We start from the raw sequence: 72,089 nt of genomic DNA on the forward strand, positions 1-72,089 counted from the left end.
AACAGGAGAGGAAAGCCACACAATGATTGTGTTGCCATGCCCTTAGAGCAGTAACAGGGCAGGGCAGTGAGTGCCTTCATTCCCATGTGCCTGTGAAGAACTTCATTGACTCTCTTCATCTTCACCTATTCCTCCCCATAAAGAAAAGAAAGGCCAGAGTAATATGTGAGATAGTTCATGTTTCCAAGCGCCCTCTCTGTCTCAGATTGCCTCACAGTTAGAGCTCCCGATCCTCCTCCACACACACCTGAAAGACAATTCTGGAAGCACGTCTTTCCCAGAAGTCTCACTAGAGCTGGGGAGCAGGTGCCCTGCTAGAAGTATTCCTCACAGCTGTCTGAATCGTGTGTTGTTAATACAAGCACATAATTTCCAGTGGCATAGATTAGGAGTATTAATGGCAACAGAAAAATGAATGTCTGTGCAATCAGAATTTGACGTCTTGTATTTGTCATGCCCCCAAATAGCTTGTTTCCAAATTATAGAACAGTTGTGTGGTGAATGGAATCGGGCTGTGATAATTTGTATGTATGAACGATATTTTAAGACCCACTTGTTTTTGCATCTCGTTCAAACACTGCAAGGATGGATGTTGGGTGGATGGAGGAGCATACATACATTCTGTTTCAGAGAGGCTTCTCTTCTCATCCTGCAGTGTGACTGAGGGATCTGTCTCTCCTCCGGGTATTCATTTTCAGTAAGATTTGGAAAGGAGAAGACAAACCAAACACAGCACAGCATCTGAGGACATAATGTTTTCAGAGTTGGCTGGCAGTGGTAGTCTGTTGTTCTGTCAAAACAAAGATGATGTGACAGCTCTGCCTGTCAATCTTTGCCCAAATTTCTCCTTCCTTCCTTTCACTTGCCCTTCTCTTTTTCCATCAGCAGTATCACCTCAGTCAAATTTGGTAAAGGAAGTGAGGAATATTATCTCAGAGATACTAAGTTCCTGCAGTTTTTGCAAAAATCAGAAAGAGACCCTGCTTGAGCCCACACTGGGGGAGCAGCCAGTAATTACATACACAGCTCCCAGGTGCTTCACTCATTTGCTGCTTTTTGTCCAATGATTTTCTTCCCTTTGCCTAATTGAGAGGCCAAACACTAGTGTTGCCTGTGGGATAGAGTGGGACACAGGAAGGGTGTGGGGGGATTACAGCGGTGCTGGATGCAGGAGGTAGAGCTCTGCAGCAGGGGTAGAAGTGGAACTGAGAACTGGAAGCACTTCACATTGGGCTGAGGATGTGCACAATATGTGTGAGTATGGCTCCTAAAGTTGGTGAAAAGAGGAGAGAATCCAGAGGAAAAAAACTTGCCTATGATATTAACTCGTCTTTTTTTTTTTTTTCTGTTAGAACTTAGAGTGAATTAAAAGCAGTAAATCTAACTAGATGTTTCATAATTTATGTTTCACATAAACAGTTGTTTCTAGTGAGTGCAATGCAAATATATTTTAAGAGAAATGAAGGTGAAGAGGAGGAAATATTTAAGGCTCAAAACCAAGAAAAGATAGGTATCTGCATTTAAAATGTTCTCAATTTTCAATTCTTTATTCAATCACTTAACTGTTTGCTGGGATAACATACATTTGACTAATTGGCATAATTTTCTTGGTTATTAAGAGTGAAAGGTAATATCAGACTAAGTTAAGAGATGCTTTGCAGCCTATGGTGATTCCATGACAAGGTGAGCTTGCAGTAGCTACTGTGCAACTTGTATTTTTGGTTTAGTGGGGACAGGAGAATACTGTCTCATCTTAGTTGCTTGGCCAGTTTTGAGAGCTAGTGGTATTTAATGGCAAGTCAGCAGAGAGGAATGTCTTATGAGCAAATGCAAACAATTATCTCCAAGCATGAGAGCAGTGGGAAAATAAATATGACCATAGGAAATATTTATGGTCCATGATCGGAATAGAGTAAAGATACAGAAAGCAAGAATTATTATGGCTAGAGTAGTCAGGGGTTACCTGACACCAGTCTGTGGGAACCTAAACTTTCCTAGTTCCATACTGGTGGAATTCCTCATTCTAGCAAAGTTTGCTGGCATGGTGCCTGCTCTGTTCCATTGTATAGTGACCAGAGGGTATGAAGACAGTAAAAAGTAATTAAAATAAATGCTTGATTGATGAGTTTTCCTGGTATATATTTATATTTTTGTTCAATGTACTGAAATATACAATGTTGTTAAATTCAGAAATAAAATAAATTGACAAATTTGACCTAAATAATTTCATCTCTATTCTTCTCTGAAGACCAGTATGCAGTGTAAATGTGATCCAATATGAACTTCATCAATAGAAATTTAAATGCCAGCATATTATAATTTGAGACTTTTCTTCATCCTGGAATATTTCAGCATTAATCTTTGCAGCATAGCTCTGCACAGCCAGGATGCTGGGTGAAGAATGCCCTTTAAACAGCTCCTCCAAAAACAGTGGAATGTTTCCAGTGATCATCTCCTGCAATTCCAACTGCACTCAGAATGTCAGGACATTTCAGATCTGCCTTTTCCTGTGTGCCTTTGTTGCTGGTGGTGATGATGGTGGTTTAGGTGCAGCTGAAGCAGTTGTGCTATATCTGGACAGAGGAAACCACAGCATTTTTGCAGAGCAAGCATGCGCCAGGAAGTTGTCTTATATTCCATTCTGGCATTAACTCCTAAATTCTCCCGTTCACTTCTCTGATATAATATTGTTTTAAAGCAATCTAACAAAAAACAGGCTTCCTGAAAACTGATAACCTTTTTCTTGCTATTTTGTTAGTAGTGGTGCTGTGCTGTTCCAGTTTGGCTGATCAGCACAATCTTCATTAACTGCTAACCTTTCCAATGATATCAAGGGGAGACAGTAGTTTTTCTTCTCCCGATGAAAAAGATTTGTGGGGTCTACCGGAGTGCTGACTTTCTCATTCTCTAAACCCTTTTTTCTGGTGGTTTTCTTTTTCTTTCTTTTTTACCTGGTGATTGGCTGTCAGGGTTGAGAGTAGCTGACATTTTGGGATGATAAACCAACATGAGTACCCACTACTATCAATTCACACAGGACCTCAGATTATTCTAGAGATTCACCAACTAAATAGGAGTAGTAGGGGTGATTATCCCATAAATAGCTGGCTCTTTCAAAAATAAACCATTTATCCTAAGATCTGTTAATTAACTTTATCAAGACTGAAAGATGAATAAATGCCTTAGTCTCCAGGTGGTGCCAGTAAGATAATGATTTTTGCTCATAATACTACAGATTCTATATGAATCCCTACTTCAATTTTTTAACCTTTGGAGTTTTGTGTTTCTCCCTTGAATTTGCCCTGATGCCTGACCTTTGAGCAGACACACAACAGCTGATGGGATTTTAGAGCTGCCTATTTGCAAAGTCCTTTTCTTGTAGGATGCAATTTCAAATCCACCTAGTTCACAAAACTCCTGAGTCATCCTATGGCTCGGTGTCTGACTGCAGTATTCAACCAAAGTGTTGTGAACTCACAAGTGCTCAGACCCAATTTTGGAGCTTACCCAAACACTTGCACTGGGCAGAACATTTCCTGAGTTTTCTGTGGAGAATAAGGCCTGCAGGATGGCCATCACTTTTTCATTGTCTGGCCGATTTTGGCCAAATTTTCTGGAAACATGAAGGTCACAATGTTATCATCGTCCTATGATTTCAAGAATTATCAGTCAGGGAGTCGTTTGAACTGCTTACTGAAGGTACAATGTTCTGGCAAGGGAAGATGGGTTTAGTTTTCTTTTGTATTAGTTCATTCTACTCATAAGCCAATTAATTAAGAAGGAAGACATTAAGTCACAGTAACTTTTCATCTCAAGTCCTACTACATGCCTCATGCCTCTCCTTCACATGGTTGTCACTCCAAGGCAAATTCTACAGCTCTCCCATCTTGCTTTGAAGCACAGGCTGAAAATGAGGCCTGTGCAGAGGTTTCAGTATACGAAGGTTCACCACGTTTCCATTATGTATTTCCCTTGGATCCAAGTGGCAAAAAGTGCAGCAGTGTAGGGTCTGTTGCTTTTGCTTAACTTTTGTGTTTCCTGAGCCTTTATCAGGACAAACAGCCGTCAGCCTTTCTCCTTTTTCATGAGCTTCTATGAAAATTGGTTCAGTCAGCTGCATGTGCAAGTCTTCCTGTGGTTTTAGAAACAGAAGCAGTGGAGCAACATTTAATTTGCAGCTTCTTCTTCTTAACCTCAGAGGGAAATATGGTAACTGTTAATTGCATCACAGCATGCATGTGCTGGCAAGCCCAGTTTGCTCTGACTCCAGGTGTCCTGGGACCACCAAACCTAATCAAACCAGATTCTAAGCACCATGTGTGCAGTCCTAAGCCCAAACCACACTGCAAAATGTCTGTGTTTATTGTTCCTGTGGATTTGGAGGCAAGAAATAATTAACCATCTCTCAGAGCTCCTGGCTAATGCACACAGATATAAAAGATTGCAGGAGTGCTGATATATGTTCACTGGTGAGGGCAATCACACGCTGAAGATGTGTATGTGGCAGTTCTTTCCAAAAGAGCTTGAAACTGTCCAGATCAGCCATGTTGCAAGAAATAGGTTGCAAAACCTGTTTTTGAGGCACAGTTCTTTATTCTGAAGTCATACTGGACCTCAGGGATTTGGGGTTTTTAGAGATTTGGCCTTTTTTGTTATCTAATTCTGGATGCAGTGTGAACAGTATTTAGATGGTTTTGTGTGAAAGGCTGCAGAGGCAAGATTTCAGGGTGAATTCTGCAAGGTTACAAACTCTTACTCTTGTTTCTGCCAGGAGTGACCATTCTCCTTTCTCCCCTTCACTCCTCCCTTTTCCCTGCTCATTTCTTGCCAAAACTAAAGCTGTCACTATATGAGGTAAGAGCTCTAAAGGTCTGTGCTTCTTTAGAGCAGCTCACAGAGAAGCGGTGATGATGGAAGTACAATGAAAATTGGGTATATTCTAATTAACACTGGGAATATTGCCATCAGGAATGCAGAGTATTCCCCTGGAAAAGTTGTTTTTAAGTGGCTTGATTGTGTGTTTGTCCATGAAGCTGTTAGCAGACCACATTACAGCTTTGGGGAAAGCTTGTGAAGACTGTTCCACTGTTGAGTAGGCTTCCATCGGAAAAGGAAGGCTGGGAAGTCAGCTTGGGTGCTGAGAGGCAATCTGTTTCATTTAGGAAATACAGCAAACAACCTTATAGGGGAGCAAAAGAAATGGAAAAAACCCTACAGGGCTCTCTGTTTAATGGCTCAAAAGCTTAGGGGCACTTTACCCAGCAATACCAAGCAATTCCAGACTGATGATTCCCTAATCATTGCACACAGATTTTTTTGCACCAGAACAAATATCAAATCCTACTGCCATGCAGAGCAACAGAATCTGGTAAACTATTTTAGTCTAGCTATAAAACTAATCTGAAACAGACTGGCAACAGACAATAATAAGGTGTAACCCTGGAGCTTTGCTGCTGTTCATTATTTTATTATTAGTGAGTTCAGAACCTCTTCTGTGTAAGCTGGAAATGTCCATTTCAAATAGCATTGCAGGTGTGGGGCATTTTCCTGGACTGTCTTGCCTGCCTTAGAGGCTTGTATTTAAAATGAGTTTCTCCCTTCCCCCTCGCCCCTTTCCAAACCTAGAGTTAATTTTTTCCCACACCTCAGTTTATGTGAACAGATGCCTCCATCTCTGAGCTCACAATTGCTGGCTGGGAAGTGATTCAGCTACTAAACAGTTGTAAGAGAGCAGGCAAATAATCAGTGGGTATTGCTGACATCTGAAAAAATAGTCTTGTGTTCATGACTTTGCTAGCAAATGAAAATGGACAAAAAAAGAGGCCCAAGCTGCCTTGAAGCACACCTCTATCTGAAGTCGCCTGTAGCAAGGGGCTGTTCTTGTCAGTTCCTTGCTACACACAACTTCAAATGCAGCTGTGTTCTATGGATGAGCCCCTCTGCATGCAGCACTGGACCTGAACAGCTGGACAACAGCCCCACATGGACAATTCTGACTTTCAGAGCAGGAAGAGCACTGAAAGAACAGGGTCACTTTGGTAGCTGTGGAGGTTGCCTCCATGTCTTCCCACCATTGTCTTCTATCTTGCCTACAGTTCTCAGCTGGGAGGATTGATTTATAAAGGAGCATTGCTAACTCCATGGATGGTCACTATAATGGCAAATAGATGGAGCCACAAGGGATGTGGGGATGTGGTACTCCTGTACCTGGGGGAGGTGCTGCAAAGCACCACATGCTGCCTTCAGAGCAGCCAAGCTTTGCTAGAGAAGATGCCATGAAGAAACAAGAACAAACAAAAACCCCCAAACTCGTGGGTTGCAATGAGCCAACAGAGGGTTGCAAATGTTTGTGACTCACTTTCTTCATTTTTTTTACATCTCCACAATAAGCTGTTTGTTTTTATAGTCGAGTAGTTTCTTTTTTTTTTTGCATGCAATAAATACATTGGATTAGTCTTGAATGTTGAGAAATTTCTTAGTCAAAGTAGCTGAAATAGCTTTTCACAATTTATTAATCATTAGAGATGCATATTTTTCCCTTTTGATGAAATTGTGTTCAGTTTCACAAAGAGAAATTTGGAAATTGAACTCAGAGGTATTAGGAAAGAATATAAGTTTGGCAGTATTTTGTATTGTTAATGTGAAGTCCAAAAGGATGAATCCAGCAAACAGCCAAAAACAAAACAAAAACTTGTGCCAGAACAATAGCACCTCTGTAGCATATTGACTGCAGACATATCTTTTGTATTCTCTGAATTACAGAATATTTTGTAATATTCTTTTAAAAAATAGACAATTTTTGGGTGCCACAATATAAGGAAATAAAGCTATTAGAGATCATTGAGAGGAGGGCAAGAAAAATGGTGAAGGGTCCGTAGGGGAAGCCGTATAAGGAGCAGCTTGGTTTGTTCACTTGGTTTGTTCACTTGGTTTGTTCAGCTTGGACAAGAGGAGACTGAGGAGAGACCTTATTACAGTTTCCTCACAAGGGCAAGTGAAAGGGCAGACACTGATCTCTTCTCTGTGCTGGCCAATGACAGGGCCAGAAGGAATGGCCTGAAGCTATGCCAGGGGAGTTTTAGATTGGATATCTAGATAGTTAGGAAAATGTTCTTCACCCAGAGGGTGTTTGGGCACTGGAACAGGCTTCCCAGGGAAGTGGTCATGGCACCAAGCCTAACAGAATTCAAAAAGCATTTGGACAATACTCCTTTTTGTGCTGTCCGGTACAAGGCCAGGAGCTGGACTCAAGGACCTTTGTGGGTCCCTTCCAACTCAGGATATTCTATGACTCTATAATAATTCCTGTTACTAGTTCAGGAATCTGTGGTCCTCTCAGGCTGATAAATCTAAATGTCAGTCAGTCATCAAAATAAAAATAATGAACACAGACTGTAGATCTAGTTCTAAATTTCTTTATCTCTAGATGGGCAAATCTATGACCCAGCATCAAAGTACTAATGTCTGATGGAACTGGAACCCCACATCTAAGCCTCTCCAGACCTCCAGACATTAGTGTTCTTATGTAGTGTGTGTGAAGTGACCACAAGTTTGGAAGGAAATTCCAAGATCCACTCCTGGGTACAGGTGAGTCTTTCCAGGTGAGGATTGTATGTTAATACTGTTTGTCTGCTTTGAAGATACAAATCCATCATATAGATATTACAGCTGACTTGTTCACTAAGCACTTTTTTGCCTCCACATGGAGAAATAGATTGGTATAGATGTTATTCTGCTATACAGATTCCACAGAAAAATTCTCACTGTGCAGAGACAGTACTAGTATTGCCACTCTTACTGCAAATAAGTATCTGCACAAGAGCCTGTTTTGTATGGCATTGTGCCACAACTACATTGATTTCATTCCTTGTGCACAGCAGCCAGTAGTTGTCCTGTCATCAAGTTAACAGGAGGTCCACAGGGTTCTATTTCTGGTTAAAAAAGGATTATTAGTTTTCATAATGATAAAATCCCATCTATAATTCATTCAAGGAAAAAAAATATTTCAACAAGTAGAAATTATTACCATTACCTAAAATGATTGTGAGTGCTCACCAGTTTCTTGCTCATATAAATAGCATACAATGATGCTCTGCAAGCCAACTTTGAACCAGGTGAATTAACAGAAGGAGATGTGAACATTTTACCACTATAAGCAAGTAAGTGGACCCCTATGAAAATTACCATATAAAGGACATTTTGCAAGGATTCAAATGTTGTGCTTAAGGGAGCATTGAAGGTCCTTGACATAAAAGTACTTCAAATAGAAAGAGTTTTTTGCCAGTAATTAAAAGAGGGTAGTTCAATTAACAAGTGTTTAACTCTGTCATCCTCTCAAAATATATAGAAAATACAACAAGGAATGAGAGGCATCATATGCTCATCACAAAAATGAAGATGTTGTGATAGGCTCCATGCATTGACAAAGTCCTTGAAAGTCTCTGTGGGTACATGGCCAGCCTCTGAGGCACACACTGAACCTTACATGTACAAATACAGCTGTAAGAGCCACCTCACACCTGGCCCACACACACTCCTACATGGTCCCAGGGTCACTGCTGAATAATAAAGAGCAAAATGATAGATATATATGTCTCATGACTAAATCTGGACTGAATTTTAGCAAAGTAATGCATTCCTGGGAGGAACTCCAGAACCATTCTCCTGGATGTATCACTGATCAGCTGAGATGCCCTGCCACAGTTCCCAGCATGACCAGTACTTATCATATGGTCGTGTGGGCAGAACTGGATCCTACCCACTACTTCCTGCTGAACAGAACTCATTTCCTGGCCTGGCAGTCCAGCCTGGATCTTTGAAGTGCCAGCACAAAAGACATCTTGAGCAGCATCTTGTCACAGACGACATAATTGTAACTGTATTAAATTCACAGGTTGCACCAGACTAGGAAGAACTGTGGATATGCTGGAGAACAGAATTATGAATCAAAATTAATTTGAAAAATGTGGTGAATTGAAGATCCCCTTCAAAATGACAGAGAATATGGAAGACTAAGGTGGAAGAATGCAGAAACACAGGAATATATATGAATTGCATGAATAGCAGCTTTCCAGGGTTGAATTCTGCTGGCAATTTCAGAAGGAAACAAGTCGACCAGCAGTCAGAAAGATCACACTGAAAAGAAAATAGCATATTGCAGGGTGAGGTGTACACTAGAGCACAGCCTGAAAGGAACATAAAAAGTAACTCTTGACTGGACTGGAAGTGGACGTTCAAGTAAGATTTACTCAACTGGGCCTCTTCAAGCATCAAAACTCTCCTTCCTCTCCTGTTGGAAGGAGCATGACAGATGCTGATTAAAATTGGTAAATTGGGATGAATTCTGTGAACAGCAAACAGTACCAAAAAGGGACAAAGTGAAGCCAAAGTTCGTACTATGGACTCATTTAACCGCAAAATTATTATGACAGCTCAATCTACCTCCCAAGTTCACTTTTCCAGTCTGAAAGGAAAAGCAGCCAGCCTCCTTTCCTGTTTCCAGATGGAAGCAGCAATATACACATATGAATGTTGGCCTGATGTCAGTTTTGCCCTATGACTGCTTGAAGAAATTCAGGACCTCTTATTGACTTGAGTGGGGCAGACCCAGAAGAAGACATTACTGTATAAACCCTCTTCAGCATATTTTCAAGATACTGTGCACAGCTACAAAGACTTTTCCTCAATGGGAGTATTAATTTCAGTTTTCTTTTATTTAATTAGTTCATATAAACTCTCTAACAGCATCTCAGTCAGGGCTCCAAAAACCTCTGCAAAAGGCTACAGTGAAATTCCTCCTTGGCAGACAGAGGTCTCAGAAATTTGTTTTTATTTACCTTCCCACACTCATCTTTAGCATTGCTATGGTTCTTATAATCTCAGAATTTGACTTATCACACAAAACCAACACTGTACAAGCCCAAAACTTCTTAATCTTGGTGGTAGACTTTGTATGCAGTTTTTGCTTCTTATTTTCTGCATTTTTTCCTCAGCATTTTATTATACATATGCTTAGCTCATCCAAGCTTTGTCATATTAATACGAAAGAAAAATTACGTAAGTAAATCTGCCTTTATTGCATTTTATGTTATGATAATATTTTAGAATTGGTTATGGCATTATATAGTGATGTCAGCCCCACAGCAAAGGTCTTTGTAGTGTAAAAACTGTAGACTCTACTCAGTCATCTGGAGTGGCAAGAAAGGAATCATCTGGGAAGGAGCAAATCACATGTGTTGTTTTCAGCCAGCCCACTTCAGCCTAGCAATAGCCAGCTGAAAAGCAAGTTCTGGGCTGCTGAGAAATATGTGATAAAAAATAATTTGCAGGAGGTTTTAGGTTGACTCACCAGGTCTTGTAGCTATACTGTTTTACTGTTTCCCCACACTAGGATCTTTTTTTTTTTTTTTGCTTCTTACCTTGTGTTTTACTTAAGCATTAATTTTGGACATCTTTTGTATGAAAAGCACTGTAGTGAAGAGAGTGGTGGACAAAAAGCTTTCCCTTGAAAAGATCAAGGATGATACAGGTGTGGAAGTAATTTTCCTTATTTAGAAAGGAATGCTCCCTGAAGCGCATTTTGATTGAAAGAAAAATTGACCACTATCTTAAAAATAATAATAATAGCAGCTAATATGCCTGAATGTGAAGAAGACTGTGACCAGGATTCTGGAGACTAGTACCAAAAATGGATCCATTGGCATTAGTCACTGTTATGTTGGATCCCTTGGGGACAGTGTTTGGGATTTAGGCTCCTGAGACTATCAGACCCAGTGCACGTAACAACTAGGATTTTTTATCTTTCTTTTTTTTTCAATTTTATAAAAATCAACAGCTTCTCTCCCAAATACCTGGAGCTCAGACACTGCAACTTTGAAGCTTTGAGTTTTTCTATAATCCTCAAAGGTACTGCTTCCATCTGGAAAGTTAGGCTCTCAATTCACCAGGCCCAGATAATAACTTAGAGAGGAGGCAGATCAGGGAGAGCTATGCAAAGCTTTCTGATGCTTTGTGTAATTTTGTGAAGTAATCCAAATATCCCAAATACGTCAGAGCAATATTTAATAAAACACTGCTGTCTCTCAGGTCCATAGGAAAACAGCTGAGATTCCCTGACTTCAGAAGTCATCCTGAAAATTATTTTTACCCCAGAATCCTATAAAATGATTTAAAAAATTCCTAACAACAGCTGTTTTCTATGAAAAGATATTGGATTTTGGCAAAATTTATTGCTTAATTATATGATATGGAATCCTCCCAATATGGTTATAGTGGGAGTCAGCAGATGGCACTGTTACTCATAGTGATAAAACTTCTTTTTACAGCTGTGCAAAACTTGCTACGCTATTGAGAAGTTCTGCATTGCTGCTCATTTTCTAATAAAATGTTCTTGGCCAAAAACTAGGCACTGGCTCCCCACCTCACCTTATCAAACCAAAGAAAATACTTGAGAAGGATCTGGCCTTACAGAAGTGTTCAGATTCCCAAGAAAGGGGGTTGTTTGCGTGCTCTCTGAGTACCTCTGCTGAAAATAAGGACTAAGTAAAGGGAATAGTGATCCTTGTCAGGACTTGTCTGCTGGGAAGTTGATGATTTCAAGGATACTGGTGCATGAGCCATATGGAGTCATTCTTGGAGGCCATGAGCACTAATGGAGATGGTAAAGGGGGTAGTTGTGGTAGAGCTGAGGCACTTTAAAGGACAGCAAGAAGGCCTTGGAAATGAGACTCACCAGGAAAAAAACTGTGGAAGCACTTGAAAACTTGAGGTAGAAACACAGGTAGAGAGCATGGCAGGGGCAGCAAGACTGGAAGTGTGCCCAAAGGTAAGGCCACGGGGCACTCAGTGATGATTATCATTCCCTGGAAAGACTCAGCACCTCCCAGGAGATTTCTGGTCCAGTCTGAACTAGTTACCGCACTGAAGCTATGGATGGAACGAAACAGTGCATAACACCCAGTAATTTTCTCAATAATTGCATCTGTCTTCATTAAGGTTGCTTTTTTCTCCTATGAGTCTTGTAAAATCTCTTTGAACAAATTCCACTTGTCAATATTTCACTGGTGTTTCTGGCTTCTATTATTAAAATTGTGACATCAGTTACTTCAATCTGTCTGTTAATGATGAGCAGACACACAGATACAGACACAGAGACATTTTTCTTCTCAGAATGACTGTTCCTAAAGTAAAAAGGATTTTACTATTTGACTGAGACAGCATGATGCATAAATCATCAGCAGGGTCTGTACCTGGTGAAGACAAAAGCTGGATTATAGGAATCTCACTGGGATGTTCCCATCTGGCTTCAATTCTTTTTACATGCAAATTCCTGGTGATCCAGGTCCCACCAGAGACCATTTGAAATTCTGCCAGGTGAAGTTGAGCCAGGTGCAGGGAACTCCAGGTGGAGGCAGAAGGAGAGTTAATAGGGCTCCTTCCTCCTCTCCTTTCTCATTTAAAAATATGTGTCTTGCTGTGTTCCTTCTTCTGTCAGTTAATGTCAACATCCCATCCACAAGATACAATACAGAGTCTCTGTGCCCTGTGGAAATCTGGAGAATGCATTCTTTCATCAGTCTTCACAAAGTGCTCACAACTGGGTAAGTTTATAGGCAATTAAGAAGCACAGTGTTCTAAAAATAACAGCCTGTTTATAGTCTGTTTATAAACTATTGTGTTGCTACCATAGTGGTCGTAGTTTTCTCTAGTTTGCAAGACATATTATATGGAGTTTTTTTCTTAAAAAAAAGAGTTAATAAGGACTTCTATAATGGTTGACTGGATTAATGTTATGCTTTAGGCTCTTGGTTTTCTTAGATTCTGCAGCCAAATTGTTTGTCAGTTATAAAATTTACTAAATCAAAAGGACTAAAAATGACTTTAAAACTGCAGGAGGAGCAGAGGCTATATTCTCAATCTGCTTGCAAAAATCTGTTGCTTGCTTGTGTCATCTGACCTAGTTGCCTGCTCAAATCAATATTTGCACCATCATTGATTAGGGCAGCAGTGGACAGTAGGAAAAGCTGGTAACATAGACTGAGTTGCAATACACGAAAGAAAAACAGGAGTGTGTAACAGACGTCTATTTCTGTTCATGGGTTTTTGCATCCAAATCAATATTTTCTTACATTACCTTCTCTGTAAAATTTCCTTTAACTACTGGCTGAATTAATAAGTGAAAACTCCATCCAGGTCATGAAGGAGTGGGAACTGGATTCCAGAGAGCTCCCTATTTACAGATTACAAAACTATATGAGGAACACTGCTGAACAACGTGCTGAGCATGTGTTCAATATGAGCTGCAAGATTGAAGACCTGCTAAAATCATTTGGAAACAAGTCACTTGCATGGCTTCCTTTGTAGGCCTTTAGGCAATTATGTATTTAAACTCTCAGCATCTCTATCTTCTATTTCAATGAGCAAAGGGCCATAAAAGAAATCCTTTTAAAATCTTACTCAGTCAATGTCCAGTTCTGGGTTTTTATTCCTATCCAATTTTGGTTGAAAGAAATGCAGTCCACCAGTGCATAAAAGAAGAGGCTGGAGGGGTAGGGGCAAAACAGACATTTTTTACAGTGAAGTATTATTATAGATAATGATCCTTGTGTAATCATTTGGATGAAAATTGCAAGGTAATGATGCTTAAACCTTTCAGTCTATGTTTTGGAACCAGTTTAAAAAAGAAAGGCATCACCTCATCTAACAGCCATTTGATGTCATGTGGTGTATTATGAATTTGGAGACCACTTTTCTTGTTATGTTTGTTTCTTGGACTTTATTGTTTAGGCTTTGTAAGGGTTTCATTGATAGGACCCAGCACAGGTAATTACTTGGCCTTTTACTGTAGCTACTGTTTATGGAGTAGTATCTCAGGGAAAACCTGCTTTCAGGACAGGAGGAATGGCTGCATTACTTCAACGAAAAAGTACTCATTTCTGGATTATTTGCTGGGCAATAAAGAGTTGGGACGAGTTATCAGCAAGGCTTTGTCTGGGTGCATATCAGATTATTTCTGGGTTAATGTGAATTGTTCATGGCCAAAGCCAACTTGCAATTTAAAGGGGAGCTCTTAAACCATCTTGCCTTCTCCTCCCTCCCCACATTTAAAGAGGGAATTATAGAATTGTTTGGGTTGGAAAAAGCCTCTAAGGCTATCAAGTCCAACCATTAACTCCTCACTGCCAAATCTACCACTAAGCCATATTCCTAAGCACCACATCCTTTAAACACCTTCAGGGTGACTCAACCACTACCCTGGGCAGCCTGTTCCAGTGCTTGACAACCCTTTTGGTGAAGAAATTTTTCATAATATCCAATCTAAACTCCTCCTGGTGCAACTCAATGCAATTTACTCTTGTCCTATTGCTTAGTTGGGAGAAGAGACATAATATGTATAAAAATGATTATTTAAGACCAGAAGACAAATCTTTCTGATGCAAGAAGATACAGATGTGGATCCAGTCTTTCAGCTGCAAGGGTTGCCTCTGCACTGAGCAATACCTGCTTGCCTGAGCAGTCTCAGTTAGGAAGTTGAACAGGGCTGGTGATTTGGAACTTGATTTTACTGATCTCCACCAACATCCCTGGATAGCACACTGCAGCTGGCAGGAGTGGAAGTGTCACGTATTGTCAGGATGACTGCTGTCTCCTAGCCAAGGAGTAGTTTCTGGCAAGGTTCTGGGGACACCGCAGAAATGCAGGATGCAGCTCTCTATGCGAAGTGTGGAAACCTAGGTCTAGGATATTTAAAAGCTGGGGCAAAGAAAGCCCTTTATGGTTCTTCAGAGAGACTATCTTCATCAAAGATGTGCTGACAGAGGCATCTGTTTAAGAACTGGTAGCCCTTTTTGCAGGCTTGGCATGGGATTTGTCTTCTGTCAACACCTCTGATTGGGATTTCAAAGATGTCATTATTTGGAACCAAGAAAAGTAGAGGACTAGCTCATCCAAGGAGATGGCTCAGGAACAGCCTTTCTGACTAAATCAGTCAGATCTCTCACAGAGGTATTCTGTAAATTTAGGATAAAGGCACAGGTCTTCACTCCCATTTTGGTTGTTTTGTGATACAGCCCCTTCCCTTCCAGGTAAGGTTTGTCCATAGTCATTCTGTTTGGCACAGCCTTTTATTATCAGATTCTTGAAAACCTCAGCCTAAAGGCAGGTGGTCCCAAATCACTTCTTTTCCACTGAAATATTTAAGGATTATTTTAAACAAGAGCCTTAGCTTATAGTGTGTTTTATAGTAGAGGCAAACAGGAGAGCTGTCCCAGGCCATATTTTGCTGCAGTGCTTGCTTGGTTAGTCTGTCTGTGTAATTTCAGAACTGCTGGTTTATTTCCAGGCTTTGAAACTAGTGACCCCAAACATGGCCCTTTTCTAACCTGAGGAACATTTTTTTAATGGTATGTAGACAAATGACATGTTAATGTAAATCATCACACATAAGCTAGAGTTAATCTGATTTGCTTCATGGAAGGCAAAACAAGCAAATTCCTTCAAGGCTGTTCCTCCAATTCAGACTCCAGTCAGAGCCTCTTTCTGGAGCTACTGTCAGCAGTGGTCAGAAAATAATTGTGCTTCAGCATGGGAGCGTAACAACTTACAGGATCAATGCCTGGCCCATCGCTCCACAGTCTAAACCAGTGCACAAGGACAGTGCCAGAGCACTTGCCAGACCTCTCTCCTTCTCCATTATTGCTTTTGAGTTGGAGCATGTGCAGAATTCAGTGAGGCAGAAATATTGCCACTTCTTCCTCTCAACACTTTTTCCCTCTGGGGCAGCTTGTTAATGTGGGGAGGGGGAAGGGAGGGTGAGAGTAAGGAGGGTGTGGGGGCTGGAAATCAAGCCTGTGAGTCACTCAGGGGAAGTTCATTACAGGTCACACAGCTGTATATCCAGGCTGAAAAGGGCTGGTTGCTTGCTGATGAAAGACTCTCTCATCGCTGGGGTTAACTAACATACACAGTTACGTGGAATTCTGTAGTTGCACAAGAGATTGTGGTACAGAAGCTGTGTTTCTGAAATCAGATTATAAACAGGTGTAGGGTGCAGTAAAAGCATGGGATTGGTAAATTGCCTTAGAGACATGGATATCTGGATAGCTAAGTATTTGATTAAAAACTACATTTTGGAGAAGTGAAAAAACTCCCAAGTAATTAACATCTAGTAGAGTGCTCTCCTTCTAATTGCTAGGTGTATATATTAGCTACCAGTGAAGCAAGTACTTGCAGCTAATTGTGATAAAACTGTCTTTGGAAAATAATCGATTAAAGTAATTTAAATTTAAGCAACCTAAGACTAGACTTTGGCTCCAGGTATCAAATCCCTTTTCCCTATGCTTTTATGTTGTTGTAATTTAATCCTCCAGGGCGTCTATGATTTTCCAGGCAAGAACACCTCTACCTTTTATTGATATCTTGACTATTAATGTAGGATACAGTTCATACTCTTCTGAAAACAAAATGTATGCAGCATATTCACTTGTGAACAGAAGAATACTTTTTTCACTCTTCCATAACCATCCATGTTTGAAATGATGGAAAAATAGACAGGAAAAGTAGAGAGGATAAAACTTCGAGGTTACTGTTTTGGAGAGAGTATTCCTGCCAGATGACTCAGAATTCAAGCTGCTGCTCACTTTGCAATGCCAAGTGAAAGTCAAGTACCAGCCTCACTGATGTGAAAGAGTAGACTGGACTGGACTGAAATATCTTGGCAAAAAACTGAGGTGGACTTGTTTAGTTGTATACAACCATCCCATAATCGTTCTGAGCTTTCCTTCAAGAGATACATACTGTAAACCAAGGACAGAGCAAGGAAAAAGGCATACAGGGTCACTGCCTACAGTTTTTAATAATGAAAAATACTTTGAATGGTCTACTATCCATCTTCCACAGCCTGCAGTTAACTTAGTAGGGCATTAAGTATTTATCTGTGAACTTTAGAGTTTTGCCTGGACAGCATGATGATGCCCTGAAAGGAAACAGATTTTTTGACATTACGTCACATAAAATTCTTGTGAATTAGCTAGGGAAATGTGGTCTTTAAGAAACTGGGTTGGATGAAAAAATTATTATCTCCAGGAAAGCTGCTCTCTGGATGTGGTTATCACGGTTACAGCCTCAAAATTGAAGGAGATATGAGTTGGATCCTTTTATGAAAGGGTGCTTTCTTATTTTATTGGTTTGGTTTGGTTTTTACATAGCACAAAGGAATAATGTGATTTCAACACTTCAAAAATAGAGCAAAAACCTCTGAGTTCATGGATCATTTTTCACAGTGAGCTTTAATTACAGCAACAGAGGTAGAGATTGGGTGCTAGGAAAAAAACCCTAACTCCAAACAACAACCTAAAAGTAAAGGTAATGAGATATATTCTTAGACCTCAGAAGATGAGAAGGTTTTTAAGAACAGATTGGACAAACATTAATCAGAAATGACAAGACTGAACCTGAACTTGGGCACACACTGTGCCACTTCATAGAGTCCTTTCTAACCATCCCTTGTATTGTGCTATAACTTGTAATAACATATCATAGCTATGTAAGCTATGATAAAGCTTACATTTTAAAAGTACCCCACACATACTGTCTTCATGGAAAGGCTAACTTCTAAGTGGCTGAACCAGAAGTGAGGTCTTTTTCTCCTAAGAAATTGAAAAATACTAAATTGATAATGATGTACTGAGTCATTCTTTCCACTGCACCATCAAATTACATGCTTGCATCTGTCAGCCATATGCCATTCCAGTCTTTCCTGTCTTGATTTCATTAATAGCACTGGGCCAAACCAGGCAGAATTCCTGTTTGTGTAGGCAGGTGACCTCTCTCATTAATATCTTCTTGCTTTCTGTTTTAGTGAGTATAGCCCCAATAATATGACATTTTGAAATCACATACTTCATTAATAGATGTAACTTAGAGTTAGTTCCTAGATGGCAGAAATAATAAATGCCCTCTTTATTTTCAGTTCCCTGCTTCTTGTACTTGCAGGTACCCTATTTTTGTCGTATTTTTCCTCAGTTGCTTGTTCTGTACCTCATCCCATACAGTGGGACTGCTAATCTTAGGAGGAGCTTTGTAATACTGACGGTGATTTTGTCTGACATGAATATGAACTGCATGCTTTGTCTGGAAATAATTATGCTACTGAATTGATCCTCTACTGAAGTGATGGCTTGACCTCCCTACTCTGAGTTGTTCCCTTAGAAAATGCTATGGGACACATGTGGGAGGCTGTTTTTGTAAGGCTGGATGACAGTTCAGAGATATGGGATGTAATTGTTCTCTGGCAAAAAAAAAAAAAAATCTCAGTAGGATAGATATGCCAACAGACCTTTGATATGCTTTAATGAAAAGGCACCTAAATGTCTGCTGCTGTGCCCAGAAAGCATTTGGAAGATAAAGCCCAGACTCTCTAATACAGATAAGCAACTTGGATATGATTGCAGATATGGGACTGGGGATGGGAGTCGTTTTGTTTGAATCAGTGAGTATCACTCCCAATTTTATCACCTTGCTGAGGAGGCATTGCAATGGGGTTAATTCTTAATCTTCCTCCTAAGTGCTTCTCAAGCTTTTCTCTGTGCCCATAATTATCATCTGGAAACCCTCAGACTGCCTTGTGAAAACCCTTGTGATTCAAGTGGGTAGTCAGTAACTGCCCCACTGGTGCTGCGAGCTGTGGGGAGTGGACCAGCTACCAGTATGTTTCTGGTTCTTAAATACTTGAGAAGTGCTGAGAAGAGGCAAGGACAAAAATCTTGACATATACAAGAAGAAAAACGGTGAACTGCTGCAAAAATTATGGTGCAATGAGGAAGTTCTTTATATTTATAATATTGTTCAGAGGTCTAAGTCATGCTACCCTAAGACACATTCTCCACAAGTGAAAATAAAGGGTTTGGATCTACTGAATGTCATTTATCACAGAGGACTCCAAGTCAGTGGGGTTTTGTTTCCTGTTTATGTTTAAATTTTCTTGTTTACTGAAGGGGCTGCTTTTTCCTAAATTATGGTTTCCCTGACCTGTCTTAACGTTCAGCATAGTTCTGTGGTTTTATAGTCTCTTCACATTAACTTTACTGTAAAGTTAATATGATAGAATGACTTTGTGCCAGAATCTCTCAACATTTTTTTATTTAAAAAACATTCAAAACCACAAAACAAACCATATTGCTCTCAAAAGAAAGGGGTCATTCATTCATTTCAAGACTTATTCAACTGATATGGAGGTGAGTTGTTTTGCTTTAGGAGTGTATTTTGAAAGGACACAGTCCCAACTTAAAGCAATTTTTAATATCCCTTTTCAGTCCTCAGTTTCACCACTGACAATGCTGTTTCCTGGCATCAAGACTTTGGCTAAGAGAGATTTACAGTTCTTTCCCAGAACAGAGTAGATATTTGGCTCTCCTATCTAAGTCTTTATTTACATACCAACTACTTCTGATTTGGGAGTCTTTAGACTCTTTGAGAGGAAATGTTATTATTTTTTTCCATTTATATCACAATTTTATTTTTATCTCAGGTTTTATTCATCTTTATCCAGGGCTGTTTTGCCAGGAAGAAAATGCTGACTTTAAATTTCCGTTTGTTGCAGGAATGCACTTTAAAAATCCCCTTAACAACAAATGCCAGTTCCTTTGAAATTGTATTTCCCAACTGTTGTTTAATTTGCAAAAGAAGTAAAACCTCCAAAAGGTAAAAGGTTCTAATATAAAAAGGTTCTAATAAAAAGGTTCTAATTCTTTCAGTAGAGCTAATAGATTTTGAAATCTGATGAAATGTGGTCAATTCTATTTGAATCAGTTCCATTTCAACATTTCTACTTAATATAACCAAACTGATAGAAAAATTATTTATTTGCTGGTGGAGATGATAGATATAATCTTTTTTTTTTCCCCCACTAAAAAACTGCCTCTACAAAAAGTCTCCTTTCTCTTTGAGAATAGAACATGCAGAACAGGGTGTAAAGACTGCCCTGAGATTGGCCAGGCTGTCTCTGGAGTGGAAAAGCATTGACTGAAGTGTATTCTTCAGGTCTGAAGCAGGGGAGAGAAAACAAATAAACAACATTATCCAAGGTGTACACTTGTATATGTGCAAAGCAGTACCTCTGGCAGAAAAATAATTCCCTTGTATTCTCTGCTCACAAGGTTAGGAAGAGGCTGTGTAGGGCTGTCTTGCTATCTTGATGCGAGTCCCTGGACTCTGTTTTAGGTATGGACCCCCAGCTTTTGACAGCTCTTGGTGCTCTTCTTTGCTGCAGGGAAGAGGGAGGGAATGGATTTGCTCAGAGCAGATTACTCATGGTATTGGAATAAGCTGCTGGAGTGAGGTCTTGCCTACAGGTGGGATTATAGTGTTTGTATACACTGACATATGTTGGAAGAGGATGAACCACTTTTACTTGAGCAAGTGTCACTTGTACAAGTGCCTACAGTGCTATCATTTAGGAGCGAGCCAGTACTATTACTATACTATTTCTGAGCTACCTCAAAAAGTGTGGACTTTCTGTGACTTAGCCAGAATATTTGTATTCAAGCGCTGTGTAAGAGGGCCTTTCATCAGGAACAAGTAAATGCCAGACTAAATCATGTAAGAATTACAGAAAGTTCAATGCTCATAATGGCCTCATATGCTCGGAAACTGAGTTATGTTAATTGGATAGAGTTTCCTAAGAGGAGAGAACAGGAGAGATGGAAAGTATCTCAACTGAGCTAGTATTGAGTCAGTGCCCAAGTCACTTGAATAGGCACTGAGAACGGTATCAGAAACAAAGGAAAGATTTCTAGCATCCGCTAATGAGATAAGAAAAAATTGTGCCATCTTCACACGGAATCTAAGCTAGTTATTTTTTAAGGAGAAATAAAGTTTTATAGGGATGGTTTTTGTCTCAGTTTGTATCTGGAGACCATATGTACTTCTTTCCTTCAGCTGTTTAGTGTTAAGTTGGTGGTGTGTGATGATATTCCTGAAGATACTTGATTAGCTTGGACTGAACCCATCTTGCTGACCTTTCTTCTATTTATGGAAATACCTATGTTATTGTTTTATTGCAAAGTAGCCAAAAGAAATATTAATAGCAGAAAGACTTCTGTCTCCATCACAGTTGGGATTTCAGTTGGGTCAAATCTGTCACCAAAACCACTGGAGAATGTACATCAGAGAAATGCACCTTCACTCACCCCCAGCTTCTCACTGGCCTTGAAGGAGTCACACGTTCTGTGAAAGGGATTTCTAGAGGAGGGTGACAGGGATACCAGACAGCTCCCCTGAATCATTAGATCCTGTAAGGCTCAGGTCTAACCAGGGGAAATGCACTTCAGAGTGCTGGGACTGGTGATCTCTTGTCTTTTTATTACATACCAGTGATTTACTGTTCACAGCTGTTTCCTGAAGGGGGTGGGTGCATCCAGCCCTTCCCTGGCCACACAAGCTTTGGACACACAGCACGTGTCTTGTGCAGTGCATAATCTCAGTTAAAACTTCTTCCCCTTTGTATGTTACCAGCAAGGGCAAGACAGAAATACACTCATTAGCATAGGGGATTAGGCTGCATACATCTATATCGGTTACTGTCAAGTTCTGTACATGCTACCTCAAGTGCAAGGGGCAGTAGGAAATTGAAAACATTGTTAATTGAATAGATATTCATCCTAGAAACATGGCTTCCTAGTACTTCATGTCTATAAAGACTGGAATATTCCTGAAAATTTCCAGCTTTTCTAGCATTTGCATAGCTAGCACAGACAATGAAAAAAAAATTGGTCTTGCTTCATATAACCATAGCTCCTTCTCCACAGGGGAGCCTGCAGATGATGAAGTAATGTGGAAAAGAGGAGGATTTCAAGAGGAGCATTACATGTGGGAAGGGCTTCTGCCCTTATACCAGTTGAAGACCAAAGTGTTCAAGCAACAGGGCTTGCCAGGATAATAAGGCAGGAAGCTAAGAGAAAAATCTGTGGGATGGAAATTGCAACAGTGTAATGAATCTGATTTATGGCATGAAAGAATTTTAACCATCTCCTTCCCACATCCATTTCCCTCCACTCACGCTTTTCTTTGTGGAAAAGTCCTGTCTTCTCCTTTGATCTCAGACTAGCATATCCATGTGCAAACTGGCCTGGCAAGGGTCCCTGGAACATCTTTGGTTTAGAATTGTTCTCTGTGAGGTTTTGTATGGTGCTATTTGGTAGGACAGTGGTAACAACAGTATAGACCATCATGTCCCCATTCCCAGAAACAGACTCAAGGATTATCTAATTAACAAGGACAGAGAGCACTGCTATTTGCTTTCTAAGATTCTTTACTGGGTGTTCCTGGGGAGCTGCAGTGAAATGACAGAAGCTCTACTGATATTTAGCAACCAAAAATCTGATTGTCAATTGCCAAGAGGAAACTGCAGTGAAAGAGTGGGAACACAGGTAATTCTGAATATTCTCCCAGGTATGGCTATTATTGTCTTTAGGAATGTTGTAAAATGAACCTTTACCCTCTTGTTTGCTTGCAACCTGGCTCCAAATTGCTTTCTTTAATGCTTCATTTGTTTTATTGGCAAAGAGGGCAAACTAGTGATGCCTTCTTAACCCGTTCATGAGCATCATGATTTTGTACACCTTTACCATAACCTGCTTTTGTCATCTCTGTCTGTGGCTGAGCTGTCCAGTCCTCATATTCATGATCTTGGTTGCTTTCCACCTCTGAATCTGTTCCAGGCTCCCACGAGAGATGCAGAGATTGCACTCATGATCTTGTAATACTCATGAACCAAATGAGCCGTGGCATCACATAAGTAATTTTTTTTCTCTGTTTATCACTCAGTAGTGCCCAAACTTTAAGTTTTTAGGCACTGCAAAGAAATGAGCTGGTGTGTTCATGGAACTTCCTGTTACATTTATATAGATATATGCTATGTTTCTATTTCTGTCATAGTCTCAAGATACTACTTGTGACTGGTAATGGTCAGCAAAATGGTAAGGACCATCATTTACATGTGAAGCTGGAATTGTGCTTTGTCTTCTGTGCATCCTTTATTATCACCTACACTGAATTTCCTCTGCTCCTTTATTGTCCACTCAGCTCTTTGGCCCTGCTGTTTTCCTGTTGGCCCTCATTCTTAATAACTTAATATTAACAAAATAATAAAACTTTCTCGCTCCATTTCTCACCCTCTCTCAGGTACTTCACCAAGATGGAAATTAGCACAAATTCAGGTAGAACCATTAGTTAGCAAGAATTTACCATTTACTTCCAACTTCAGTTTCTACTTTCAACTGATTATCTGTCTACACTAGCACATTCTTCCTTTATGCTGTACTTTCTTGTTTTTACCACTTGAGTTAGATATCCTTTTGGAAATTGAAGTAGTTATTTTCAGCTTTATGAGACTTTATGAGCTTTATGAGACTTATCTACTTATCTTTCTTGCCCCCTTCAAAATATAGTTTTGCAAGGCATAATTTTTCTTCAAAGCCCTGTTGACTCCTGAAGTTGATCATTGAGATGACTATTATTTCTCCTTTTTTTTTTTTTTAATTTGAAGATGCCATTTACTTGCCCACTACAGGTCAAGAGGCCTGAAGTTTCCTTGAAACTATTTGTTAAAAAATGACATCACATTTTTCGTGGTCCTCTCATAGTGATGCAATGAGAGGCTGCACACTATCCTTGGTAATTCAGTTATTTCATCCTTGAGTTCCTTTAAAGCTCTTGGGTGAATACCATCTGGACTTGGCAATTTGTTAAGTTCATTTTCTGAATTTGTTTCATAACTTATTCTACAGTTACTTCAATTTCAGACAGCTCCTCTGAGTCACTCATTTAAAAACATACTCCCTCTAAAGACCCCCAACACTCTTTTTTGTTCTGGGAACATAGGAATCTTCCCAGCTTCCCCCAGAGTGAAAAGCTGTGCAAGAAATTACATCTTATCTTCATACATTTCTGTTCTTACATTATTTTCAATTGACTTTGCAACCAATCTGTATCTTTGTGGATGTATTACTTTTATCAACTGTGCTTTGAAACAATTTTGTCTGCCTCACTGTGTGTGGGAGGATGGACTGTGAGAGAATAGAGATAGTGGCCCTGAGGAGCTGCAGCTGTACTAATTACCAAAGAGTAGGAGCAGCCTTGCCTTTAATAGGTCACAGCTGTGTCCAGTAAGGATGGGTGTTATAAAAGAGTGGATTAGCTGGTTGGGAGGAGTGGTGGAGTTAGTTGGCTGTGCTGCTGTGAGGAGCAAGGGTCAGGCAGTTGTGCTAGGGACAGTAAGGGGGTTAGTATGTGCTACTAGGGTCAGGATAAAGTCAGCCAGCCTTGCGGAAGGAAGAGAAAAGGAGCCAGTGTTGCAAGGAGCTGCCCATGAGACCTCACAGAGAGAAGGTATGGAAGTTTTACAGTAAGATAATAAACTAACAGTGCCAGTTCCCATCCACCGTTAATTGGTGCCAAGCACCGACACCAACAATTGGTGGCCTGTATGGGGATGGATCCTAACACTGTGTGTTTAAGTTTTAGTCTGTAGGAGTTCATGATCTTGTATTCTGTTCATTTGGACATGCATCTTCCCCTTTCAAAGGGCTGCCTCTGTTAAAGTATCAGGTAGCAATATTAAACTCTTTCTGCTCCCTTTCTCAAGGATTTCTCTGTAAGTGCTATTTATTGCCCCCATGCTTTTAATATTGTGGCTTTACACAGCTTTTCCTGTGTAGATGTGATTCTTGTCTTTACCAAGTTTTTATTTAATTTTACAAAGAGTTTTAGCTTTCTGCAAATAATTTTTTCTGACATGAGGGAGAAAAGTTTTTTCTTTTTTTCATCTCTGGGCGATTGGGTCGGGGATTCCTTGTTTACTTACCTGGAAACTTATTTTAGATATCTGCTACAGCTATGCACCCACTTGATTTGCATAATGGGCACCTCTATGTGCTCACTGAATGTTGAAGGAAAAAAAAAACAAAAAATAAGAAACCACCACATACATGTATATGTATGTATTTTATGTATATATGGACTATACATACACAAGGATGAAAGGGGAGTTGTGTTTGTGTTCTGAATCTGTAGCAGCATATGAAATGAACTGGCTAATTCTGGATCATTTTTATGACTTCATATAGTAGAGTTCCCAATGTGCTTGTTCCATAACCTTTTACATTTTTTTCTGTAAATCTCTCTCACTGGGTTGCAGTGACTGTAGTGAACAGTTCAGATAGCTCATAGTTGCTAAGCACCAAGCAGGTTTTAGTAGAAGGGAAAAGTTAAGTGTGCAAATTTAAATATACACAAGAAATTGTATTGATCCCTAACTGCATTATTTGCTTTGAAATGATTTGGTTTTGTCATTCTAAACCTGCCCTTTGCTTCCTTTGGTTGCATATGGCGTGTCTTGGAGCATATCTTTACCGGGTTCTTAACATAAAGCTAAGGTGACTCAGAGAGGCTTCCTCATAAATTAACAATTTTTATCAGTTACTAAGAAACATAAGCAATATTATCTGCTGGTAGCAGCTCTCTGTATGTGGGCATCCTGAAATATTGACATCATTTGAACCACAGGGGTTCTGTGCAATTACATTTTTAAGGCTGATTAAAACACTAACAGAGTTGCTATTAGTTTTAAATGTTATTAATAAAAACAATTAAAACCCTCTCATTGTATGTCTGCCTTCCTGATGCTATGAGTCCAATTGATTTGTGGGCACATCCTTGTATACTATGCATTTATCTATGTGTTCCTGGGAAAGATAAGGAAAATGCTTTGAGATGGATAAAGGAAGACATGCTGCTACTTTCCTTCCAATGACAGGTTTTACATCTGTGCTGGTGTTTGCATCATGGAAGTGATGTTTTGGGTATGTATTGTAAGTAATGCTTTGGTCCTACCGGCCCACGGCAGTGAGCTTTGAGCCCTATCTATGCACTGAAAGTAGTCAGAATACATCAGAAAACAAATTGAAAAAGGTTCACCTGCCAAAACCCACTTTTTTCTTTTATTTTTTTTTTTTTTTTATTCAGATTGTGTTAAAAGGTTTAAGCTGAAGAAGGTCAAAAGACAATTTGGTTGTGATAAGGTTGAGGCATTTTAGCTCAATTTTATCTAACAATCTCATCTCTTACACTCAATGTTAAAAGTTCTATTTTAGCATTTGATCCAGCTTTTAGTGCCGTGTTGTGCTGTGACCAGAATAGTAGGCAGGGTGTCAAGCAGAGGACACCCGCTGCGGGCACCCCTCTGAGAGCAGTGCCAAACCAAAGCAAGTATGCCTGAGTCCCTCCAGCTACTGCTGTCATCTGAGAAGAAGGAATATGATTGTTCCCTGTAAATATGTCTTGACACAATATGACCAGCACTTCCATGTGCATACACTGTATTATATAACACAGCGTGTAGACATTCATAGGAAATTTTGCAATCATTGTCATATTTTCTTTTCCTTGATCAGATGTTGATTTACAAGGTCTTTCTGATCTTTTTCAGTAGTGGTAGAATCATAACTTAACATTTCTTTTGGGTTCTAATTTTAATACCAGCATAAATGCTATTGCAAATAATAGCTTATTTTTCAGTGAGGTTGTTTAATTTTGTATTGCATGCCTTAATGACTTGCAGCTGTTGATAGACCAGTGAGAAACTGCAATAGCATTTTCAGCCTCTTGAGTAAGACTTTTAGTGAGGTTAAATTTGCCTGCTTATTTCTAAGAAGCACTACATATGGTGAAATAGGATTTATTTTGCCTGAACATTGTTCTCTGAAACAAGTCTAGGTGAGTTGGCTTGCACATATGTAGCTGATGCAGAAAGGTCTTTCACCTCGTGAGCCCTCCCATGCACAGAGCCTGCCTCCTTTGGATGTGACAGATTGTCCTGTGGAGGAGGCTTTGTTATTTCACTGGCTACATATCCAGTTCATAAATGGGTTTATGATTGGTGCATATAATCAGAAGTGTAGTTGAAGGATTAGGACTTCAGCATCCTCTGATACTATTAATCTATGCAGGTATATCAAAAGACCTCTACTTTCATTTGCTTGCAAGTGATACTATCTGCTCAGGTGTGGGGTAATGCTATACTGCCTTTTTACCTTTAATCTGTGCAAAACCAGTGTTACCCACTGCTCTCAATGTGTAATCCACAATAGATTTCCTTATAAGCTGCATCTTGTTGTGTCAGCCTTATCGACTAGCAAATAGTTATTATTTGCTGAATATAAGATGTCTCCCCAAGTTAATATGCCTGGGTCCTTTAAACACGTGAGCTTTCCTGATGCATGCCTGTACCATTTTTCTCTTTATAAAATGCTAAACTGCTTCTGAAAGAAGGTCCTTCTCTCCAAATGAATGGTATTTCTGAAGCAATAACTTACAGTTTGAGTATTTTACTTGGATTACTAAGAAAAACTTTTCTCCCTCACAAAGCAAAGGAGTGAAAGTGTTCAGAGACAAATGGAAAAAATGGGAGGCACTCCAAAACTTGTATAAACTGAAGCAATCTCTCAAAATGTGGGGGCTGCTTCTCAGGAAAGGGGGTCAAAGGCACTTCATATGCTTTTGGAGGTACTCCAGAGATGAAAAACTAAATGCACCTTAGGGAGTCACAGTCTTACCTTGTCTGCCATATAAACTTCCCATACAAACATATTCTGGTATTGAATGATGCTGCAATGTTAGTATTTGATAGTTTGCTTTAACAATTATTTTTTTTGTCACCTCTCCCTATATTTCTCAAGTTGTTTGATGGTTAAATCATTGCTTTATGACTGTTGCTGAAGTTAAATTGCAGCAAATAAGTTTTGAGGTTAAAATGGGAGGAGACGGAATATATCCAGCATTTTTTGTAACTTACATCTCTTTATGCAGAAATGTGAAAATATTTCTGGCTGGCTATATATAATATATCCCATCAGGGATTTCAGTACTCAAAGTGATTCCTGATTCCCTCTTGATGTGGCACTAATATGTCCTTTAGGAAGGCATGTGAGCATCTGAAAGATAAAGAAAGTATTCTCCAGCACCTGCCAGCTTTGGAGTTTGTTGCTAGCTGGGGCTTGAAGTGGTAACTGAAGAAAGGAATCATTAGCAGAAAATGCTTGCTACTTGGGTTTGTTGTTTGTTTTCCCCTCCTTCATTTTAATCATTTCGGCTATGGAACAAATGATCATTTCCAAGTAGTTCTGTTGGGTTAGGGCTGGAATGTCTGAGTGCGCTGGCACTGAGGTTAAAAACACCACCACCAAAACCCAGGACGCACTGTTCATAATCTGCTTTTGTACACAACCATCTCGGAAATTAGGCAAATTAAATGGTGAGAAACCTCAAAAGCGGAAAGCTCAGTATAAAATGGTGTGAGTTAAATTACTGTGCAGCAGATGATATCATTTTGTGCACAAGTACTGTCTGCAAGACATGCCTAGCTAGTAGGATGGTTTTTTTAACCAAGCTGCTCTTAATTACAAAGATAATATTGATGACAAATTATTACTATTGAGTTTGAAAGAGGCATTTTCAGTTGCAAGTGGTAATTATAAAATATAACTAAATATAAGTTACATGTGAATTAAATTGTATTTCAGCTGCAACTCAAGTAGCTCTTTCAGGATTTACTAAGTGTGAAGAATGAGTCAGACCTGAAAAGAGAATAGACTTTACGAACCAACAATAAAATTCTGAATTATATTTAAAAATTTCAATTTTAACTAAATAATTAGTGTCCCAGGTGCAACACAGTTGAGAAGAGAGAAAAGGTTTTGTAGTAAAGGCCTTTAATTTTCCATAAACTGCTTGATATATAGGAATAAAATTTGGCCCATTTTGTAACTTTTAACAAGTTATTTGGAGGGTCTTGCTTGAAAAGGGTGAGCAAGATTTGCTGGTCTGAGTCCAGATACAGTATACAGCTAATTAACTTCACAGAACACCCAGCCACAAAGTAACTTTTACATCAGCATCTAAATGCACATTGTACTTAATATGCACACTGGAAATATGCAATCTGAGGGAAATTAAGAGGTAGGGAAGCAATACACTTTTAGAGTTTTGAGCTCCTTCTCCATCACTCTAATGACACAAGAAACAGCCAGTTTTCTGGAGTGAGTCTAATGGGAGCATTTTTAGTTTTGGGGTAGAAGAAACATATCCCCATTAGCCAGGTACTTTTTTTTTTCCCCCCATATGTCTTTTAAATTAATAACTAAAACAGCCTCCTTTGGCCTACAGTTACCGATTGAAGCAGCCTGGCACACAGGCGTGTTTCCCATGTTTTCCTCCATGAGGGGATTGCTTGCCACAGGCTTTATATATTACTTTGTTGCACTGAAACCAGGGCTGATCACTCCAGTGATGCATTGTTGCCACTGTGATGCATAGCAGCGCAGCAGTACCTCCAGTCAAACTGCCTCCTGGCCTGTCAAAGCAGCTCCAAAGCCATTTGTTCCAGGGCAATGTCATGAAGTTGTACAAAGAATCTGATTGCTACCAGGAATCTTGCTTACTAGGAATTTTTTTTTTTCTAGGAAAACTTAAAATCATAAACCCATTAAGGTTGGAAAAGACCTCCAAGATCACCTAGTCTAGTCCTTAACTCAGCATTGCCAAGTCCATCACTAAACCATATCCACATCCTCACAACATTTGAACACTCCCAGGGATGGTGAATCTACCACTTCCTTGGGCAGCCCACTGCTTGTTTGCTGCTTCTGTAAAGAAGCAGTAGTTTCTCATAATATCCAATCTAAACCTTGTTTGATGCCACTTGTGGCCATTTCTTCTTGTCCTATTGCTTGTTACCTGGCAGAAGAGACCAAACTCCACCTCTACAACCGCTTTTCAAGGGAATTGTAGATTGCAAGTTGTAACTCATAGCACTTGTCTTCATCCTTTGACCAGCTTATGGTCCCTTATATGTCCTGGCACAGCTGCTTTCTGTCAGAGACAAGAGGACCTGAAAGCCATAAAGTAACTGTGCAGAGACACATAGGTGTTCTGTCTGTCAACAGCTGTAGTTGTGATCTGGTGGAATGCGCCTTACTGATTTCAAGCAACGGGTTCTATGTTGCCTAATGCAACAGCCTTCTATTTAATTTTTCTTTTTTGTGTCCAAAAACTTTCAGAAGTGGCCACAGACAAGTTCTGGTACCCAGTTTAGAGGGTGTGAGAAGCCCAAGCCAAGAGAATTGGTTTTAAGAAATGCACAGGAAAAAAAATGACCAAGTAAATTTTTTCAGTAATGTTTTGAAGTTGGCTCATTTACACTAATCATAATCACACAATGCATACTACCTTTCTCACTTTTAAGGAAGAGAGCAACTTTCTTTTTTTGTCATATTGAACTCTGTTTTTTTTCCTAGTTTAACTTCCTTTATTGGTGCAATGTAGATATAGCATATGTAACTATGATACTGTATCAGGGTACTGAATATCCTTGAGTTTCTCTTCTGGAAAACAAGTAGTGCAAGCACCCTATTGTGTTGCTGAGTGTACTTTTAACATTATGAACCATTTAATATATTTTTTTAATAAATATTTTTAAATACTTAATGCAAATTTATTTCAAATTAATTAAAAATTGAAATAGATAACCATGTGTTCTCAATACGAAAAAAAAATCCAAGGAAATGTGGAGATTAATTAGAACATTTTAATGTGGAACTCCACAAAGCTGCTTTTGTAGCTTAAGTTTTTTCCTGGGTGGCTCAGTTTGTACAGAATCAGACTTTGTTCAGTTGGCAAGGCCCTGCTTTTAATCAATTAAAGAGAGGCAATGTTTAGCTCTTTTCATATTTGAGCCTTCTAGATCCTGTGTTCTCACACTAAAATAATTTTTCCTGATTGGAAGCAATCTGGGAGTTTGCTGGGATTAGCACTAGGCCTGTGAGTCCCCAAGCTGAGTTTTGGAGCTGAGGTTCAGCATAGCTTCAGTCTTTGTGTTAGCCAGTGCAGAGAAGAAGATTGGAGAGTCTGCGTAGGATGTCTGTCTGGGTTGGATTTCTGTTCCCCCTTCACTTACTCATTATTTTTTTGTAACTCTTACTCTATGCAAAATGCCATACATAAATTTAGTTGTCCAAAGGCTAGCTGAAGTTGAGAGTTGACTTTGTCTTGCCTAGTTAAAGTCAAGAGGTAGACAGCTGGTGAAATCCTGACCCAGATGAAGAAAATGGCTTTTTTACTGTTGACATGGAGAGACAGCATTTTCTTTCACCAGGCTTTAGCACAGGAAGGAATATCTGTGTAAGGGACAAAGAACAGATGAATGTGCTGAGGTGTGCTCTCTACTGGTAGTAAGCAATATAAGCAGCTCAACAGCCAGTATTAACAACTGTCCTCTCTACCTAGAGAGAAAGGCAGTTAAGGGGAGTTGGGGTTTCTTTTTTAGGAGTTTTTAGGTTTATATAACCAGTCTAATTTTTCACTACTTTTGCTTCAGTTGGTACATACAGGCTCACCGGTCCTCATTTTTCAGTGTCTCCACTTGATTTTTCTTGTTAAGCCAATTACAGATGAAATTAATGCATGTATAGCTTTGGTAGTCCTACATGTTGTATTAAACTGAGGCAGTGACGAATGATCCCAGCTCATTTGCAGGGCCATATAAACATACAGGGTTCCTGTTTCTCTTTATGTGCCAGAAATTTTCAGGTTTGGTCCCTCAGTCTAAAAGGCAAAAGCAACTGGAAGAGCTTCAACTTCTGTCTAGTCCACTGTGCAACAGAAACAGATGTTCAATTGCCCTCCACAGAAAGGTTTTTGTAAGATAGACTGATCTTTAATGCTCCCTTCTCTGAGGGAATGCACTGACATGAGGCTGATGGAGAGCCTGTAGCAGTGCTTTTCTGCACAAGCACATCTTGCTGCCTTCTTCGGAAGTCCAAAAACAAAGCCAGGACTCTTGAATTGAGGCCTCTAGAATTATACTTCATTCTTCCTGTACTATGTGGCACATCTACTTGGTTTCCTTTCATCCAATTCAATTACAATTGAGGCAAATAGCAAGTTCCTAAAAGCTAATGTTATAACTGAAAAAAATTAAATCCTTTTTTTTTTTGAGAGAGACTTGTTTAAAGATAAGCAATTCCTTTTTCAGTCAGGAAATATATGAAGTGCATCTTCTGTTCCTCTTAACTTTACAGAGAACATATTGAGCTATAAAATATTTCATAAGCATTTCCAGAAAATCTGTATTTCTCTTCCTCTGAAGTACCCATTCTTCTCCCACTTATCTTCATAAACAGAAGAAAAATATTCTTAAAGAAGGTGGTAAAAGGTAACAATGTAATATGTGTGTTGTTTTGGAAATGTGTGCATTGTAATTGATAGAGGTGATACTAAATGAACAGCAGTGTGATGTTATCACATTAGTTACACCTACTAGCTAAATTTCTTTGCTATTCATGAAACTCTGACATGAGTTCAGAAACAATTTTCTTTCCAAGACTATATGCACCTGTACCAGACCACCTAGGAAATCTGTCGTACACTCAAATAACTCTTAGTACGCAATAAAGTTACAGCTCTCTGTAGATGTATTGCAAGTATTCAAAGGACTACATAAATACCTGTACACAAGTTTGACTTCCTCCAGCAGAGAGAAACTTTTTTGCAGTACTCCTAGGCACTCCTCGGAGGCACTCCAGGCTGTTTTACTACTACACTTCCTGGTGGGGTGAGATTCTCAGCAGAATTTCAATTGTGCTTAGCTAAACTCCTTTGCCATCTCTCTTGCTATTTACTACTACTAAGGTATGCTGGTTGTAAACTCCCCATGTAGGGGCTGGATAGCTGTGTCAGTAATAGAAGTCTAAATGGCTGGTGGAACTTCAGAGCAGCTGTATATTCAGGATTTAGAGATTTTCATGATCTTTTTCTGATTCTGCAAAGTGCACTGCCTTGAGAGAGCTGGGTGCTAACATGATGTAGGCATGCGCCATTTTTATAAAATCTTGTTTTAGGGTTTATGGTAATATTTTTCTTACAGTTCTCACTGTAGTGATACATTCAGAAAAGAGCACCATACAAATATGCGAGGTCCTGCTACCCTTGTACATTGATTTTGTCTTATATTTTATGGTTTCTGTTTAAATTAAAAAAAAAAAAAATTAAAAAGCAGGGCAGAAGAATTGCAATCTGTCAAAAGGGACTTATCTATGAATTGTCAACCAAAATTTGAATGTGGTAGGACTCTGCATCTATTCAAGAAGAGTAAGAGGGGGGGGTGGAATCCTGTTTTTAAAAATAACTGGTTTATGTTTGAACTAACCCAGAAAGAGGTTGGATATTACTGCTGTGTTAAAACAGCAATATCAATGCTGAAGACTCCTGCAAGAAAAGTCCTGTTAGTTGCTGTGGATGGTATACAGACTTCCTTGTGCATTAGGACTTCCAAAACACACAGATTACTTCCAGTTAAACTGAGGAGTTGTCTAGCCCTCCCACCCCTCCAAGAGTGTGGAGGAGAAGAAATTACTGTTTTCACACTCCACTTAGAAAAGAAGTTCCAACTAATGTATGTTAACGATAAAGAATCTGGCTACTATGCATTGCAAATTTGATTCCTATAGACAGCTACACAAAGGAATATTCTAAAATGAGACCAATATGCAATCCTTAACAAATACTGAGGTGGAGAGAAAGAGGAGGGCAGCTGAGAACACAGCAAGTTGCTAATAATATCCTTCAAATAAGTTATTTACATGCCAACCCTGTAGTTATATCCTCAGTCATACAGTATAGGACTCTGAGGGGAAAGAACAGAAATAAATTGTGTTTTGCATCACTTGGCATCTCAGTATAATCAAAGCCCCAGATTCAGGTGAGTATGCTATTGAATTGTAAAGTATTCTTATCCTTTCCTAAAAACATATTTTCACATGTATCAACTTTGCAGTCCTTGTTCTGCTGATTGAGCTCTGCTGCTAAGCTACAGGGAAAATCAAAAGCTCAGTTCAAACCAGATGTGATCATAAATGGCAGTGATACCAGGATTTTTGTGAAACTTGCAATAATGGGATTAGAAGAAAAGTCTGAATTTGATAAATGCTGCTGAGAGGCAAACTACTTGAGTTCCACATGAGAGGCAGGGGTCAGAATTTTCAGTCATGATGCATGTTGATTGGAAAGTAGATGCTACTCTATGATTTTCAGACATTTCTGAGAAGCCTGGCTTCCTAAAATTAGTGTGTACTCATGTTGACTGTGCTGTTTTGTTCTGCACGTGTGCTGATGATCATTTATATGTCTGTATATGAAATCAGTACTTGTCTGAGTTCTAGGTGTAAAGGAGCTCTTTCAGCATCTGTGAGAGACTGGAGAAAATTATTATTGGATTAAAACAACTGAAGTGTGTGTGAGGGGGAGTGGGCCAGAACAGATAAAACCCATTGCCCTGAGACACACAAAGTCACACATCCCTGTTGTCTTTGGATTTTTTGGCAGCTGACAGGAAGCTGATCCAAGGCAATAGCTGTATCTTTCTTTACTCTCTCTTTTTTCTCTCTCTCTTTTTCTTCTCCTAATTTCCTCCTCTTGAAATCTGGGTAATTTAAAGTTGGATGGGTTAGAGTTTGCCAAGTCTATGCCTTGATAAATGTTCTATTTTGATTGAATGTTTGCTTTCAATGTTGCTGAGTTCCTGACCTACTATTTTGCCAGTATAGTTTGGTTTTTAACCTCTTGGGAACTTCTGAATCACCCCAGGGAAAAGTAGCCTATTTTAAATAAATTCACCACGTGAGGACCAGGGCTTTACAATATGTTTTCATTTTCAATGTACTCCCTGAGATTTAAGTACCAGTTTAACTTGCCTTTAATTATTGTTTTAAACACCTTTTTGATTAGAAGTTTGACTCTGAGCTGGCCCATTTCAGTTCTATTCTGCACTACCCTCTACACCTGCTAGTTTGTACAACTTGTACTGCCTTGCACAGCCATATGCCAGACCATGAAGCTGAAACTGTTGGTTCCAGGACCCAACCTTGACGTTAATTGCTCATTTTAATGACAACTTAGTAAAGCGTGCATGACAAGTATATCCATTCAGCAAGTTTACCTTGAAGAGGGCTAGAGGCAGAAATTCTATGTTATCCCTTATTTTTGTTGATGCTCAACTCTTATGTTTTACCCCTACAGCACTGTTCACTGACTTTTTCTCCTGATGACTATGTGTAATGACCAGCAACTCTCATAATTGCAGGACTATTGATAGCTTGCAATTTAAAAAAAAAAAAAATTATAAACCTCAAGTCTTCCAGATGTCAAGCTTGCAAGTTATGGTATGTACCATGTAAATGAATAACCAAGAAGCAGAAGGAGCAACACAGCTTGGGCATGTGACCTTACAGTGACCTTAGGGACTGACTGTATTTTCTTTCTCTATTTAAATTGCTCCAATGCATTAAAAATAATAACAGTCCTGTTCAAATCAGAAGTGGTTCAGAGCCTAGATATACACAATCTGTCACAGGACTACTGCTAAATAACTTAATTCCTGTACAGCTGCCATTTTGTACTATTTGCTATGTTGCTTCTCTACCCTGGGAAGCCTCAGCAACAGTGACTTGGGCTCCAGAAGAGTGTCTCTGCTTCTGGCACTGAGCACTACCACCAACCTCAAAGAGGAGAAACTTCCTCACAGGAAACTGAAGTCTTGTCAATTGCCCCCAACTTTCAAGTCCTTCAAAAATGCTTTACGTTCTTGGTATCTTGCTCTAAGTCAGATTCTTGTCCTATTTTTAATAGCTAGAAATACAAGGCTTTTTTCCACACTACAGGGCACCTGAGGAAAATTACCTTTCCTGCCCTGTAGCCCCACAGAAAGCAGCAATGGTTAGAGCTCTGAAACATTTTCTGACCCAAAGTGCACTCCCAGGAATACCTGGCACACTCACAACTGACCATAATTTTTCCTGCACCCTTTGACTAAGACTCAATCTCTCTCTGTTGCTGAGTAAGTTCAGAAAGCCATGTCCTTCCCTTTAAAATACAAAAGGTCATTAAACTGTACCAACACTACTTCTCAATACCAAACCCTGTAGGCTCTGCAGAGTTCAGTACTAGTTTGGACTTTTAGATAGAGAAGGCAAAATTAAATTTTGCTTTCACAAGAATATGGGAGAGGGACCACTCTGCTGCTGCTGTTGGAAAAGAATAGGGAGGCAGGGGCTTAGAGAGGAGCAGGGCTGGGATGGAAGGTGGTTGTGAGAGGTCCTGGGAAATCTGGTGCTACTTCTTCCAAGGCTGAATGAGGAAAGGATGTGGGAAGGGGAGTTGACTATTGCTATGGGCCCCAGCAACAGCCTGTTGTTGCACAAGCCCTGAGCTTTTCCTTGGCAATGGAGGGTATGCCAGCCCTTCCCTTCCACCCATTGCAATGGCAGTGCAGGGAGGGAATGGTAGGTTGCTGTGCCACTCCAACAGCCTGTTGTCTGGAGAGCTGTCCTAATCTGAGACCCAGAGATGTGATGTCTCACTGTGGACAGAGCCACTGTGCAGCAGTTGAAGGCAGAGCTCAGCTCTAGCCATGCCTGAACAGCCTGGGATCTGCTCAGATCTGCTAAAGTTGAAAATTTGAACCTCCATCTCAGAAAAATGTGTCTAGCAGATAAACACATTTTTAGTTAAACACTGTGGTACTCTCCAGCTGTTTTTCTTTTTTTTTTAAGATAAAAACCAAAAGATTGATCTTTTTGTTGATTGATCAGTTCACCAGATTCTGTCCCTTTAGCAGATGTGTTTTGAAACGTGAAGTAATTCACAGGACATTTGTCATAGTGTGTCCCTGGGGTAGACAGAACTGGAAAACTTTTGCTCCTCCTCTGTGGTAGAAGTATTTCCAATGAACAGTGTATTTGCCTGTCTGCCAAAGCTTCTCTCCTCTTGTCTTCTCCCAGACTTGGAGTGGAGCCATGGTCAGGGCCAGATGTCTGAGTCTGCAGGCCTACTTTCAATTTCAACAGTAGTCAGAACTCAGCTTCATTAATAATTCAGGTTTTTTTCTTCTGTTAGGAAATTAAGAGCTTTTCCTCACTAATCTTTAAAAGGTATTTTAGTCAATTTTATTAATTTTTTTCATATTCTTCTATGTGGCAGTACCATCTCTGGTTGGATTCTGAAGGTTTTGTATTCTATAGCTTTCACTTCGAAGACCCTTTTAATAATGTATTATGCAATGTGATCTTCCCTATTGAGTGTCTGCTTTTTTCCCCCCCACATCCTCTCTTGAGACACAGATGTGTTTAGGAAGGTTCTTATTTCAGAAGGATGGATCCTGTTCTTCCCTGAAGTAAAGGAAAAAGTTCACTTTCATTTTAGGGGGGTATTTTAGATTTACTTGAATACTTGGTATTAATATTTGCAGTATCATGTGACTGTGCTCTAGAAGACCAAGTTTGAGATGTACCTGCTATTTGGCTTGGAAACAAGTTTGTTTTTTGTGGGATTTTTTGTTGGGTTTTTTGTTGTTGTTGTGTTGTTGTTGTTTTTGGTTTTGTTTTGATTTTAGTTTTGTTTGGTTTTTTTTTTTTAAACTCATTTCAGAATAAATGTGTTGTCTGATTTCAGACTGGCCCTTCATCAGTTTAATGTGACAGCTTTATAAGGTACAAAGACAGAATTTCTGCTGTGACATCCCCAATCTTTAATAATTTATCAAGACTTGTCATGCAGTTTGGCTTTCTTTGACATTCTGTGCTTTTATTTAAGCTAAATTTAAGCTGGACAAATGAAAAAATCTTAGGAGCCCAGGAAGAATTAGTTCCAAGGTAAACATAATGTCCACATGCATAAAATGTTTGGATATTATTTCGTTGAAGGCTCACATTCAGCTGACCTAGCACAGAATGACATACTAGTACTTCTTTTTCACTGACATCTTGTTCCCAAGAATCTGAGTCCTTTCATTTTAAATAGTCTCTGACGTGGCCACTGAGAAAGCTCTAAAAGCTGAATGTCACTTGTAGTGGCACTGAGGTGCTATGTCCATTGGCATTTTTGGGAACCTGAGAGAATGGCTTTGCAAAGGATGAGTGCTCCATTCACCACAGTGCCTTGTCCCAGTGTTATAAATGCCAACCTTCTAATGTGCTCCTTCTCTGAGTGTATGGAAGAGGCCTGGTAGGGAAAATTCTGCCCTTCTGCAAAGATGGCTGACTGTGGCAGCATTACAGCAATGCTTTTCCTGAGCATCACAGTGAGAAGTGACTATTCCACACTTGGAAACAATCAGATCTTTCTCCTCTCCCATCACTTCTAGTTGATATCCATGCCTTAAAGCAGAAGATTTAGCTATCCATCCTGAAACAAACTAGCTTTCTCTGTGGAATGACATTCACTTCTGCAATTTCTGTTACTCCAGACTGCAAGGTCATCCATTTCTGCCAATACAAGTGTCTAACCCTATTACATCTCTGTAATGCCTCCCAACTTGATAGGCTCGCTAACTTCATCAGCATGCTCCAAGCACTAACAAGAACATTATGTAAGATGAGACCAAAAGACCAACTGCTGACAAGCTATACACTTTTTTTTCCTTCCAGCTTAGGCTTCATACCCTTTTCCAAGCCACTCTCTTTAGCCCATTTCCTGCAGCTTATGATTCTCACAGGTATTCCCTATGTGGTAGTCATTTAAATATTTTCTGATATTAGATCAACCATATCTTTCCCTCTGTGAATACTAATTATCTCAGCAGAAAAGAAAATCAGTCTAATCTGATCTAACACTGGCAAATTCACATTGTGTCCTGTCCTGTTTGCTATTGCCTAATTCCTTCCATGTTTGTAAAACTCTTTTCTTTAAAATCCAGTTTATTTTTGGTAAAAGCACAGTAAAATTGCTGCCAATATATTTTATGGCACCTGTATTAGATTAAAGGCATTGCGTTCACCATTCTCCAGTCAGAAAACACTGCTGACTCTTGCTTCCCATGTAAATGTGGCATACTGCCTATTGCTTTCCCCAAAACTCTGGGGTATGAGTTGTCCTGTGGCTTCATCTCAAGTGCATCACTTTCTCAAGTATTTTATTTGTACCTGGCTTGAGGGTATTTCAGGTGTATACACCAAGTGTCCCATTCTTGCTTTTTCTTAATGCAAATTTGAAGTAGTTCTGGTGTTTTGGGACCGTAGTTGAAATGCCTTCATCCCGAATGTCCTTCTGCGGCAGGGTGGATGGGCTCTGTAAGGGCTCAGGACAGCAGCTCCCCGCTGTAGGCGCTGAGGCAGCTGAAGGAAGGACACCCAGCTGATGGTTTTCAATAGCGTGTCTCGGGGAAAAATCCCAGAGGAAACTGAATTCAGTCAAAATTCAGTGAAAGCCTATACAGGTGGAGGAGATTCTTTCTCTACTCCTAGCTGAATTAAGGCATTGCACCCAAACCCTGGCAGCCACTGCTGCTCTTAGCCAGTTTTAAAGGTGTATCTGTGGCAAACGTGGGTAGGCAGCAAGAGCCAATGTGCTCTTTCCCAGCCTTAAAAATAGGAAGGCTATAAAGAAAAAAAAGTCAATTTGTTTTAAAGAAGAAAAGCATTTCAGGACAGATAATGTCTGTTAAAAACGGGACCATGCTCCCAGTACTAAAAGTGATTTCGGCATTTATTATAAAAGGAAAGGCCTAAAGCAAGGGGGCCCGCGGGCTGAGCAGGAGTGTTCTTGTCGAGGATGCTGCAGCGCCCGGCGCTGGGTTCCTTCCGGAGCAGCGATGTCCCCGATGTTCCAGGTGGAGCGGCACAAATTCACTGGGTCAGATGCCCCTTTTTATCCTATTTTTTTGTCCTTCTGGATTGGTCTCTGTTTGGATCCTTTCATTTGCATGAAGGTTTAAGGTGCTTGATTGGCCCATTGCAGTTCTGTCCAGGCTGGCTCGTTTCTCTTGGGGGGAGTGATGCGCTTTACGTAGGGGTAATAGGTACGGTGAGTACCGTATTTCTTATAACTACCCTTTTAACCCCTTTTACAATATAATAACCGAACTAACAGGGCATGCTTAACAATTATCAGATATTTTACAACAGTTTCTACCCTATTTTTAACAGTGTCTGTTTGGGGATATGCCACTGTGTCTTTGTGGCAGTCTCAATGAGAGGCCGTAGATGCATCTGGGCCAGTAAAAATAAGTCTGCATTTAATTTTCTTTCCACAATTGCATAAAAAAAAGCTGAAATCTGTTCCGGCATATAACCGGCAGGGACTGTATCTTTTCTAGTGCTCTGAAGTCCCACTAATACAAGCCCAATTCTGGGCAAAGGTCTGCAGTGTTTCTGAATGAAAAGCCTTATATGAGTATTGCAGGGTACATTGAGAAGCTGTAAAACCTACTTCAGATGGAATAATCTGATACATAAATTGAGCTCTTAGGTTACCTGTGATCTACTTAAAATCAGACATGTAAATTTCTTTCTACAAGTAGAAGTTGGGATTTTTTGGACCAATGTCTTGGGGTAGAAGGATGTGGAGAGCAAACAATCTGACATCCTTCTGGGTGCGCAAGACTGGGCTCCTTTCTAATCAAAACGAGCGCCAGCAGTGTGAATTCTTTTTCATGATACTGTAAGCACAACCAAACGACCTCTAAGCTCCTGCAAACCTCTCCTTTGCAGAAGCAAAAAGCCTCAGTGTCACAGTAGCATGATATACAAGACAATAAGCACAGATTGCTCTGTTGATCTGCTGTGGCCCTTGCCTGAGGGGACCATGTTGCAATTGTTTAAGAGCCTAATTGCAGTACTAAAATGTAATTCAGGGTGGGCAGTGAAGACTGACTTTATTATAAAAAGTGAATTAAAAACAGAATGGAAAAAACCCCAAACAGTAGCAGAGTCCAGGAAGGGGACCAAAGTTTTGAAGGGTATCACCTTCGTTCTCTAACACTGTAAGACTGATTTATAAGACTACAGTTAGGAATAAAATCTGGTTCCACATGGAGAACTATGATTTTACCTAATAAGAACTGCTCCTTCCATTTCATTTTTTTAACCTGGATCTAGAATATGAGAGGAAAAGGAAAGCATATACATTCTTTCATGGGTAGACGTCTGAATAGCAAGAACAGCAGTGTTTTCAGTGCATACAAAGACTCTCAGCTATCACCTTCAAAATAAATTTGCTCCCAAAGCAGTTTGGCCACCTTTGGGGCCTGCAGAACACAAAATGACTTATTTTAATGTTGAGTCAAAAAATCAAGTTTTAGAATAGATGCTAAATAGCAAAACACTAGCAAAGTGACCTTTTTGTCAGAGGTTATGACAGCTTATGCTGCTTGACTGGGCAGACTGGACAATCAGAACACTCTTTCACTGGAGCAAACTGGACTGAAAAATTTAATGGAAGTGGCAAAAGACTGCATTCCTGCATGGAATATGAGCACAAGAACAAATTTGCAAAGGAATGATCAGTGGTATAAGATTGCTAGAGGTTTTCTGAATTTAGGGGAAAAAATATTCAGTAGACTTGAAATTTCTAGGCCAAACTGAACTCTGATGTGATAGAGAAATATTTTTTTGCTAATCTTCTGCAAGAGTTTAATATATCAGTGCTTAACAAGCTAAGAAACCTCACCTACAGTTTGACCCATGAGATCTTGTCTTTGTGACTGTGAAAGTAAAATAATCTACAAGAGGTGTAGATACAAGATTTGTGTCACAACAATTATGCACATGTAAGTACAGAGCAGGAGGGGTGAGCAGGATGAATATGGACAGTCCAACTTGTCCAGAGGAAAGTTTTCCTTGATAAAACAGAGCTACTTCATTTTTAGTTTCAAATCATAATATTGCAATATTCAAAATCTCAAACATCTTGACTTTCCTCTGTCTGATATATTTAATTAAGATTTCTTCTCCTAATGTTCTGCATGGCTCATTCTTTTTGTGGCCTTTTTTTCACTTGTCATCAGTGTTTCTGCTGAATGGTGATCAAGTAAGGTAGAAACATTTTGTTGGAGATAGATGGAAAATGGATTTTTCTACTGTGTGATGAAAGGGGCACTTGGCTCATTCTGGTCCATAGCACCTCAGAAGGCAACCTGCCAATATTAGGTCTCATTCATGTGCTACAACAAACATCAGCTCCAGGAGAAATATTGTTATCTCAGCTTTCAATAAGCACTGAGCTTTTTAGTCTATGCTGTGTTTTTAGAGTCTAGTACGAAAACCCAAAAACTTGCATCAAAACTCAGCTATTATCAGCAGTTCTTCTCAGTCATAAACCACAGTTCTTCCCAGAAACAAATTGCAGCAGACTTGGTCAAGCTTCACTGAAATTTAGTCCAGTCTTTTCATCAAGCTGTGGCTCCTGGTGAATCATAGCTGAACTGTGGAGCTGTACTGGGTCTGCCAGGCACAGACAAGACAGCTTTGGAGATGCGGTGTTTTATCTGTTACTGAGCATGTGCTGCAATTGACTCTAAAAATTGATTGAAAAATGTTATTTCCAAATAGACTAAAGGAAGCTATGTCAACAGCTACTGTGAATAAGATCAGGTGAGATTTCTGGTAAGATTTGTCCCAAGCAGACCCATTTGAAGGCAGATGTTAAAAGGGGTTTTCAAGCCCTGAGCAAGTACAGATGGCAAGGCAGTGTCGTTCATGGCAAAATGCTGCTTTGTTGGCTGAGCCCCTTTTCAAGGATTAGTTGGGAAAGGATGTGCATGCAGGTGCTTCTTATATCTGCCTTATAGAGGCAGACTTTCACAGCTGTGGAGACATCTGGTTTTACATTCACAGGAAAATTATGTCTGGATTTGTTTTCTTGACTTGCAGTAACCCAGATCACATGTGCAAGGTGGGTGAGTGTACACAGGGGCAATGTAACACTATATATATATGTAGGAGATTTGTTTTCTGAGTATACAAATACAGGGTGCTGATGAGTGCTTGAGGAGGAAGGTACTATTTGTTATTCACAGTTGAATATATTAGTTATTAGAGTTTGTATTTTAAAAAAGGGATGTCATTTTTCTCTAGAGTCTGTGAGCTGCTCAATGTCATTAGGATGCCTATAGCCCTGGCATTAAAATGACATCTCTTTTATCTCCAACTGTTTGATTCTGCAAAAAATGCATTTGCCCTAATGTGGTGCTGTTTCCAAAAGCTGGGGCTGCATTATAAAACACATTAATAAATATTAAGTATCAGAAAATAAAGTATTCCCCTCGACACTATCAGGATTTCAAAAGAGTTTAGCAACTCTTTTTCATTCAGAGCAAAACAAAAGTGTAGCTTTGTTGTTAAAGTCAGATAATAATTGACCTATATTTCACACACCTTTATTTCCAAAAGTTGACAAAGGCAATGTGCTCTTGAAGCTGATAGGAGCTTGTACTGGAATTAGGCTTAAACTTTTTGTGGTGGTCCTCTTTCCGGAGGTTTTGAAGATAAAATAACACTGATAAAAATGCACATTGAAAGAGTTAGTGTGATGGGCTCCAGATTTAAAGAGGAGGAACAAGTTCTGTTATTTATTACTAACAGGTTGTAAGATGCTGTCCTAGTTAATGTCCACGAGTGAAAAAACAAATAAACAAAAGCCTTCATTTTCCTTAGCCAAGACATGATCTACCTAAAACAACAGGGAAACTGTAAGATTTCTGACCTTTGCTGGTAGTAAAGGCAGAGAGAGAAAATCAGAAGTTCACAGTGAACCAAATATTGTGAAATCTTAAAAAAAGCAGTTTAGCAGTAGTCCAGAAATTAATCTACCTTGCTTCTATGGCCTGCAGGCCTAAAGATCTTGGATATGTATCCAAATACTTGTAAACTTATCTCAAATATAAATAAGTTTAAGCTCAACTTTCATTTTTACCTTGTTCTTTTGTATCTCTGATTCAATCTAACTGAGATTTTTAAGTATAGTAATAGTCTCTATCTGTTACCGATATCCTATTTTCTTGAAAATGCCATTGGTTTCAGGTGGCGTTATGATCTTGAGATTGCTGACCTGCATATATAGTTAAAACATAATAGAGTAAGGAAGAGCATCTGCATCCTAAACAAGATCCACACTCTCCTGATGGTGTGTCTAGCTGCAGAACTGAACTCAGCACATGTGACGATGGGCTCTCACCTGAGGTCAATGCTCCCTGACAGCCTGGGGAAAAAATCCCAACTGCAGAGATATTCATGTCCAGTAAAAAAAAAAAAAAAAAAAAAAAAAAAAAAACCAAGCAAAAAAACCCCTATGGTGTTAATTGCTGTTTCAGCAAGTTGGGAGTAAAAGTCTTGTTTTACAGAATTAATCAGACCTCCAGTGATTTGCTGCTGAGCTCCCTCTCTCAAGGTGGCACAGTCTGTCCATGGGGCTGATTACATGTGTAAATAAGGTATGGCAGTGAAACCTCTAATGACACATAAATTGAACCAGGGCTTCCACAGCCTTAAAAGCAGTTACAGGTGGGAACTGGAGAAATGTCAAAAATAAGGAATCATATAAACAATGTGCTTGAATGAATTATGTTCTACATTTTGGATTTTTCTATCTGGTGTGATTTTAGTATGTCATGAATTTGAGCTTGTGCTGTGAGAGCAGAAATACATTGGGGTCTGTTGTTTGAGAAAATTTTGCATTTATGTTTAATATATCTGTCTTCAAATTAAGGTTTTATGGAAAGTAAGTCTTGATTTGAAAACTTATTTACCTCCAGTTTCATTAAAACTCTGCCATCCAATAAAATCAGGTTTGTTTGCATTGAGGTTTTTTTAGCCAGTTTTAGTAATTAAGTAAAAATGTTTAAGTAGCAAATATTTTTTTTTTTTAATTTCAGCTTTCAATTAGGTTTGTTTTCTAAAGCTCACTTCCCCTTCCCCACCACAACCTACATGGACTGCTGCATTCATATATAACTGCTAGTCACCTAAGGGAGACTAACATTCCATAGAACAGGTAATGAAAAGAGAGCCAACCTGATGATGCTATGTGAACAGAACAATGAGTTTTTGAGAAAGAAGGTAATGCTGAAAGGAGCAATCTGCAGGTTGTCGGGCACCTCTGGCCTCTTCCAGGTGTGTGGAGTCCTGAATTCCTCACACTCAAGTGAAATCTCTTCTAAATGGACATGCTACTTTCTTTAGCCTTTTTTCAACAGTATTTTATGTTTTGAGGGTGGTTTGGGGTTTGTTTGTTTGTTTCTGGGGTTTTTAAAATAAAATTTAAGTGAAATGTTCCCAATCTGGAAGAAAACATAGGCTGCATGAGCATGCAGGAGAAGGTTGCAGACCGATGTTCTTAAGGAGCCATACATTATCACAAGATTTGTTGTTTTGATGTGTTAAGTTAAAAACAAAATTCTCTTCCCCCTACTAAGTATTCCAGTCTAAGAATAAAACAAAGATCCACTAATTAAAGGCAACAAATAAGGAAAAGCAAAGACAAGAAGGATAGTCAAGGAGAGAAATTTGATTTAATCATCAGTCACGGCTGAATATTAAAATAAAACGTGTGGGTAAAACCTGCTGGCAAGTTGAGTCTCAGATGCAAATATACTGGGAATTTGCTTTGCCAGCCTGTTTTCCCTCATTAGGCACTTCCTTCTTAAATATGGAGCAATTCCTATTCATCAAAAAGAATAGCTATATTCTTGCTTAGGAGTACACATTTATTTTGATACCATGATGAGTTGTGAATACTCCAAATCATAATTCTGTTTATTCCTTTAAAAATGCATGTTACAAAGCTTGGTTTATTACCAGGAAAAGGCTTTCAGGTTGGTTTTCATTTCAAACAAAAGGGAAAACATTTTATATTCAGAATTGACTGTAACTGACTGTTCTCTAGCAAACTTTCTGAGGACATCTGCAGACATTCAGTGTATTGACATAATAGAAAAAAAAAGGAAGCTGGGAATTTAAATTGGACCCAATTTAGAGGTGCATATGTGTATATTGAACAGCTGGAAAATACTTATATTTTGGTGTGAACAGGTAAATGGTTAGTTAATGATTACTGAAAGCATGATTGAGGTGGATCCAAAATTATTTAAAAGATCATTTAAAAGATTATTTAAAAGATGTGGCCCAGAGGACCCTTTATTCGTAGATGTAAATCTATTCTGCATTCAGAGCTCAAGGGGAGACAGGTATCTGGCACTTGGGAGCATTGTGCCCTCTGCTCCCTGGTGAGGGCTTCTCCTGCCTCACCTCAGCACTTCATCATTCAGATGAGGTGGAGGAAAGCGGCTGTTCTTCCAAATCTGGTGCCATATTCCAGGTGTTTCCAAGACAAATCCATGAAAGCATCACAACTGATAGCAGATCACAGCATCTGCTGAAAAGACTGGATTTCCCGACAAGGATTTTCTCACCCTTGGAAAAAGCATATTCCATAGGAAAAACATAATATTTCTAGTGTTCTTTTGAAATTGTCCTGCTCAGTCTATCTAGATCCCAGCTCTGACTCACATTCAGTACTGCTTTAATGCTTGAAAGAATCTTGATGCTTGAAAGTCTTGAGTTCTTGAATCTTGAGTGCTTGAAAGTCTTTGATCTCTTAGAAGGACACGCTTCCCAGATAACAACAACATTGGAATAAAACTGGGAAAATAGCCATAGTCATCAAGCCATTCTGGGTAACTGTTTTTTCACCAGGTCATTCATAACAGGAGACTGTGTTTCTGATGCAGCCCACCAGCCACATCTCTGAGCTTCTACCTCTGCATCTGATACAAATATAAATGAGAGAATGTTTCTTAAGAGTACTTCAGCTGAAATAATCCTCTCCAATCCCATACTAGATCGTGCTTTTCATAAGATTAACTCAGGAAATTAGTTTTATTTCTTCCTCTAGCTTCAGCAGGAAAATTCCATTCAGATTTGGGGTTGGCTTAAGTCTACAAGTGCTTCCTGGGGGGGGGAAAAAAAAATATTACTTACTCAGATAAAAGTGTCTCTTCAAGCAGATGTTGCATCCTTCCTTCTTGCTGATATCTGGAAATCTGTGTGTCTCAGCAAGTGCAGGGGGCCTCCTATTCCTTCAGTGTCCTGGTGGTTTGGTGGTAACAGCAGTGTTTCTCTGTGCAAGATTGTGATGGGAGTTAAAGGACACCGGTTTTTCTGACACCGAATTGTAAGGTACAGCTGGGGCAAAAAAAAACCTTTGTAGGGATAAGGATAGTACAGATTTCTCTTCTGGTCCCTAAACTCTTATGAGGCCATTTAACATCCAAGATCAGGAGCCAGCAGTAACTTGGTCCCTGCTGAATCTCTGGATTCAGCAGAATGTGATCCTCCTCTGGCTAATGATGTCAACAGCATTTGACTGTCTGGAGAAGGATGCCATGCCAGTGCAGCCCTGAGAGTGGCCCTGCTGAGCCAGAGGATGAGCAGAGCCTTTTCCTGCAGGGCTGCCCTGCCTGGGCAGTGCCCATGGGGCGGTGCAGTCAAGCATATACCATGGTTAGGGGTCAGATGCCCATCCACCTCCTCAAGAGCTGCTTTTCTAAAGTTAATTTATGTGTCTGAAGGGAAGAATTGCTGTGCTATTAGCTACTCTGGAACCTGCCACATGGGAGTAGTGTCATGAGCTCTGGCTTATTTAATGCTCTACCATTGTGGGTCTCCTGCTGCACCCTGACTGGAACTTGCAGGAGGGTTGGCCGATGACAAATATCCAGCAAAGGCTTACCAATATTTGTCTCACAATATTAGCAAGGGGAAAGGCCTCCTGCTGTCTCATACTCATAGGTCATGCCCTATCTCTAGAAAACTGCCAAAAGGAGAAATTGTGAAGATGTTGAGGAAAGAGGAGAGAATGAAAGAGATGTGAATCAGTGATAAATCTCTGGAGTGGTACAAGCTTCCTCTAAGTCATATTCTTTAGGTATTAGGCTATTCTGTCTCATTTTTGGCATGATCCAGGTTCAAAAGTTTCCAATGGCTTTTAAAATTCTCTTGCAGCAATTGTTTCTAATATTTCTGAACTACTGGCTCCCTGTCCTCTGCTTTGCTGAGCTGACTGCAGAAAAAATTGCTTCTCCAGGCAGTGACCAACAGCCCACTGCCCCAGGAGCAGTGGTGCCTCAGAGCTGGTTTATGTCACTTGGCAGGGAATGTCATGTCTTCCAGGTCCTGCTGCTCCTCCACATGTACAGGCAGCATAGCTGAAGAGTAAACCTTCTCCATGTCTCAGTGCACAGGCAGCACAGGATGCCAAATTAACAAGCCTTGATGTCAGCATTGTCAAAATGCCTATGAAAATAGTAAAGTTTAAATAGGCTGCTGATCCCACTGTTACAAATGGATGTGGTGGTTTAGGTGAGTCCTTGTCTTTTGCCCAGGCCTCTGGCAGCAGGCAGGAGCTTTATTGAGGCAGCCAGCACCCCAAAACCCAAGTTCTAATTTCCAAGTTCTTTAATAATGGTTGATTCAATCTATATAGAATGAATTTTTGATTTCATATACAGAAAACTAACAGACATAAGACTTAAAACAAACTAATACTAAGCCAGAATAAGGGTAAAAAGAGAAAATACTAGTAGGTTCATACAGTGTGGGGTTAAAGGTACCTATCAATGTTACAGCTAGCCAAGAAATAATATAACATTGGATTCAATGTATCTTAGAATCCAGTTGGTGGTGGGGCACTGAGATTCTTTCCCTCAATCCCCAGGGAAGTCACCATGGATTTGCATCCAAACTCCAGGAAGAAGCCTCAAACATTTTTAGGGTGTGCGTGTGTAGGCGGCTTCTGCCTCTGTGATATTTTGTGTGTCTCTTACTCAAGAATATTTCTCTTATCTTTTCCCATATCAGCTCTCCCATCTAAGATGTTGATTCTTAGATGAGGCCTGAGCTCTTTTGGCACCAGAGAAGGCCCCTTGCTGGGTTTTTCAGCCTGGGTTATCTCTTTATGCACCAGCTATCTGTGGTAGAGAGGAGGGGGGACAGTCCTGCCACACCCTCAAAGAAAATGTCATAAAGTCTATTTGTGCAACCCTGTTAAACAAGAACATGATGTGTCTTCTGCCCTTTGACACCTCTTACAGCACAAACCTGCAATGTCAGAGCTGTGTTCTCAGCACTGAACATTCTAGCAGGGTGCTACTATTTGGAGTGGTCCAGGGAAGATTGGATATGGGCACAGCCAATATGTGTACTTCTGTTCCTGCATGCTGTGTGCAGCCACAGCATTCAGAGTGTGCTGCGGACAGCGTGGCAGTATGGAAAGACAGGTCCTGTGCCGAAGAGCTTAAGATTGTTATTTATGCAGGAAGTATAAGGAGGAGAGGAAAAAACAGACTTTGTATCAGAAGTTTGCTAAAATGAGGGCTCTGATATAGAGCTGTAGGAGTGAGATCTTAATGCAAGCAAGTTTTAAATACCCAAAATGTATTTAGAGGTTTTCTGGATACCTGGCTTCCTGAGAAGGGGTAAGTGTTTACAATGGGGAAAACCATGATTCCTTAATGTGACAAATCATGAATGCAGAAATGCATCCCAGATAATTGTTTTATTTCACAAATTTTCACTTATGTACAAAGATGTGGATTAAAATACACCATATTCTTCAAAACATATAAGCAATGTTTTAAAATGATTCTCACTGGTTTTAGCAAGGGATTGTGGGCTTTTAACTAGAGATAACAAAAAGTCAGTTTATGAACATCAGGGAGGAAAATATTTCAGACTTGACAAACAACAACAAAATGCCTTAAACCTAAACCCACAGGACCCGAACTTTAAACTCGGATCAGACCTGAAGCAGCAAATCCAACATGTGATGTAGGATGTAAGCCAAGCCAGCAGCCTGCTGAGCTGATGCCCTGCCTGGAGGGGAGGCCAGTGGTATTCATGCCATGTGTAATACAGGCCAAGTAGGCTACAGGCTTCAAAATGGGTAGAATGCACTAACCTGGAGCAAATCAGACCACAGAGCTTTGCACCAGTTTGTCAAACGCTTACTAGAATCTTCCTACAAAGTATCAGAAGCAGGTTAGCTCCCAGCCACAAATTCAGAGCCTGCTGCGTATGTGGCTTGCATGGTAAAAGGGCTGGTGACTGCTCAGCTGATGGGGAAGCAGTAGAGCAGGAAGGTACTTCAATAAAATAGATTAAAAAGAAAAATCTTCAAGTCTTAAACTTTAAAAAATATATGAAAACAAAATAAGTACATACACAAAGTGCAACCCATTTAAAGCTCAGTATAGCTCCATGACTGTTTTTAGAATAGAGCTTTCTCTTCTGCAGCTGCAGAGGAACCAGTTTGCTGCCTCTGCATCAGAGTGCAGCTGGGAAGAAGAAATCACCCTTACAGGTGAGGGTGGGTGCCAGCTTGCATAGGAGCAAGGCCTATATCTTACAGCCCATTTACATACCCTCTTCTGGATTTGGTCATTTTTCAGAAGAGTTCAACCTTTTGCTGAGAGCCACAGCTACAGGGCAGCCCTATAACCTGCATACCCATGGATCCCCTTTGGCAAGCGTGGTCTGTAGGGCTCAGTGTGTGTGTGTGCAGGGGAGCAGAGTCTTTTCCCTAAGTAAAGTACAAGGTTAGTTAAATGGAACTGTGACACAGTTATATGTGTATGGGCAAACGGCTCCACAGAGTTATCACCCTGAGCTGCTCTGAATGCTGTGTCACAGCCAAGGTTCACTTTACTTGTGCCTCCTACAGGGATCTTTTTTCAGAATTTCTATGTCCAGTGCAAATGGTTTTTGAAAGTCTGGATCTTTTTAGCAGTTGTAACTGAGCCCAAAGTAGCTCTCTACAACTACCTGAAAGGAGCTTCTAGTGAGGTGGGAGTCAGTCTCCTGCCAGGTAACAAGTGAGAGGACCAGATGAAATGGCCTCAAGTTGCACCACAGGAGGTTTAAATTTGACATAAGAAACAATTTCTTCACTTTAAGAATGGCCAGGGAAGTAGTGCAATCACTGTCCCTGGGAGTGTTCAAAAGGTCCGTGAAGTGGCACTTATGGATATGGTTCAGTGGTGCACTTGGAAGTGCTGGGTAACCAGCTGGACTTGATCTTAGGAGTCTTATCTAAACTCAATGGTTCTGTCACTCTATAAATGACATAACATATGCTCAGTCTCAAATAAAAACACCAGAAACAGGTTCCTGGGAAAAATCCTGTCTTAACCCTACCCATAGTCTTGTATCTGTTTTTCTCTAATATCTGTAGCTCTAGTATGGCTTCATTGTTAGAGCCAAAAATAATGAATTCACCTTTAGATTAAAGAGAAAACAGAGCTCACTGAAAGCAGAAAAACAAAAGTAGTTTGCAGAAGACCTAGCTAAGCTTTAAAAGTCAGAATTTACCCCTTCAGGTAATTGCAGAAATTTGCAGTTTAATTTAGATGGAGACATTAGGGCACAACTGCAGCTGCTGAGTGCCTCTTAAGGGAGTGTTTTTAAGGTAACAGCTTCTCTTTTTCCCCTCCTTCATTAAGAGAAACCACACACAAGACAAGAAGAAAATGATTTGGTATTTTTTCACTAGGTGTTTGATGCTTTAAAAGCTCATGGTAGAGTATTTCTTGTTAGATGTACCAATAACAGCAAAATTTTTAAATTAGCTTATGTTCTCTGCATTCTTTTAAAACATCTGCTCAAGTGCTTTTGATGTTTTGCAATATTTCACGGAGTGCAAAACCTGAGAAGGTTAGAATTGACATACTTACTGGCTTGTGCTTTATTTCTGCTGCAGAAGGGATAATTTAAAACTCAAAAGATGGTGAAAGGTTTTCATTTGGAAAATACTTATATAGAAAACAAGTCACAGAAGAGGTGCTGAACAGACAGGATTAAAGGACATGCAGGATTGCTCATAAATGCTATTTAAAAGATCGTGATAACAGACTAATTAAAAGAGCAGCAAAGTCTTAAAGGATTATGTAATCTAAAACTAAAAAATAATTATTGATTTTAAAAAGAGGAGAAAGAAAAACACATTACTTCTTGTACAGGAAGAGGAGAGTCTTTCAAGTAGTAACCAAATAAAAGTGACATTTTTATTTCTGTATTTGCTGTATGGTAATGCTTGGTGACTCCCAAAGACACGCCACCCACCAAAAAAAAAAAAAAAATGAACCCAAAAAGCACTCTCAGCTTTCCAGCCTGGGTAAACATTGCTTCTGGTTACTCTTCTTCAAAGCAGTAAGGATGTAGTCCAGGCCATCAATCATCTTCCATATCCAATTTTCAGTCCTTTCCCAGCTCCTATATCTCATGGTGTGTGCACATGTGGCATCTCTAATTCTCACTTAAATGCATTAACCTTAAGTACTGAGAAAATAATGTTCTACCAAAAGGTAGAGGAAGATGGACCTTCATTATTTGTTTTTATTTGTTGTGAAGTCAGAGCAATACCATGCTGGCTGGTACTTGAGTTGATGAGATTTTTAATGAACTGATAGTGGTGGTCTTTTGCAAAAGAAGAGCTAGTGTTTTTTCTAAGGTCAAACCAAATCAATGTTATCTTCCTAACTGTTATCTATTCAAAAGAGAAATTTACAGATTATGGGGCATTTCACTTTCCCAGATTTTCTACCCTTATGTCCCTGAATGATCTTAGCTCTTCCAGCACCTTCCTATTCAAAAGTTAATTATTTCCCTTGCTTCTGGCCTGTGTTTTCCAAGATCCCTACTATTTCTTCAGTACAATTTCTATTGGGAATCCAGCTTTAAAATCAATCTGTGTTAGAAATACAGAATCTTTACTTGATATTGGTTTTCCCTGAGATATCCTCCTATGAAAATTTCCAGCAATAACTTTAGTCTTTTAATATTTCTTCTCTTTTTGTCTGGGTCAAAAACATTGCAGAGAAAAAGTACCACTTGAACATTTATCTTGAACATTTATCTTGTAAGTTAGAAGAGCTCAAAAAAATTGAGAAAACATGTCTTTCTTCAAAAAAGAAGAAATATTTTTTTTTACTAAAGAAGTACTATTGCACAAAACATAAAATTCTTTTTTTTCAAACAGAAACCAGAGAAATTTGAAGTCCTTCTCTAAATGCTAATTTAAAAGCAGACTTAATTATGTAATTTCTCACAAAGCTGGTTATTTGCATGGCTGAATAGCTGGCAGTGTAACTGAGCTTGTTCCTCTGATGCTTCACACCTCAGGGAGTTATGTACAAAAAAGCAGACTCTTGTTTTCTCCTTGCAGTAAGTGGCTATAAATGACAGGTTTTCAACAATAGGAAAAAACACTAGTCTTCCTCACTAGTTTGATTTCAGACAACCTGGGTTCTGGGAAGAAGTCAGTGACTATATTTGTGTATTCACGTGAAGTGAGAATACATTCCTCATCTCTATAGCTGAAAGGCATCTGAACTTATGATGCAAGACTTGAGTTGTCTCCAGTCCCAACCAGCTACTTTCTTCATGACACCCTTGGTTTGGCTGTGGCCACTAGCAGAGGATGAGTTCAACAAAATGCTGGCAATAATGTACTCTCAGAGTTTCTTTTAGGTCAAGTTCATGATTTTGTAGAAACTGAAGTCTTCACAGTACCGGTCTGGGGGCTAAAAATAAAGAAGTATCTTAAATAGACAAAAAAATCTCAATAAATGTGGACATAGCTTTATTGGAAGGGTGGTGAAAAACCTGATAGCTAGCATTCCATAGTTCACTTTATCATGCTGCAAAGGCAGGGGAAAGGAGAATCTTAATCTGAAGTTATGGTGTTGTATCACAGTGATGCTGCAGACAGCTGATCTCATGGCTGTGTCTCACTGGCTTGTGCGGTGGGGGCAGAAACCTTGGCACCCAGGAGGGAAGATATTGTGAGTCCTCTGCATGAGGGCTGTTTGCATTCCTTTCTGACTCACAGAACCAGTTACCTTGATGTAATTAAGAGATAAAACTACTTTATAATGGCCAGGAAAACCAGGCCTAATGACCTAGGGATATTCCCTGGATGCAGTTACATGAACAACATAAGGCTTGGTTTTCAGCCATTCAGGCCAGGCCAAGACTTTCCAACATTTGTTCATCTTGGTCTGCAGCTGCTGAGCTCAGCACCAGGCTTCAGCTTTGCAGAGTTCAAGAGGAAGTTTAGATCTGACATTTTGGTTTGGATGCACTGTGAAAAGGAAGTCTGATTTTGAATGTTAAGAGTGGTCCAGCCAGCTATAGAAGCACGGGCTGTTCAGCTCATAGTACTTGTCATTTCCATATGCTCTGAGTTTCAGCCAGCTACTGAGAAAACAAACAAAATAATAGGCTCTGTGCCATACAAAATAGGTTTGGTGGCAGATTGGATGCTCATTAAATCTAAACCATTTACCTGGGTTCTTATACCTATAGTCTTGTGGCAGAAATTAGAGAATGAAGGAAAAATCCCACTATGTTTCTCCAGGGTTAACTTCTTTCATTTTATTTTCCATTTAGCAGGGCTTCGTGATAGAGCTAACAAGGTGATATCACTCTGCTAGATAAATTAATTTAGATTCTCACCAGAAAGCTGGCAGTGAGAACCAAGGAAGAGAAAAAACTGCAGGAGGAGTGAGAAGGCCACCATCTGCACAGAGGTGGCAATTGCCAACCGGGCCCAGGGCAAAAGGATGGAGGAGAGGATGACCAGTGTTACATATGCTTGACTTTGGTTGTTTTCCTAGTTACAGAGGAGACATGCCCAGCATTTGGAAATTGCTGAAGGTGCTAGGAGAGAAGAGAGAGAACCTGGTACTGCAAACAGAAGCCTGGAGTACAATTTTTGGTGTCTAAACATGCGCAACGCCAAGAATTACAGTTCCAGTAATTACAGTCCTGTCCTTCTCACTGTGTTTCTTTTAGAGAGTTGGAGGGTTTAATGTTGCAAAAATATTGAAGAAAGAGTTGCTTCCTCATGCTTAACTTTCATCAATTTGTTATCTGTCACTTTTATCAAAGCAGTATTTTCCTAGTCTGGAGAATTCAAGACTGTGATGACATATAAGAAACACCAGAACCTTTTCTCTGTATAACCCCATTCAGTCATTAGGAATCTAGTATCAGCTGGAGACAGCTACCACTGCATCTTCAGTTCAGACACAGGCTGTTGCAGATGAAATGCAGACTGTGATCTCCCACAGAGTATTTACTTTCAACTTCTTTTGTTGTTCCATTTTATGCAAAATAATTATTTTTGAATGTAAATACAAGATCAGGGCTTGTTCATGGAAAATGTGATTAGTGAGTGTGCATCGACTAACATGCATATTATTTTCATTAATCAGTGGTGACAGTCATTTTGTTTTCATGGTTTTTGGCAATCCATTTGCTCTATTCTGAGAGACTCAGTACCTAATGAGTTTGCTGGAAAACAGAATTTTGTGAGAAGACGCTGGAAAAACATATTCTTTCAACGAGCTAAATGCTGTCACTGACAGTTACTCTCACATTATAAGCAAACCATGTGTGAAAGCTCAACACAAGCCCCTATCCTCCTGTTTTGTCTGGTGAAGGCTCAAATAGGTATATTCCGTGTATTTCAAGTTTTATTTCTTAGCTCCCTAAGCATTTTTTTGTCCTTTAATATTAAAAAAAAAAAAAAAAGCTAAAAAAAAAGCAGTGAGACCAGGTGCTATTATTTAACCTATGGCTACTTCTAAGCTAAGGCTTGTTTCTTGCTAGGGAGACATCTCTGACTGGATGGCTGCATCATTTGGCTCTTGGCCTAAATAAGCATACATATGACTGATGTGTCAGGGGTAGTTTTCTTCCTGATGAAAACCAGCTGTTTGACAGTACTGCCTTAGCGTCTCCTCTTGATAATGTTAAACACAGAAAAAATGGGATCTGTCCAATCCAGATGTAGCCATCGAAAAGTTATTCCAGGTCATCCACCTAGGTTCTTACCATAAAACATTCAGGCACTGCTTAAGAGTAATTTGTTCAGCCTTTTTCTCTTCCTGCCAGCTAAGGAGATATGTACATGGCAAGATCAGATATCTAACTTCAATGTGGCTAGCTATAAATGAGGTGATTCTTCTTTAGAGTGAACAGTTTAGTTCATTCTTAAAGTAGTAGTTTTGGTAGTAGCTGGCATGTAGCCTTTCATTCAGTTTCCTACCCAGCTGGGACAGGTGAAAAGTCATATAGGGTTAAAGCTGTAAAAGGACTCACCTTTGGTTTTCCATGACCATTTGAAATCAAAGTCTTGAATCTGGTACTTAAAAACTGAAAAAACCTTGAATCACCTCTCTTCCAAGGGGAAGCTGGCACTCTGGTTGGGTGTTTCCAATAGCTTCAGCACTGAGCTGCAAACAGGAAATACTTCAGACAAAAATTTGTATCTTAAATCTTTGCCATGTTCTGAATCACGTAGAGCTTCATTTGGTATAGCCCTTGAGACGTTACTTGGACCACTTGGCCAGGTGATCTGGGGTACTAAATCACTTCCCATAGCTGGGAGCCTAAAAGACTCGGGAGGCATAATTATTTTCCATTTAAAACATCCATCCCTGAGAGAGTCCTATCAATATGAACTAATCTCTGCCAGACAGGTATTATTCATTCTTTATTTGATGACAAATAATTATTAACAGGTTTTAGGGCAAAATATTCGAGTTATTGCTTTGAGATTTTGGAAGTTTAAATGTGCTCTTGCTGCCCAGTGAGTTGACATCTGTATGCTGCAGGACCATGTTTGAAAGTCAGGATTGAGAGTATTAAGTTAACTGAGGTCCAGTGGTTGGGAGGTTTTGTGTATCCCAAGGCTAGAGACAGCAACTCCAATCTGAATATCTCAATTAACTATTAATTAGGACACTCCTTGCTACTGGATGGAGTGCATATGTATGTGTTCATATCATGAGAAAGGGATACTCAGTATTATTCTCCCCTTTCTTTCTCTGTAGCTTTGAACAACTCTGCAGCTTCCAAAATCTACTTGTGTGTATGTTTTCTGCAGAATGTGCTAAGGATGGCTGCTAGGTCTGGTTTGCTATTGTCAAGAAGCATTTAAATTGAGGAGACTGTCCGATTTGGGGATTTAAATAAATTTGCTGAGCCTATGAGATAAAGAACTTTCTCTGGAGCTAAAAAGCAGCAGATCTCCAGGGAACTGATCAGTGAGAATGAAAAAAAAATAATTTCTCAAAGATCTAAGAAAGAAATTTGAGGAGCACCATCAGGATTCTAGGAGTCTAGAAGTGACTAGTCACTTATCATGGACTTGCTCCTTTAGCTCCCTAACACCATCAAAGTATTAGGAGAATAAATTCTTAAAGTTGTGAGTTTTAGTTTCTGCAGCAGTGGGAGCCCCATAAGCACTCAGTAAATAAATAAAATAAAATAAAGAAAGAGAAGTCTCAAGCCCTCACTTTACCCACTCTCAGAACTGTTTTATCATATTAGGTATATAATTTATTACAGTTTTGAATGACTGTTCTGCTATAAAGATAGAATTTTGTTTCTAAATCCAAAGTGGTTTTGGCATCACATTTATTGAGGCTTTCTTGCACTTTGGAAGAGGAACAATAAAAGTGGCATGCGACAGCATAACAAAAAGAATAAAGCAACCGATTTCTTATTATTTGTCTATTAAACTAAATTAAACTATTTTGTTCAGATTCACTCCTCATTCTACTGTAATATACTTACAAAGTTTAAGACAGAGGAATACTACTGTATTGCATTTCATAGCATCCTGAGAGGAATGGGCAATCTAGTCCCTTTTCTTGGTGTAAATTTATTTATCTCATACTATTCCACCATGCCACAGGAACTGTTATTTCATTGAGGTCATATGTTTCAGTCTCTCTCCCTTTTTATTTTGTGACTTTGTACCAGATGTCAGCAGTTACTGCCAGAGCCAGACTCAGTTTTCTCAACAGTCTTTATTTGAATCTTCCTTGTCCAAAAATGTATCTATTCTCATGGTTCAGAGACTGAATCTGTGACCTTCCTAGTGGTTTTTCAGGTATTCTTCAACCTTTTAAAATCACACGAGAGTCTTAGAAGATGAAATTGCAAACAGCTTTATTTGGAAAGTATACAATATAGTCACATACATAAAAATGTACAAAACCCTCTGCATCAGCAGAGTCGTCCACAGTCCCAGTCTTAATACCTGGTTGGCTTACTGAGGGTCGAAACTCCACCCAATAAAATATTCCTTTTGCATCTGCAGCTTTCCTTGTGCAGTCTCCTAGGCTCAGGCAGGCTGACAGGTTGTTCTCCATATACAAAGAATCATTACCTGAGTGCTTACACCCCTCCAGTCCAACACAGCTCCAGTGCCCCGAGTCTGCTCAGCCTTCCATGACCACCTTGGTCTTGGTGAATATGGCCAGCCTTGCTTAATTTCTCTGTTCTTGCCAAGACTACCAATACAAGGCAACTGAACAAAAGCAACTTTTTGAAAACTCTTGTCTTCCAGAGACAGCCCAGTTATTAAATGGAATTTTTCTACAACGGGACCTACATTTATCTGACTTTTAATTTACAAAGCACTGTTGCTGTAATTTGAATGAGCATTTCTCACCAGCTATAGAACAGTAAGGTTTTTTAATGAGTTCATGGCAAGTGCTCTGGGCACATAGATAACGACTACATCTCACTGGATAGCTGCCCTTAGCCTTGTTAATTCCTTCTGTCCTTAATGATTTTCCCTCATGTTCCTAGTCCGGATACAAAGAGAAAAATTCCAAAGCCGCTAATATGTTCAGATGCAAGTACCACAGTACTTACTGTGATTCTGTGCTTCCTCCTTGTAGGCAGGACCAAATTCACCTTTGGTGCAATTTTATCACTGTCAATGGAGTTCCATAAGAAATTATTTTCAGGCAATTCCCAGTGGACAGCTCAGCAGGTGCTTACGCTGATTAAGCTGCTGGTTCCCAAAGACATCTCTATTACTTTTTAGGAGAAAAGCTGGAAAGACGAGTTTTGATTTTTCAGTGTGGTGTTTCCAGAAAGTATTTCCCCTCTGAGTAGAAAATAAAATAGCTTTAAAATGTACAAAAAGTGACATAAACTGTATGCAATCTCTTTTTATTGGGTTGCCATTACTGTTGAGAAGCTGTAAAAGACTGGGGATGTGATTGAGTTGATAATGTTATTGAGCTTCTCTGACAAAAGTATACCCATCGATAACTCCTGTTACTATATTTTTATGTCCTCCAAAATTAGCTGCTTGTTTGCCTTATAGTTTGGGTTTTTTTCCTCAGAAATAGTTCCATGTAAGGAATAATTAATTTTAGTTTACACATTACAGAACTACTTGAAGCTTCCCTGAATAAGTTTAGAAGGTATCATAAGTTGTTCTCTCTCCATTTCCTTTTCTCATAGTCTATTGCATTATGTATAGAAAAGGAGAAAACTCCCATGCTGGTGTGGAACTCGGTAAGGTAGTCTGGGGTTGACCCATGAGGCAGGAATTAGTACAACAAGGCAGGAGCTGCCTGTGCAGGAACTGCCTACTCCCACCTGGTAGTTTCAGGACTTTTATCAGGGTCTGTGGAGGAGATTTAGGACCCCTTTAGCTCTTTCTGGCAAAGAGAAAGAGATCACCATCAAACTCATAACACATATAAGAACAAACAGGTAGGCATACAGAAAACAAAATATGGCTTCATCTCATTTCAAATAGCATCACCAGCTCTCATCAGGAATGTTCTCTGGAGATTGATATCTGCTAGCATTTAATGAGCCAAGTACAATGTGGGCCATTAACTTCTCCTGGCTGCTTATCGGTTCCCCGGGAAATGTCCTACACCTCACTTGTAATTGTTCAATTATACCCACATTGCTGGGTTCCGCAGCCTTGCTGTGACATCCCATTTCAAACAGCTGTGTCTGGCAGCCACTAACTAAAAGGCTGCATCCCAGTTCAGAAGCCAGTGGAGAGAAAAGGACATGGGGGCTGGTTGATGATCAGCTGTGCTCAGTCCTGCATGCCCTGGCTCTCCATCAGAGCGGCACTTACTGACAGATTCAAGTGGAGAGGAAAGAAAGCAGCAGTCATGTTGGCCTCTTGGTTTAGCTGGGGACAGTGATTAAGCCCATGGAAATTAGGAGCCTCCTCCAAGCATCTGCCCTGCAGAACACGACAGCTTGGGTCAGTGGTTTCCATGCAGAGTTGTTCAGGAACCTGACTAGCTGCATTGCATAGGCAAATCTGATTTCTCATTTTGGTTTTTAAAGCTTCATCTTTCAAACTTCCTATGAATAGGATGTAGAAACTGCAGAGTGAATCTGCTAGCAAAAGGGTTGCATTGTGAAACCTTTTTCATAAGGTTTAATCATGAGGTCACTGTAATGTCAGAATACTATATATCTATATCATGAGTATGTAACAGCTCATTTATTATTTAAATGCAAAGTAAATCAAAGTGATAAAAGTTGAGATGAACTGTTTTCATGGCAGAAAATTGAAATGAAAAGCCTAATTTTTCAAATGGGAGAAGTCCAAATGAATCAACTCTGTCATTCTTTCCTTGAAATGTGTCAATTTTAATAGAACTGTCTCTTTAGTGGAAACATTATTCTGTCAGAAATTTTTCAACCAGTCATATGCCCAGCAGCAATTGGTAAAAATGGCAGCACTGGCTTTGAAGGCTGTCCCAGTAGCCCAGGGCAGTCTGGCCAGTGAGCCAGCCAGGAACCTCCTTTGCCTGTGAGGAGCTGCTGCTGCTGATTCCATGTGAGGGTATGGGCAGGTCCTCCTGCCAGCCATGGTGGCGGGACCTGCTCCTGCTGCACAGCTGCTTGCAAAGTCCTCAGTTTCCCTCCTTCACCACCTTGCAGTTAAGAAATGCATCATTTTTTGCAGTGTCTTGTATCAAAATGCAAATATTCCTCTTTCAGTCAGAATGGCAAACCATGACATCTTAAGGATTCACAGCCTACCCAACTGCTCCAATCTAAAGGGGTAACTAGATAGGCACATTCTTATCCCTTGGAATTTTTTTATCTAAGTTTTATGTGAAGGTGACTTTGTAGCATTCTCTTAATTAGGTGTATTAATGGAATGAGTCAGCATTAAATACATTAATGTTTAAATGCCTGGGGGAAAACTGATGAGGTTTTGAGGAGTCACAAGCACATGGGACACTAAAAATTAAGAGTTTGCAAAGCAGACGGCTCTTTGTTGGCTTTTAAGGGACACTCTTAAAAAAATCCTAATAATGCCATGAATTTTAAACTAAACTTCATCTACTGAGAGCTACATAAGCAAGCACAGCAAATAATATCAAATTAAAATCTCAAAGTGTCACTTATTTTCATGGATAACTTTGGATGTCCATGGGGACTCCTAAAGTATCTGGAAGTATCTAGCTCAGGGAACCAGTCTGGAAGTTTTATCTTGGTTACTGATTGTGAATCAAGGTACAGTACTGTATCTTTAACACCTATTAAATTCTTATTAGGTAAAAATTTTTGTTAGCTGGGTTTAGTCAGAAAAACTCTTCTGCAAGATGTTTGTTGTACAGGATTTACTTTTTAAAATTAAAAACTAAATAAGGTTTCTTTTCCTCCATGTAGGTTTGAGGTTGTATGTTCAACTGGAGTTGTGACTTGCAAGCTTTAGAAACAACAGTATGTGTGTGAAATTAAAAAATAAATTGATTTAATTTAAAAGCATCATGTTAAGAGCAACATCTGTAGAGTGAATTCCAGACAGTCTCAAAATAGACTTTTGATCTTCTGTTCTCATCCATTGCAAAGTGAGAGGCTGTTGCTACAGCAGAATGCAAATCAAGAAGGCGTTCCATTTGTCTGTACCAAACCCTGTAAACCTGAAAATCCTCACGTACTCCTAATCCTGTGCTCAGCTTGTAAAAAGTAATCCTTAAGAATTCAGGAAGTTAGTTAAAAGGCATGAAGAGCAGTGGTGCTGGTGAGAGCCCTGGACTGTTAACAGGGAGACTGTTACCCTTGTGGAGTAGCGTCAGGGCTGTGCTCTCCCTTCCAGGTCTTTGCGGTGGTGGCAATGCAGTCAGTGCCTGCACAGATCCTGCCAGGGAGAGGGGCAACTGAGATGCACTCAGGCAGCTTTTTCTTTACACATCTCCAAGGCCAAACAGCTCTGCCTGCCTGTCAGAAGATGCTGTTTCTGGTAGATCTGTCTGCTCTGTCTATCCAGGGTTTACCTTGGACTGACCTTGCAGTTTTCTCTGCCTGCTTTTGTCCCTGAGGCCAAGCTGAACTGAGTGCCTAGAAGGATGCAGTGGAGCTCAGAGCAAGCCTCACAGCTGAGGCCTTACCTGGTAGATGTTCATGTTCTGCATTATGTTCATTTTTATTGTTAGCATTTATTTATTGTAGTTTACTCAGAGAGGGTTCACATGAACTGCAGATGCATCTTCAACAGGAGTAGCTAGGAAATGTCCATTGCCTTTTGAATGTAAGGTGCTTCATAATCTGCTCTCCAGAAAAAAAATAAAGTCAGAGCTACAATGGCTCCTTCAGCAGTGATTCCAGGAAAGCTTCCTCTGCATATCTGTCCTTCAGTCTTCTTTCCTGTGAAAGACAACAAGAAGCTTCTGCCATCCTTGGACTTCTAATGCATAAATTGTGCTCTGCTGCTGTACTTTGCAAGCTCCAGCAGCAAGGTTCCCAGACCATAATTCAAAGCAATTCCCCATAAGTACTAATGAGGGTCATGTAGATAAACCTTTACTTTCTGCATGTTAAACTTACCCCGAAGGATGATTTCCAAGACTTTAAAACATCAGTGAAATGAGGAAGGAGGAATATTAAGAATCCATATAATGTCAGTGCCTTCTGGCCAGTTTCGTTACTTCCATTTTATTCCTTGCCACTGATCCTTAAATAGAATTTATAGTTGTCCATTTTACCCTCACCTTTTCATAGGGTCACAGACGTGTTCATGCAGAATGAGTACTCTCATGCAGCCACAGGACATAAATGCTCTGGGAAAAAGAGCTCCAGGTAAAAAAAAAAAAAAAAAAAAAAAGGATAAAATTTGGAAAAAAATCAAGCTTCTCTTATCTGCTGTAGAAAACACCCCAAAGGGACTGAGTAAGTTTTCATTTTTGCATACATTATGGGGCCAGCTCTGTGGTCAGTATTGCCACATCCAATGTCATCCTTAGTAACAACACAACTTCACAGAAAGAATCTAAAGTTTGTGGAGAAGTTAAACTTGCCACCGAGCTGGCAGAATATCATCTGCCATTTGCGTATAAAGATCACATCTTTCCATGCCATGAGAAATAATATTCAGTCCCAGGAGTGCCATACATAAAGCGAGGCAACACAACACACACACACAGTATGATATTTGAAAAAACTGCATTAACAAAAATTAGATTTCACCCTGTTATTGTAACTCCTTCAAGTGCCACTTCACTGGTGGTGTGATATCAAAGCAGCGTGTTACCTTATTGGATTGGGTTTATATGTCAGATGGAGTGAGGTACCATTTTTGATGCACCCTTTCAGTGAACTCTTCTTTCTCAGGTCAGATGTCTGTTTTCTATTGTGAGGTGCCCTGAGTGCCAATACTGGTCCAGTATGGTCATGTGTAAAATTCAGCTGTGCTGGTCTGGCCCTGGCTGCATGCCAGGTGCCAACCAAAGCCATTATATTGCTCTCCCTCCTCAGCTGGACAGAGGAAAGAAAAAATAGAACTAAACATTCATGGGTTAAAACAAGGACAGGAGAGATCACTCACCAATTACCATTACAGGCAAACAGACTTGACTTGGGGAAAAATTAATTAATTACCCATTAAACTAGAGTAGGATAATATGAAATAAAATCAAATCTGAAAAACACCTTTCTCCAACCCCTCCCTTCTTCCCAGACTCAAATTCACTCCCAGTTCTCTCTACCTCCTCCCTCTATTGCAGCACAGGGGAATGGGGTTTACAGTCACTTCATCACACATTGTTTCTGCCACTCTTTTCTCCTCATAAGGAGGACTCCTTACATTCTTCCTCATTCCAGTATGAAGTCACTCCCGTGGGATACAGGGTTACAGTCTTCCTTGAACTTTTCCAACATGAGTCCTTACCATAGGCTGCAGTTCTTTGTGAACTGCTCCAGAGTGGGTCCCCTGCAGGGTCACAAGTCCTGTCAGAAAATCTGCTCCATTGTGGGCTCCTCTCTCCATGGTGCCACAGGTCCTGCCAGGAGCCTGCTCCAATACAGGCTTCCCAAGGAGCCACAGCCTCCTTTGGGAATCCACCTGCTCTGGCATGGGGTCCTCCAAGGATTTCAGGTGCGTCTCTGTTTCACTGTAGATCTCCATGGGCTGCAGGGTGACAGCCTGCGTGACCATGGTCTGCACCACAGGCTGCAGGGGAGTGTCAGCTTTGGTGTCTGAAGCACCACCTGCCCCTCCTTCTGCACTGACTTTGGTGCCTGCAGAGCTGTTCCTCTCACAGACCCTTACTCTTCTCTTCTCCAGCTGCACTTGCTTTTCACAGTAACTTCTTTCTCCTTAAATATATTATCCCAGTAGTGCTGCTGCCATGGGCTCACCTTGGCCAGTGGCAGGTCTGTTGGAACCAGCTGGCGTTGACTTCTCTGAACACAGAGGAAGCTTCTGGCAGCTTCTCACAGAAGTGACTCTTGTAACCTGCATTTGCCAAAACCTTTCCACACAAACCAAATACACCAGCCTGTTACCATCTGACCTAATGAGCCAGGGAAACTTTGCTGACAGGAAGCAGTGCTCTGAATGTAGTTTCTGTGAAGAGATTATGTAGTGTCTGCAATACCTTCTGCAAAGAAAAACTTATACAGACCAACAAAGAAACACAGAAATGAAGAGGTTCTCACTGATTTCACTGTGTTTTTAAGGACTGGGAATGTGAATTGTTTGATTCAAATTGGCTGAGGCATTTCAAAATTTTCAGAATTTCAGCCTTCAAAATGAAAGATAACACAGTAATTACCCAAGGAAACTAGCACAACAAAATTATCTTACTCAATAGAACAGTAGCTCTTATATAATCTCTGTTAACTTTTGTCATTGTTGTCTTTCTGAGAAAGAGTTTAGTGTGACACTAGCCACGTTACCTACTTATCACCACAACATAGTTGAGTCTCAGTGGGTAGAAAATGTAAAAATTTGCCATCTCCTTTTGAAGAATTATGTAAAAGTATCTATTTAAACTGGTCTTGATTTTAAGAAGTAAAATATAGGGTTTTGTCTTTCCTCCCTTAACTCCTGCATATCCTTTGGTCAGTCTTGGGACTAGAATTAGAAATGTCAGTGCAACATCAAAAAGATTTTAGGCACTCAGATCTGAAACAGCCACATGCTGTAGTACTTTAAGTGGGGAAACTGGAACTTCTTGAAATATTTTCTCACTTCTTTCACAATCAGCAGAGGGTTGCAAAGTGAAAGGTTGACACTTCTGCAGATACACTTGCTAGATCGCAAGCAGTTGCCAGTTTGTTGCAAGGACATAGAAATTGGCTAACAGTAAGAGAGCTGCACACAACTTAATCAGTACTTCCTCTGCAGCAATATTTACCTGTTTGAAAGTGGCCTTTTTCATTAACTAGAGAATATACTGAAGAAAAAAAAAATGCTTTGCATGTATTTTAGAATAATTTATTAGCTAATTGTAAGATATTTTAATAAGTTTTTTTCATAACATGGTAGTTGGATGACAACCAAAGTGCATAGAAAATACATGGACATAATTCCAAATAGATAAACTTCCTATAAAACCCATAAGACATTTCTCAGACTTTTGAAAATTCTCCTGGACAATATCAGATTTCCTTCAGTACCTGCTTACATGGAGGAATTAGTGTATCATTAGAAGATCTTTATGGCAGTAGGTCAAAAACCTACAAACCATGTAAGGTTTGCCGCTTCTCTTTGCTTTGTGTTTGCACTGCTCACATACTCAGAAGAGAATTTGTTTATGATACTAAATGAAATAGCTACTATTTATATGTAATTCTTCCTGAATGAGTCTTCTCTATTGGCATATTTTTTCTGCCTAAAAAGCTCTATTTTAGGATTCTCATTTGTAAAACCAATGCAATAATGGGAAAGCTATCATCAGAGCTATACCATGATTCACAGCTAAGAGTTGCACTTCAACTGATGGTCATTATTACTGCAGAGGACAAAAATTACTTTTAACTTAAGCTTAGGCTTGCTAGACAGACAGAACACAGTTAAAGAGAAGTCTCTGAGAGGAGGAGATAAAACCTTTACTAATATCTGTAAAAAATTAACTTTCCTGAAAATAAAAAACTTAAGAAATGTAAAAAATTCTGAGTTGAATTCTTGTCTCTGAGAAACAAAATTATTAATGATGGGCTAATCTTTTTCTGCTGCTTATTCCTCACATACACCTCAGTCTGTAACACTGCAGTCATTTGCTGTGGTGATGATGGTGCCGTGGAGAGCAATGACAGCAGCAGACAAATTAGGCATGGAAGAGGCTAACTGAAGCAATATTCTTGTTTATATCACTTTGATTCACTTGCAGCCCTGAAACTGGGCAAATAGCTAGTTAGTGCAATATCCTCTGCTTACCTTGGCTTCCTTAAATTGCTCCCTATTTCATCATGTCTTCATGTTGGCTTGAATATCCAAATCTCCTTATGGATGTCTTGTCACCACAGGCACAAAACAGATCTCTAAATCTTTGCATGACAAGAATATTTTTTCTTTTGCAGAAACCATTCCATCTTCTTTGCCAGTTTTCTCTTTAGAATAGTTCTCTCCTTGGTCCTAAAGCTACACCAGAGATGAAGTTTTCCCCTTATTTCCTTTATGACCTTTTGATAATTTGCTACCTGTCCTCTCCACCCTCACAGATAAATTTCTTATTCCTATGCTATGACCAGAAGGCTACTGCAACAATCCTTTTCCTGGCTTGTCAGTACTTTCATGAGGATGGCAGAGGGGTTGCATTCACTGATAGAATGAACTATCCATCTAAAAAGAAATTTTAGCAGCATTACTTGTCACTTAAGCTATAATCCACTACAAACCATTTCTCATTCTTTGCTGTGAAATACCTGCCTAGACTATCCTCTTCTTTCTGTTGTTGACTGCTTCCTCACCTCTGCCAGCAGTATCAGTTTTCTTGTGCTCTCCTCTCATGTAAGAGGAAGCCTCCAATAAAATTCCCCTCCTTCAAAACAATCTCTGGTCCTAATAAAGGCAAAAAACATTTGCTTGTTAAAATTCAGGTAGCAGACAAGCTGGGGTTGCTTCATTTCAGCAGTAGTATTGAGTCATCCTTTTCTCCCTGTTCCCCCTCCTCACTCAGCGCATTTTTGATTGCAAACACAACACTTAGGTTTTGAATTGCTCTGTGAGGTAGGTAGGTACTCTGACTTGTAGGATCAGGCCCACAAGCTGGATTAGTTTTTGACAGCTGCCTCAATGCAATAACAGAAATAACATGTTACTACTTAAGCTGTGGAAAGTGAGACCTGCACTTACAGGCTTGTCAGTCTAATTGGCACCTTCAACAGTCACCGTAATTTACATTAAAATAGCTGATACAGAACAAATTCCAGTTTTACATTAAAAGAACTAGCAAACACAGACATGAGGGCTCAGCCACAGTCATAGGAAAGCTATTGATGAAGAAATGTTTCATGGTGTTTGGCATGTTCAGTATTACACAGTTTGAGGAATCTAGGGAGCTGCATAGATAGTCTTGAGACAGCAGCTCTGCGGTAAGGAGTTTTTCTAGTTAGAAAGGCAAAGAGAGAATCAAATTAACAAATTTTACATGGGAGATTGTTGCTGTTCAAAAAAACCTCCTTCCTAAATGAAAAAGCAGTCTTTTCTCCACAGCCTAGTGCAGCTTTTAAGACCAGATGGAAAATCATCAGTCCCTCCCCAAAATGGGTTCCCTGAGCTGGCCCAGTACTTTCTGGGGTTGAGGAACTGTCCATGGAGGTTTCATATCAGCAGGACTTCTTGCCCCTGAGCACACAAACAAACTGAGGCTGAGGTCCTTCAGGCAACCCATTCATTTCTCATTTCCCTGTTGTTTAAGAAGAAACAGGTCCATGTGAGGAGCCACATTTAGTGTCTGAGATGCTGCACTTCGTGATGTGGGCACTGCTTGTCCTGGCTGCCACTGCTGAGGAATGCTGGTGCATTCCTTTTGAACAGAGGCAGACTGGTATGAGACACTCAATATTTCGGAACTGGCTGGTTTTCACATCCCCATGAATTGATAGGATTAGAAATATATTTTTAAAATTAGCTTTTTATGGGAATGTGTGAACTCAGAACCAAGTGAAAACTTGCCATTCAAAAGCCATTCTGAAAGGAGAAAGTATATGCATAGCTGTATAAGAAGTGTTTGCCATTAAAAAAAGACCTCATGAGAAATGAGGTCTATAATGTGAGCTTATAAACTCAAAATATTACCAGCATTTGTACATTATTTGTCCTGGATTTATTGGGGTTTTGAGTAGTGTGAAAAAACACCGTATTTTTTGTCTTCTGATCCAGTGTTGTATTCTCACACACACCCCTTGCAAGTCATATAAAACAACACAACCATTTGTCTCCACAGGCTAATGTGTGTTGTCCTCATCTTGCCACCTGTTGCATGCCATGTTGGTTCAGTTAGGGGTTTTAATAAATGTTAGTTAGGTCAGTTCTATGTACCCCTATTTTCCCCTTAAAATGGTTTGCTCCAAGCTGTCTGCTACAGGAGCTTTCACTTGTCAATCTTGTAACCATGCCCTTCTTCCCCACGGAAAGTTCCGTGTCAGTCACCCCACCTCTATAATCCCATTTGTCCCAGAACCCTGTTATGTTCCCATAGGATGCCGTGTTCCGCGTCACTCCCCTGTCGTCTGTCCCCATTGGGCGAGGGGGGGTTCCACCCCTGTCTGCCCACCCCCTATTTAACCCCCTGCTCCCTGTGTCCAAGCCGCCATTTTGCCCATGCGGGCTTGGGAACAGCTGCTTTGTCCACCACTGCAGCCACGCAAGGAATAAACAATTCTCAGCCACGTGGGGGAAGTGCGCCTTCTTTCACCCTTTATCTCGCCTCAGTGTGCAGCTACAGAGGCGGCAGACCCACGCGGAGCCTCAGCCCTAGAGCTCCGCACCCACGTGGCAGCGCCGGTCTCACTGAAAAGCAGCATGCCAGCCAGGGACCCCCAGCTGCCCGGGACCGGGGCAAAGAAAAACCAACGCCACAGCCACCTGCTATTTCATGTTCTCCCTAAAAGTTTTCTGATCCAGCTTGACCTTCATCTCACACTTAACATCCCTTCTTAACCAACTTTACAGCAACCTTGACAGCAATCTAGTTCAGACACAGTCTGGGTCCTTGCTCCTCTGCCACACATTCATCTCTGCATGCATCAGTTCAGATTTTCCATTCCTCCACTTCAGTGGAATTCAGTTATGTTTAATTGAGTTACCCCTGACATCATCCAGTGATAGAGAAGAGACCTGGCCAACCATCTTTGTTTTGTCAGCTCTAATTCTCAGTTACAGTTTTATAACAGCTCTCATGTCCAATTCACTGCCTGTTTCAGGGCAGGGCTGGACAAAGCTCAGTTGAATGGCAACAAGTACGCAAATGGCTTAATAGACCAGTCCCTGGAGTCTCAGACAGAGCACCAGCTTCCATCGAGCTGGAAGCTGTTCCAGCACCCGAAAAACTCTGCACTGAAGGGCATCCAGTTAAAATAGACAAGAAGAATAGCTTCAGGGAAACTGATAGCATAACAAGGATCTGGAACTGAGGAAATGCTGATTTACCAGACTGATATAGAAGAATAAGGAACATCTACCATTAAGGTTTGACTCTGTGCCTCTTCTCATAACAGTACTCCTCTTTCCATCCACATGGTGGATGTGAAGGTCATTTTAAAAACTTATTTCTTGTCCCTTCTTTGTTTTTCTTTTTTTCTCCAGCTCAACAGGGTTAGAGATGGCCAGTTCATTACGCAGTGCAAGGCTCACTGTCCCTGTTGAAGTCAGCAAGGGCATGCTAGTACGCACACTTCCATCATGTTGAGCCTGATGGCTTATATTTCCAGGAAATGAAGGGCTGTAGAAAAAGTAAGGATTTCTCAAGATTTTATGGACACTTAAGATAGCGTTTGATGAGTTCCTGTTTTCTGAGAACATTCTAAGTGCCATCAGAGAAACAGCATGGGAAAAACAAAAACAGATAATCTTTTGCCTCTTAGAATTTCAGAACAAAACTAGGAAACTGATGTAAGAAATATGGATTTGTATACATGTTAACTCTGAGAAATAAAAATGGTTGATAAATTTTTTGAAGACACTATTAATTTTTCATCACATAATTCAGTATGTCAGAAAACCTTTTTCTGCATATGAGCATTTTTAAGGATTAGCCTAAGTTCTTGCTTCTTAATGCAAGCACGTATAAAGGTAGTTTGTATTTTATTGCATTGCCATTATTCATTGTGTTTTATTGGTTTACTACCTTTATTTTATTGGGAATTTATAGTTAAAGCTTTGAGTATATTAAGCTTTTTGAAAGGGAAGAATTAGCTGCCTACTACTCCACAATAAACAGATGTAAAACATAGGCAGCAATAAAAGCACACTGTTCTTTTAGTAAGCAGCTGGATGTGATATCAGGAGCAGAGGTTCAAGCTAAATAAATCTGATTTTTCAAATGAGAGATGAAAGATAATCCTTCAAAAAGTAAGACCTAAATTTGATAAAATATATGTCTAAACATATGTCTTTACAACCATACCAAGCATAGTAAAGCAAAGAGACTGTATCAACATTTCTTAAACCTGCATTTCCCTGGTATGCTCTGAAAGCATGGCAAAAAACAAAGCTGATGGGAAACATTACTGAAAATGTCAAATTCCAATTTTCTTACATTCGTGTTATTTTGTTCTAGGGAATGCTGTGATCTCTTTCACTCCCCTGCTGCTGCTGCTGTTTATGCATATATATAATGTTATTCCTCTGAACAGTCTCATCAAATTCTCTAAAATTGATCATAATTTAGAGTTAAAAGGGGACATGACAGTTTGCAAGATTTGTAGTGTACTTTAGTTCTCCAGTCCTAAAATACAGCTATACATTTTCTACACTTTACCTTAAGTAGTGTTCTTCCAATCCCTTGCAAGATCTTGAAACTGCAAGACTAGGAAAAAAGAAGAATAATTTGCAGGTTTGGGGCTATATTTTCTTAAGCATTTTGGAGCGTTTATTTTATTTAGAATAAAGCATAATCAAAGCTGAAAATTATCTTTCTCATCTAAATTTGCCTCTGTGGACCTCTAGACCTCAATGTTCCTTGACAACTTTTAGTTAGAAGACAGTATTTTCCGTTGCTTCACTTATGAAATATTTGAAGAAACAAAACCTGTCTGGTGAAAAATTATATCGAGATGCTGATATATTTAGTAAATCGTTGCTTCTGAAAACTTGTACTTCTTATTGTGTTTTACACCTTTCTGTGTAGAAAAATCATGTCATGCCGGTAAATCCTGCCCAAAAAGTCTCCCTGCCCAGATTCCTGATTGTTTCCATTTGGTGGTTTCGGTTTTATGTTTGCTTTTTGTTTTTTTTATGTCTTCCATTAATGCTTAAGAGGAAATACTACATATTCCATGTAAAAAAATATTTTATGCAGAACACTCTATATTAAGTGCTTTGATCTTTTATTTGATCTCTGAACCAATGGACCTTCCAAGAGTCACAAACCCCCCCCTTTTTTAAAATTGATTGTGTAACTGAACCTCACTCTGTTTTTCTTTAAAAAAAATAATTAAAACAGGGGGAATCACAAAATCTGTCATCTCATCAGAGTTTTCTAATTTCACAATAATGAAAATGGCACGATTTCCAAGAGACATCTGATTTTTCTTTTTAATCAAAACCTTTCCTGATCTTTTTCCTGTGTCTGCACAGTCACCAGAATTTGTAATCCACTGACCCCTGCATTTGCACAAACTGAAAAATTCAACTTTTGTTATTAATCCAGGCTCAGAAATGAATATAACTTGATAACTTTAATGACCTAATGCAGGAACTGCAATACATATGATCATATAGGTGTGTTCTAGATAGTTTTAATCCCTAGCAATTGAGTGATTATGTACTTTAGCCTGGATACTATTAATAATATTAATATATTTTTTAAAATAGGTAATAGATATATATTTTCATATATATTAATAGAATTACCAGCATGCAGTTAAGGTGCATGCTGATATGGCATATTCCTAGGTTGAGCAGAGGTACAGATT

The 72,089-nt window shown here is 39.7% G+C and overlaps 1 long non-coding RNA gene across 2 annotated transcripts; it reads left to right on the forward strand.

Annotated features, from left to right (window-relative positions):
* Positions 1 to 10,832: 10,832 nt before the first annotated feature.
* Positions 10,833 to 59,294, forward strand: LOC137470985 (uncharacterized). Of its 2 annotated transcripts, none has more exons than XR_010997336.1 (3): positions 10,833 to 12,599; positions 20,218 to 20,348; positions 59,202 to 59,294. It is a non-coding gene; the product is annotated as an uncharacterized lncRNA (long non-coding RNA). The 2 variants fall into 2 exon arrangements; XR_010997337.1 differs by lacking the exon at positions 59,202 to 59,294 and adding an exon at positions 27,971 to 28,208.
* The last annotated feature ends 12,795 nt before the right edge of the window (positions 59,295 to 72,089 follow it).

This window comes from Anomalospiza imberbis, chromosome 3, assembly GCF_031753505.1.
Source record: "Anomalospiza imberbis isolate Cuckoo-Finch-1a 21T00152 chromosome 3, ASM3175350v1, whole genome shotgun sequence".
NCBI classification, from domain to species: Eukaryota; Metazoa; Chordata; class Aves; order Passeriformes; family Viduidae; genus Anomalospiza; species Anomalospiza imberbis.